This window comes from Sus scrofa, chromosome 11 (assembly GCF_000003025.6).
Source record: "Sus scrofa isolate TJ Tabasco breed Duroc chromosome 11, Sscrofa11.1, whole genome shotgun sequence".
Classification (NCBI taxonomy): Eukaryota; Metazoa; Chordata; class Mammalia; order Artiodactyla; family Suidae; genus Sus; species Sus scrofa.
This window is the reverse complement of record NC_010453.5, coordinates 2,188,879-2,249,826: the sequence shown is the minus strand read 5'-3', so window position 1 is coordinate 2,249,826 and position 60,948 is coordinate 2,188,879. Positions and strand designations below refer to the sequence as shown.

The window sequence follows — 60,948 nt, the reverse complement described above, 5'->3', positions numbered from 1 at the left end:
TGGCCCTAAGGAGCCTGGAGTTGGGTGGTGAACTTGTGTAACCGAAGCAGCGGCTGGATGTGAAGCCTTTTCCTTGTTCATGGACCTGCCGGGAGGGTCAGTTCAAGGGCATTTCCTCTGCAGTAATTTTTATACAGAAGTAAAGAGTTAAGTGAACAGAAACCCACATATACAACTTGTTCAGTGGTGGTGGGCAGAATGAAAGTGGCTCATTTCATGGCCAGTACAGTATGTATCTCAAATTATAAATGGAGCCTAACAGGTATTTGGAGCAAGAATTCTATTTTCCGGGTAAGTTGGCAGTCATGTCTTAACTATTCTTTGGGACCGAGTGTTAAGAAAATATCGTTTTATTTCAAGTGCATAAACGTTTTCAGAAAGGAAACATGTAAGATTCTGTTTCAGTAGATATGGAAAAAGCATTTTTAAAAGAGTCTTTATTCAAGATAAAATTTAGCAATGTGCAGCAGAATGGACTCTTCTTAACCTGCTAAATGCTATCTGCCAAAGTCCACAGCAAATACCACATATGATGGTAAGGTTGTAGAAACAACCCTTTACCATCAGGAACCCCACAGGAAGTGGCATCCCTTCAGTGTCGTGGGTGAAGGATTAGCCAGCGAGCTGGGGTGGAGCAGAAATAGCAACAGTCCAGCAAGAACAGAAATTCTGACAGCTCTGACATCGAGCCAAAGAACCAAAGTGCAGGAGAGGGTATTTAGAACAGTGTCGTGTGTGTGTGTGTGCGTGTGTGTGTACACCTGAGATTACAAAATAGTAGTTTACTGTCGTTACGAATATATGTAAAAAGGAACAAAAGTAAATACTCAGAAATCTGGGGAAGGAGGAGGATTGACTTGGTTTGTTGGTAAATATAACTTCTGATAATAGTTTCTAATTATTTTAAAGGATCTGAAGTGAATATAATATTGGGTACTTGTGTGGTTTGTACTTTCGAATACATTTGAAATATTCATGAGTTAAAAATGGTGTAAAAATAAAATGAGTCATCTTTGTATTACCACATGATGGCACCATAAATCCACCAATGTATCTATCATTCCAGCAGTTGGGGACACATTCAAGTATGCGTTATATCCATTGATTTATACAAAGTCAACAAAGAGTCTACCGCTTCCTAAATGTGGCTAAGAAGGCTTATGTGCATGTGTGTGTGAGAGGGAGACAGGGAGAGAGAGAGAGAGTTTTCCTTAGGATAGATTTCCCTGCAACTCAGAATTGGGAAGAAACCCAACCTGCAATAAAGTGGAATTTCAGGAGTGGCGGAGTAGAGCCGTGTTCATCTGGAAGCTGCTGAATTCGAACCCAGGTTGTTTGGAAGAGGAGTTGTTCTTGGATTTGTGTAGACGGCTTGCTAACGCTTCTTTTCTGATCAGGAGAAATGGGATGACCTCTTAAACTGGAGGTGGATGGTCCCAGCGCCGCACCTACTAGCTGTGGGATGTAACACTCCGTTTTCTAGAGAATGGGCCAAACAGCCTGATCCACAGAGAGAGAAGTATCTCATTACATTTCCCCTGATGAAAGGCTCTCGATCCAGGAGCCTGGCACCTCTGATTTGCCCACGTGTCCCTCCACTATTTGTCAACCATTTGTTCAAGGGCCCCTTCTATTTACTGTGCAACTCCTATAAAATACTCCCTTAGCAATAAAAGTGCTTAGTGAAAAGAGCATTCTACACTTGGCTGGGCTTTTGGAGAATCAATGAACAATAATTCATTTTCTTCAAGAACCTGCATTGTGCTTGTTGGATGAAAGAACAAAGATTGTACTTATTTAGGTTTTAAAATAAAATATTTAAAATTCTTACACAGATCATACTGGAAAGAACATAGGTTTTTTCTCTTCTATTATCAGTAGGTCTAAAATGATAATTAGTTGACTTCATAAAGTGTTATGACTGTTTTTATGAATTATGCATTTCCCAGTTATGAGAGTAAAAAAAAACCAGAACTCAACAGTGGGAAATGCTACTCCCAGACGTCTTCCTTGGGCCACCTTTGTGGTTGCCATCTCTTTGGAAGGTAGGTCACAGCATTTTCTTCCCCGGTTGGCATGTGATAGAGTTGCAGAAACATTTAGGCAGCAGTGTTTAAGATCCGCAGTGACTCCGAGGGTTTGGTACAAGGCTGTGTTTTGACTTGCCAGGGTGAGTGCACGTTCTAAAACTGCAGTTGCATTAAAGTCTTTGCTTTGTTAGGTGGTTCTTTGGTTTTATGAAAGAAATTGACTTTAAAATTGCACGTTAGAGCAGCGTCGTCGGGGCGGGGGCAGGGCACAAGGGCAAAAGACGGATAATCGACTCTTGATGGCCGAGACAGGATTAGAATGTACAGTAAACCGAAAAAGTCAGACAGACTTTGTGGCGGCGAAATCACTGAAACAATTTAGGACAAGAGTCACCAGAGATGATGCTGGAGAATGATGTGAATTAGAGTCTCACAGGTGTGATTTTTCTAAGCTATCAGGTCGAACAGCCAATCATAGTAAAGTTTGAAACCCTGACGGACGCACCTGTAAGGTAAAGGGAAAGTGATGTTTGATGCAGTCGAGAGACTGGTCTTGAAGGGGCCTTTGAGAAAGGCTGGAAATCTGGCAAGCAGACCCGGAAGGTTTATCTGCTGACGGCCAGAGGGGCCTCTGCGTTTGCTCAGATGGCGCTCAGGATGTTTAGTGGTGAGAAGCAGTGCCGGGGGGTTCAGGCTCACCCTCGCTTTTCTGCGGTGGTTTTCTCTCGGGTCATTTTCAGGAACCTGGAGCTGGAAACAATGTTGCCATCTAAGCATCTTTTTTTCTTTTCTTTTCTTTTTCTTTTTTTTTTTCATTTTTTAAAAGTTTCATGGAAGTAGAGTGGATTTACAGTGTTGTGATAATTTCTGCTGTGCAGCAAAGCCACTCGGTTATACATGTACATAGGTCCATTCTCTTTCAGCTTCTTTTCCCGTATAGACCAGCACAGAATGTTGGGTGGAGTTCGCTGTGCGGGTCCGCATAGCCGTCTTATCTGAAAATGAGGAGGCTGCAGGGCCGTGGTACTTCCTGGCGTATCTCCAGCAGGAGGAAGGACCAGCCTGTCTGAACTGGCCGAGGTGTGCCCATGTAATTCAGTTTTCGGGCTTGGGATGGGGGCGGGGGGGACCCGCGTCCACTGGGGTGCCTACCTGTCCTGTCCTCCGAGCATCAGGAGGAGGGTCGGAGCAGCCAGGCGAGAGGCGGGCTTGGAATGAGCAGAGAGACGCCCTCTCCTTGGGGTTGTGTCCGTTTGTGGAGGCTGCAGTCACCGGGTACCACAAACTGCTCGGCCGAAAAGCAGAACTGTCGCTTGGAGACGCTCGAGGTCAGGGCGTGAGCCGGACTGGGCCCCCTCTGCAGGCAGCACCCCGGCCTCGGTCCCGGCCCCGGGCCGCTCCTGGGCGGGTCGCAGCCGTTCTCGTGGCAGTTCCTTCCCCGGCCCTGCTCCTCCAGTAAGAGCTCGTCTTAACTGAGTGCGTCCACCTAAGTCAGATCCTGAAAAACTGGCGACAGGCTTCGGCACGTCCTTTGGGAGGACGTGATTCAGGCCCCGTCAGGGCACCGCTGACCCTCATTAATGACAGATTTTCGGGGAGACAGTCCTGGTTACGGCGAGGGCTCTGTCTGCATCCCTGCTCATCCTCTGCCTTTTTCCGGAAGGTTATCCAGCCCTCACGTGTAAACTGCTACCTTTATATTGGTGCCTCCGTGGTCTGTGTGGCCAGGCCCTACCCGACCTGAAATCCAGGCTGGTGTAATCTGCTGCCTGCCCACGTGGCGCTGGATGACCATCCAGGCGCAGAATCCTCTGTAAGCACCGAATTTAACTTCTTCACCAAACCCAGCCACATAAGTTCCTGCCTAGCTAGGTGAGTGGCACCTCCATGGGGCCATCGCCCGACCCCGTCACCTGCACCTGAGATCAGAGCAATCTCTCTGAAACGCAGACCCACCGCTTGACTCTCCTTTGAATCTGAAGACCTGTAGGCTCTGTCCCTGTCTCTAGCTTCAGCTCTTCTCTTTCCTTTTATGTTGCTAAGTTTTAAACCACTCGTCGAGGAGACGCTGTGTGCCCAGCGTGGTCCAGGCACGAACAGGGTACAAGGGAGGCGGGGTGTGTGATCTCTCCAACCAGGAGGGCTTCCCCGGTGTTATATACACCCCACCCCTAAGACAACCCCGTAAAAAGATGGGCTTCACCGGAAGTCAGAGCAGTGGAACCGACTGAGCTGACAGGAGGTGCTTAGCCTTTAGATGAAAAGGACAGTGAGACTGTTTTCTTTCTTTCTTTCTTTTTTTTTGGTCTTTTTGCCATTTCTTGGGCCGCTCCCGCGGCATATGGAGGTTCCCAGGCTAGGGGTCGAATCGGAGCTGTAGCTGCCGGCCTACACCATAGCCACAGCAACTCGGGATCCGAGCCACCTACACCACAGCTCACGGCAATGCCAGATCCTTAACCCACTGAGCAAGGCCAGGGATCGAACCTGCAATCTCATGGTTCCCAGTCGGATTCGTTAACCACTGCGCCACGATGGGAACTCTGAGACCGTTTTCTTGTGTGCTCTTTGTTGTACTTCTTTTTCCAGTCGCCCCAGCAGCACAGATCTGTTTACATCTCTACCCAGTTGACCCTCCCTTTTCTTCCCGAGCCTGAGCACCCTGACCCTAAGGTAGAAATAGGAAGAAGGCAGGGTCGTTAAAATGACCGTCTTTAAAAAGCACGTGACCTGGCTCAGGGCCTGCGCATGAGATTGGAGCCTCCCAGCTGAGAGGAGCCAGGTGAGGACAGGCAGAGGTGACCTGCCGAGGAGAGAACGCCGATGTGCCTCTCAAGGCTGCTGCCCTGGGGACCTGGGCGGGCGCAGGAGCAAGGGGAGAAGGCTCGCAGATGAGGATTTGACGACAGGTGACATATCAAAGACCGAGTCCTCCATCAGCCACAGAGTCGTAATTTCTCATTTCTGTGGTTCATCCTTAACAAGCCATATCCTGCCTAACTGTGGACGTGGGAGCGCCTGCTAGAGATTCTGCCCGATGGAGGCTTCTTAGAAGGAACCCACACTCAGAAGGGGAACAACGAGGAGAAGGAGACGCACGCGCACCGGCGATGCGCTCAGAGTCCCCCCCGCCGCCCCCTGCAGAGCTTCTCCTGAACCGCGTCGCTCCCATAAGAGGGTCGAGAGGTTAAACAGGGTTCAGAAATGTCAGCTCTTAGATGTGAAGTGCGTTTGTGAAGAGAGCGTGGACAATCAGTTTTGGCCACGGTGCCCGGCGTTGCTCTCAACACGCAGGTACTTGTGCCTCCGTTTCTCTTGTGACTCCAGGGGTGGAACTGGGGTCACGTGAAAGCTCAGGATTTGAAATCCCGAGGAGCCGCCAAATGGTCTTACAGCTTTACCTTCCCACGAGCAGAGCAGAAGGCTCCTGATTTTTCTGCTTGTCCCAGCGCGTGCTGAGGTCCGTGTTTCTGACCTAACCATCCAGTGACTGTGCTGTGTCATCTCCTTGTGGTTCTGAGTTGATTTTCCCCAGTGAGCACCTTTCCACCACGGAGGGCTGGATAAACACAACCTGGAAGGGCCACGCGATGGAATATGATGTGCTCACACAAGGGACGGAGTGGTGACACAGGCTGGAACTTGAGTGAACCTCTAGGAGAGCCAGCTGAGGGAGAGGAGCCAGTCACAAAGACCACGTGATGTACGAACTCATTAATATGCAGTGTCCAGAAGAGGCAAATCTTCAGAGACAGAAAGTAGACTAATTGCTGCCTAGGGCTGGGGTTCGAGAGAATGGAGAATCAATGCCAATGGCTATACACTTATGTTTTGAGATAATGAAAATTTTCTCTGGTTAGATGACACTGACCCTTGCACAGTTTTCTGAAGAGACTAATGCCATTAAGTTGTACATTTAAATGAGTGAGCTTTATGACAGGTACAATTTATATCTAATAAAGCTGCTAAAAACTATACTTTCTGGAAGATCAAAGCTGTGATACTTTGCTAAAAAAATCAGTAAACCTTTTATAATGTGAATAAATATCAAAGAATTTGCTTTTTAAAGAAGTATATGTTTAGATGTATTCGGTTTTCATGAATTAGAGCATTGACCAAGCTCTAGGGGAAAAACACGTATTTTGCAAGCAATAGTAATCCATCCGTCTTTGTCAATTTGAAATTGAGACCTGAATTTTATTTTATTTTTTAATTAAAAAACTTTTATGGCTGTATATGCATCTAGGGATCAGATCAGAGCTGCAGCTGCTGGCCTGCAGCTGGATCTGAGCCGCATCTATGACCTACACCATAGCTTGCGGCAACACTGGGTCCTTCACCCACTGAGCGAGGCCAGGGATTAAACCTGCATCCTCAGGGAGACAGCGTTGGGTCCTCACACCTGCTGAGCCACAGCAGGATCTCCTGAGACCTGAATTTTGCGCGTAAATGATTTAAATGCCTCCCGTCTTGGTCAAGGACTGGCTTTTGGTCTCAATTAGAAATTGCTTCAGTTTGAGAGAGGACCTATCGCATGATTAGAATCCAGGGCAGAAAGTCTTGAAGAATCTGTTATCCTGTTGTACAGCTAATAAACAGTCCAGTGATTTCTCTGTTAGATGAAAATCGGAAGAGGAGTGGAGAACAAAATTTCAGGTTCAATCTACGTTGCCTGTCTGTGAGGCAGACTCTAAAATTTACCCAAGGATGAGTTCATTACAATAGTCCACATTTTTTTTCCCTCCAAAGCACTTCCACATGCATTTATCTTGTTTGGTCCTGAAAAAAAAAAAAAAAAAAAGCTGCGTGGTGGGTCCTCAGGGTATTCGCTGTCCAGTCTTGGAGGTAGGAACTTGAACGACAGGACAGTACGGAGTCTGGCCCTGGGGCGTGGGGACTGGGGTGCAGGTGACATCCCTGATAGCCTGCGGTGTCTGGCGCAGCCGCCTCCTGCCCTCTGTGGGAGCCCAGAGCGGCGTATAAAGGCGCTTCACTCGGGGTGGCTGCGGGAAGGATTCCTTCTGGGAACCAGAATGCGTTTTCCGAACACAAAAAGCTTCAGCCTCGCCGTGAGTCTGGTCAATCCATCATGTTAGGTATTCGCGTTCAACTGTGTTAACATTTCAGATTCCTGTCTCCAAAGGCGTCTTCCAGGCCTGACTTTCAGGGCCTTTTAGTTTCCCTTCAAAAGGGGATTGTTTCACTTGACCTGATGCAGGCTTATCTCAAAATTCCATTGGACGCCCAGCTCCTGAGCTTGCGAGGCGAGCGGGTCAGCAACGGGCTTCGTGGTCCCCTGGTGACCGGCCGCGGTGAGGGGCCAGCGTTCCGGGCGAAGGGCATCGCATTGCTGGGAACCCAGGACCAGCCCCTCCCCGCGCTGCGTTGTTTACTCTCACGAGTCCTTTCTCGTCCTGGGGCCCGGAACGTGCACACGTCTTTGGGAGGCTTCAGAGGCTGCTGCGGATCCCTTCAGACGAAACTCCCCGCCCCCGCCCGCCCCCGGTCACGGTCAGGGGAGCAGGTGATGCTCTTGATTCATCCGAGCAGGTAATCCGCGGGCTGCGCTCCAGACCGCTAAGTGGGTTTAACGTAAACTCTCCCTGCGGGGGGGAGCCGGATGAAAGCAGCATCTGTCTTCCGCGCTCCTGCCCAGATCTGCCCGTTGTCCAGGGTCGGGCAGGACGGAGCCGCCCCGCCTTTCTGATGGGGCGCAAGGGCCTGTGCCCGGTTTGCCTTCCCCTTGGCTGACCCAAGGTGGGCTCCTCCTGCTGCCTGTTCCGGCGCCCATGCAGCCGCCGCTCTTGGCCTGGCCGAGCTGGGGTCAAGGCCCTGGCAGGTTCTCTGTTCGGCCCAGGGGTGTCCGCAACCCCCGGGGGAGTCGGTCCGTGGACTCCAGGGCCTTCGATGGGAGGACAGACCCTTTAACTCACGAGAGAGCGACACAGGGTCGCTTATGGGGTGGGGGCCTCCTCTAAAAAATAGCTTTTTTGTGTCAGGGTGTTTATCGTGCGCTCCTGTCATCACTGCGTGAGGGGGGCCACGGCTGCCCCTGCTCCGACGGGCACCGAGCCTTTTATCTGCGAACCTGAATGTGGCTTTGAAGGCTGGGCAGGGCGCACATTACAAGCCTGGTGACAGGGGAGCTCAAATGGTTGAGTAAGAAGTGAGAGTGGATGAGAAAGATATATGGCCGCTAATGGGAAAACAGGATTACTCTCCGCATCCTTTGGCTGGAGAAATCAATCCTTTGTCCCCACCTGACTGAAGAATCCCAAGCATTCCAGGTCAGGTCTGTGTGGTTTCAAACCATGCCTCATTTGCTTTTATGATTTGCAATAAAGCAAGTAGTTGAAGGCAGTCATTTAGTTAGATTATTTTTATACTCACAAAAGGGCAGGATCAGAGTGTCTGAGGCAAACGCGGAGATTATCTCCTGACTGTTTCCATTTTCCTCTATTTTAATATTCTTCATCCGGAAAAGCCAAGAGCTGGGTTGTTTGGGAGTTCTGTTTTATCAGCACTAAATTCCCTGGGGTTCGCTCATTCCTGTAAGTCTAAAAATAACCTCAAAGTGAAATACATTTATTTCTGATTTACTGTAGTTTCTTATAAAAACAAAATCCCAGAACGACCATTGATCTTCCTAAAACGTGGGTAAGAGAGTACTGGTGTGTGAAAATGCCCACACTGGAATTCTAAGTGAGGATGCCTAAACCTTCATGAACCAGGAGCGGGGGATGGAGTTTAGGAAACTAAAGGGCCACATGCCACCCACGGCCCTGCCTAAGAGTGAATGTAAACGCCAAAGAGCATCTCGGGACGAAGCTCGGCCAGCTGAGATAGGCAGCTGGTTTTCACCACTAGATAGAGTTAGTGCTTCTAAACTTTTCATTTGTATTGGAGGAATCAGATTTATCCATGGGCACCATACATATTGACTTCATGAAGTAAAGTGTGCTTTTAGCTATACTACAATATAATTTTAGTGGCGAAGCCTCTTTAGTGATTTTTTTCTATGTAACATTGTTTTTAAAATTTTTAGGACCCTACCTGCTGCCTATGGAGGTTCCCAGGCTAGGGGTTGAATGGGGGCTGTGGCTGCCGGCCTGCACCACAGCCACAGCAATGCCAGCTTCAAGCCCCATCTGCAACCTACACTGCAGCTTGTGGCGGCACCAGATCCTTAACCCACTGAGCGAGGCCAGGGATGGAACCAGCATCCTCATGGATACTTGTCAGGTTCTTAACCCACTGAGCCACAATGGGAACTCCTCTCTGTAACTTTAAATTGTAAATATCTAACGAGAAAGAAGACCTAACTTTCCTTGAATGAACAGACAATGATGTTTCTTTTTTTTCGATTATCCCGCTACCTGGAAGATAGATTATGGCTGTGAGGGAGCGCCTCTCAGTTGAAACCCACACCCAATGAAATATTTTTATACACAGACATTTATTTTACTTCCCTAAACTGATCATTTTTCTCTGTATAGATTTTGTTGCCTGTTTTCTCCTTTTCCCACAGCGTACGTTATTGTATATATAAACTGCGTAACTGCTCTCTGAATGAGCTACACGGAGAGAGTAATCAGTTAAGCACTCGAGGAGCATTGTGGTTTTGGAAGGAGTGTGCTCTGTTGATCGTAAGGATGCCTACGCTAGCCAGCTCTGAAAACCATGACAAAGGGTTTTACTTTATCACAGCAGTGTGGTAAATATGAAGTCAGTAGTCTGTCCACGGTGGCACAGAAGTATGCTGTTCAACTGCAGGCAGCAGAGGCCCAGGACTAACTGGCTCGCACCACAGTGGTGCATTATATATTAGCAAATATTCCAGATGTGGGCCGTCTCAAGGTTTTCCAGCTGTTCTGTTACTTGAAGTGTCTTGTTTTTTGGTCGTTATACTTCTCACTTCTTTTATTTCAGAAAAGTAAAGAGGGAGTTCCCGTCGTGACGCAGTAGTTAACGAATCCGACTAGGAACCATGAGGTTGCGGGTTCGGTCCCTGCCCTTGCTCAGTGGGTTAATGATCTGGCATTGCCGTGAGCTGTGGTGTAGGTTGCAGACGCGGCTCGGATCCCGCGTTGCTGTGGCTCTGGCGTAGGCTGGTGGCTACAGCTCCGATTCGATCCCTAGCCTGGGAACCTCCATATGCCGCAGGAGCGGCCCAAAGAAATAGCAAAAAGACAAAAATAAATAAATAAATAAATTAAAAAAAAGAAAAGTAAAGAGGTGTTCGTTCTCTGTTGGCTCAGCAGGTCAAGGACCTGGTATTGTCACTGCTGTGGCTCAGGTTTGATCCCTGCTCTGGGAACTTTTGTATGTTGTAGGTGCAGCCAAAAAAAAAAAAAAAAAAAAAAAAAGAAAGGACCAACAATTGCATCACCCAGAACCAACAGTTAATACAAGTTTGCTCATGTGATTTTATTTTATTTATTTTTTTGCTTTTTAGGGCCACACCCAAGGCATATGGAGGTTCCCAGGCTAGAGGACGAATCAGAACTACAGCTGCTGGCCTAAGCCACAGCAACAGCAACACGGGATCCAAGCCTCATCTGTGACCTACACCACAGCTGACGGCAAAGCCAGATCCCCAACCCACTGAGCGAGGCCAGGGATCAAACCTGTATCCTCATGGATGCTAGTCAGGTTCCTGACTGCTGAGCCACAGTGGGAGCTCCCACGTGTTCTTTTTCTTTCTCTTTTGCTGAATGATTTCTGGAAGCAATGATAGTATTTTGGTTTGTACAATCAAAACTTAATAGATATTTTCTTACATTTAAAAAGTTAACAGCCATTCATTTGAATTATCTCGTGTCCAGTTCACATTCAGATCTGCTGTGAGTGTTGGGAAAAGCACAAAGTGCCTGCCTTTCTTGCTCTCCCAGGTTTAGAGGCGTTAATGTCTTTGGGGTTAAGCGATCTCCTTCTTCGGCTTCCCTTGGACTGAGCTTGCACGTGGGAATTAGGACAAAATCTACACAGGACCCAACAAGAGGTGCTTACTCATGACCTTGGATTTATTCATTCGTTCCACACATAAGTCACGGAGCGTTCCCGTTGTGGCTCAGCGGGTTAAAACCTTTTTATAGTCTGTGATCCAGTGGGTTTGAGTATTTTCACAGAATGGTGCAACCATCGTCTGTGTTTAGGATACTTCATCACCTCAAAAAGAAATTCTGTGCCGTGGCACGCGTTCGCCCATCCGTGCCTGTTCATGGCTTGCCGGCTTTCTTTAAGCACTAAACACTGTTCCGTTGAGTGGATCGACCACCATTTATTGAAGTTGGTTCACCTGCTGAAACACATCTTGGTTGCTTCCCAGTTTGGGTAATTTGGGGTAGAACTGCTGTAAACATTCATGTGCAGGTTTTCTTGGGGGCAGATGTTTTCAGCTCATTGGCATTAATCCCCAGGGGGGTAACGGCTGGATTGTGTGGCAGGGATGGGTTTAGTTTTCTGAAAACCGGCTAAGCTGTCTTCCAAAGTGCCTGTAGCATTTTGCTACGTTAGCAGTGAGTGAGAGTTCCTGTTGTGTTTCGTCTTTTTTTAATTTTTCGTGGGGTACAGTTGACTTTTGTGCTAGTTTCAGGTGGACAGCGAAGCAGTCAGTCGTACATATACATGTGTCCGTTCTTTCCCCTTAGAGGCTGTCATCACCCCTGGAGCAGCGCGTCCCTGTTGCCCGCATCCTCTCCAGCATTTGGCGGCGTCTGTGCTCTGGACTGCAGCCCTTCTAGAAGGTGAGCGCCTGTGTCGTGGTGGTTCACATTTTCAATTCCCTGACGTCATGTGGCGTTGAAGGAACTTCATATGCTTATTTGCCATCCATGTATCTTTGTTGGTGGGTGTATGTTCGGCTCTTTTGCCCATGTTCCTAAGCTGGGCTGCTTGCCTTCTTAGGGCTGAGTTTTAAGAGTTCTTTGTATATTTTGGACACTAGTCCTTTACCTGATGTTTTTGTTTTGCAAAAAATTGCGTGCTTGTCTTTTCGTTCACTTAAGGCTGTACCTTGCAGAGAACAGGTTTTTAGTTTGATTGACATCCAAGTTGTTATTTTTTCCTTGAGTATTGCGCTTTTGGTGTTGTATCTAAAAAGTCATCACCAGAAACTCCCTGGTGCCCTAGCGGTTAAGGAACCCGGTGTCGTCATGGCTGTGGCTTGGATTCAATCCCTGGCCAGGAACTTCTGGCCAAAAAATTAGAAGAATATAAAATTAAAAATCATCACCAAACCCAAGGTCACCTTGATTTTCTCCTATGTTATCATCTAGAAATTTTATAATTTTGCATTTTATGTTTAGGCTTATGATCTATGTTGAGTTCATTTTTGTGAAAGATCTGAAGGCAGTGTCTGGATTCAATTTTGGGTCCAGTTCCAGCACCATTTGTTGGAAAGTTTTTTTTTCTCCGTGGGTGGTTCTTTCCCAGATGAAATTCCCCGGAAGATATTTCTCCTCCACCATTTTGGTTGGTTCCTCTGTTGAGTGCCGCTGACACGAACTGTCAATTGTCTGTTTACCACTCAAGGGGATGGCAGAGCCTGTGGTCAGATAACCGGGGCAAGGCTCCTTCATGGAAATGCTGGGGAACCAGATTCTCTGGTCGGGGGCGGGATGAGAACCCCGCTCCCCAGTGAAGGGGGCACAAGCATAGCATCGGCACCTCAGCTTCTCCCACATCTGAGCTCACGTGACTATTGACGTGGCCTAAACGCTTGAGGAAGAAGTGGCTTTTCTGTCTCACGTGCCCCCCGTGTGTGTTTTCTTGCTTCTGCTTCTGGGCGGGAGAGGAAGTGCGGTTGTGCCGGGACGGGGGAGTCACGCTTAGAGCTGGTTTTCAGTTCTTCCTAGTCAGCAGAAAACCCTTGCCGAGCTTCTTTTGAATGCAAATAAAACAACGTAATGGAAGCGTGCCCACCTTGAAAGGGATGTCTGAGGATCCGTGGGTCTTCTCACGCCCTTTCTCAGCTTTCCCCGAGGTCCCTGCGCCGGGACAGGTGGAAGCACGGGGCTCCTTGGGCGCCAGGCCGGCCGCAGCAGGCGCGCGTGCTGGTTCCCGGGCCTTCCTCCTGTGTGTTATGTTGCAGACCTGAACCCACACAAGTACTGTCGCCCAAATGTGGAAAACGAGTGCCCGCACTCTCCGTCATTTGATGGGCACTGCTCAGCCCGGTGTCTCTGCTCTTTGAGTACATGGACCGCCCGGCGTGCTTTGCACAGACCGGGGCCACTACCCCTTCCCCTCCTGGGTGACATCGAACAGAGCCTGCTTTCCTGGGGTTCCGCGAGGCACTCAGAGTCCCTGTGGACGATGGAGGCCGTGGTGGGGACAGCAGAGCGTCCGTGTCCCGGAGCCGCTCCCCGAAGGCTGCGGAGAGCTCACGGGGAAAAGCCAATGGCTTATCTTCGCAGCCGATAAAGCTGTCCCTTCAGGTTTTCAGGGTCACTCCTGACACGCGCAGACGCGATTTCGGTGCCGCCCGCACCCCGGCCCCGCGGGGCGGGCGCCCTGCACTGGGCCCGCAGTGCGGGGACGTGCCGTCTGCTTGCTTTCTCTCAAGATACACGGCAGATTTTCCTTTTGCACATGTACTGGAATAGAAATATTCCTCGACTTGAAAATCCGAGTGGATTTACAGTGTTGTGCGGGTTTCTGCCGTATGTACGGCGCAGTGACTCCGTCCGCCCCTACGCACCTGCTTTTTCTCCTCCTGGCTTCCCTCGCGCTCCCTCCCAAGACACGGAAGGCAGTTCCCTCGCCGTCCAGGCTTTTGATTGACTGGGGGGCTTATGCCACCCCTGCCAGCGGTCGGGTCTCCGCGGTCTTGTCGCGCTGCGCCTCCTCCAGCAGGTGCATCCTGTTGTCCCCCTAGTCCTCCTCCCGTTTCTTCTCGGGCTCGTCTCGGGCCCCTCCACGCCCCGTCGCCTCCCGGCCCAGCCGCCCTCCGCTCTGCCCGGTCCCGCCCGGGCCGGGGTGGCTGCAGGCTCACAGCCCTGCCCGCTTCTGGGCGCGGGTGATGTCCCAACACGGGTCTTCCGGCTGGACTGCGCCCCCCCCTCCCCGCACCTCCCCGGCGTCCCCTCCACGTGTCCCCCCGCCCCCGCGGTCTTTCCCGTTCGCCGCGACCCCGCGACGCTGCCTCTCCTCTAACCACCCGGCAGGCAGCCCCTCGGGCTCTTCTCCAACGCACCGGCCTGGGCCGCGTCCCCTCCCCTCCGCCACCTCCGCCGGGTCCTAGCCCTCACGTGTCGCCTGCAGAGACCCGCTGGTGGCCAGAGGGAGCCCGTGGAGATGGAGGAAATCCTGCCTCCCGCTGCCTAAACCCTCAGCGGCCGGGCGCGTCCCTCAGGGAAGGGGTCAGGGCCTCTGCGGCCCGGGGCTGCCCCCCACCCCAGGCGCCACGTCCACCTGGGTCCCCCCACCTCAGGCTGCACCCGGACGCTTCCCCCGCGGGCGCCGCGTGCCCTGCGCTCCCTTTCTCTGCCCCTCGCGCAGCCTCCCCGCTCCTCTGACCGTCCTACGGGACGTGCCACCGCCCGCCACGCTCGCTCCCCCTCGCGCCCTGAAGCGCCGCCGTCACCGCCCCAGCCACCCCGAGGGCAGGGCTTGTGCACCGCAGGCATTCCTGGGGCCTCCCTGCATCTGCAAGGTCACCCCGCTGCCCCAGGGCTCGGCGCCCACTGTATGATTCAGAAACACAGCCCTGGGGAATAACAGGACAGGATAGACCCGCGACAGCATCTGAGGTCACAAATGAAGTGGCGCGCAAGGCGCTCAGTTTTATTGGTTGGCTTTGTTTGGTTTTCCGCGTATGGGAAGGAACGCGCTGGGGTCCCCCAGGTTGCACACTTGTTGGTGGCAGCGCCCACACTCTCTCCTGGGAAGGGAGGGTGGTGGGGCGGCTGGAAGCCTCTCCCTGGTGAGATTGTGACAAGTTGTCTCCCCACAGCCATTTGGGGTGGGGATTGCCATTTTCCTGTCCAGGTGACCCCCGAACCAGCTTAAAATATTTATTTTTGGCCAAACATGGACAGAGCTACTTTGACGTCAGTAAAGTCTCAGGTCAAGTCATAACTTCTTTGGGATAGAAGATAAAAAATCATAGAGCTGGTGGAAAGTATTTCCCCTGCATTTCCAGGGGATCTACTTTTATTTGGGATTTTGGGGGCTTTATATTATATCCGAATGGGTCATATACATTTGGGAAAAATGAATTATTCTCCTGCCTACCTCAAAGGAGAAATGAATTGTGTGTATGATAGTGAAATTATTTTTAGGCACATGCGGGTCATACATAGAAATTCTCACTGGCTTCGGAAGGGTCCTTTTCTTGTAACTTGGGATAAATATAGATACGCAGACTGCACCTACATTTATTCCTGTACAAAGATTTTCTCACCTTTAGAAGAGAACAGATGCTCTCTTGTGCACCTTCCAGAGCAGGTAGTTATGTGTTCTCGCGCAGTCCCAAAGGGGAAATCTATGTGGGTCAAGGAAGCCACAGGAAAACTCGGCCTCTTGCCACCTCCCCCTTTCTGCCCCCACCCCCACCCCATCCGTCCTCCAGCCCCTGGACGGCCCACCCACGCACCTGTGAAAACACCCAGCCCTCCAGACACCAAGCACAGGTCTTGAACTGATACAGCTACGAACTGACTCCAAAGGATGCCCGTACAACCCCGTCGGGAAGACAAGAGGTGTTTCTATGCTTTTCCTCCACTGTCCTCACGAAAGAGGATCCGGCTGACCCCACCGATCCACCTACAGCTAAACGGAGGTGGTTGCCATTCAGCGATTCCAGCCGGGTTGACTCTCCCTCAGCAGAGTGTGGGGCATGCCCCTGGCAGAGAGGCAGCGCCCGAGGAGGATGAGGACAGCGTGTTGAATTTAATGGGCGGCTGACCGTGACTAGGCCCCTCATCCGGGCTTGTCTGCAGCATCGACTGCCACTGCATTCAGCTGTTCTTGGTTGTACAACATTTGTGTTATGGGAAATCAGAGCCACGTCTACAAAGCTTTTGATTTTCCCCTCACACACAAAGTCCAGCCTTCTGGAGGGACAAAGCCCTCTTGTTGGCGTCCACTGTGGGCCGCCTTCTTCCTAGACCCTCGGCTGGGATCAGGCACCTCTCCGCTGCCGTCACAGTAGCCATCTGTCCCCGCATCCCCACTCATTCCATTGTGCATTCTCCCGGATCACATGCGTCCCTTTCAGAGGCCGGGGTGGGGGTTGGAGGAGGGGTGCCAGCGCACTGTGCTCACGACCTTTGGGGGGTTAACTTGGATTAGATGAATACATTAAACCAAACTGGATTTAGTCGGTCTTGAATGGGAAATTGTTTCCCTTTGTAATCAACACTTGAGTTGTAATTGATAAGAGGCATCTTTAAGGAATGTTGCTTGGTTTTTATTCCAATAGAACTGTGTTCCGTCACGCGTAGGACTCTCTTTGAATCCCGAAATGGCTCTGGCTTTGGAGGGCCCGCCTGCAGGTGCCCCACACAGAGGCCAGGGTGAAGCAGGGAGACTCCACTTCGTAAGAACAAGTGGTTCTTGGTTTTTAAGACACCTGAGTTCTAGTGCTGGTTCTTTGGTTTCTTCTTTCTTTCTGCTATGCCTGTGCTGATTCCAGCAGTCCAAGAGCATCCGAGGGAAGGGCAGGCTTTGGCAGACGTGAGGAGAGCCTCCCAGGTGTTAAGCCCTCCGGTTAAAGTCTGAGATCTCGTTGGATCTCGAACCAGAGTTTTTGCAGAATTCATGGAAGTGCGTGTGTCTGTTTCTGTGCATTGACACATATTCCCTTTAAAGTTCTCGCATTGGTCTGGCAGTGGCTTTGCTGTGTTACATCACGCAGTTTATTCTCTAGTTCCCTTCCGTAAATCAGCTCATCAGGATGTATAAACCCGTGCAGACATTTCCCCGGGGCCACTCCACCACTTACCAGTGTTCAGAAAAGGGAAGCTGATATCTACTAACTGTGTACTCAGAGGAGTCCCCAGCTGTGACACCTGAGAGTTCTGTGCATCCTCAGAGTAACCCTAGGAGTGAACTATTACCATTGCCTGAGAAAATTAAAATATTAGAAGCTTAGGAAGCTTTCTCAACTTTGCAGAGAGGCTAAGCAGCCAGACAGGTTTAGAACAAGGTCTGGCTTCAAAGTCAATTCTCTTTGCCACTCTTTTTTTTTTTTTTAAATATCGCTTCAGTGTTCTGCAGGTCACACCCTGTTACTTTTTATAAAAAAAGGCTCCTTTCATATTAATCAGATTTACTTTTTTTTTTCCTTCTGCTTTTTTAAGGCCGCACCTGTGGCATATGGAAGTTCCCAAGCCAGGGGTCACATCAGAGCTGCAGCTGCCGGCCTACATCACAGCCACAGCAACATGACATCTGAGCCACGTCTGTGATCGGCGCCACAGCTCACAGCAGCCCCAGATCATTGACCCACTGAGCGGGGCCAGGGATCGAACCCATGTCGTCATGGTCACTTGTTGGGTTCGTTACCGCTGATCCATGAAGGGAACTCCCCAGATGTACATATTTAACTCAGAGCACTTATTGAAGGCCTCCAAGATGCTGGGCAACAGTGGCAGGCCCTGCAGATGCAAACCTGAGAGGAAAAGTATTCTGGTCCTTGGAGGAGTCACCAGAAGGTATCACAGACTAAGGCAGGTGGCAAAGCCTCATTATAATGTGCTGCCAGTTCATTTTTCCTACTTAATTTAGTTGTTTAAAGGTTTTTTGTTTTTTTGTTTTTTAAATCAAAATAGAACCTGTACACATGCAAAGTAAACTTAAAAAGTAGCTCAGGTCCCACCCGCCGTTGTGTGCAAGTGCCGGTCTTGGCAAGTAATCAGCTTGTTTTTAGCTGCTTTATTTTCATGTTTTAAATAATAGGCTTAAATTAATATTCCTTAATTACTCATTTGTTTTTAAGTTCCTCTGAACTAGTCACACTCCCAGCTACCACCCCAAACACACATATAACACACCCACGCATTGGACTACAACACGCATACACTGGCGTTCCTGTCGTGGCGCAGCGGAAACGAACCCGACTAGGGACCATGAGGACGTGGGTCTGATCCCTGGCCTCGCTCAGCGGGTTAAGGATCCAGCGTCGCCGTGAGCTGTGGTGTAGGTCACAGAAGCGGCTCGGATCCCGTGTTGCTGTGGCTCTGGTGTAGGCCAGTGGCTATAGCGCTGATTTGACCCCTAGCCTGGGAACCTCCACATGCTGTGGCTGTGGCCCTAAAAAGCAAAAATAAAACCCCCCAAGCCCCCCGCGCCCCAAAACAGAAAAACACATACACCCTCTGTCTCTAGCCTCTCTGCTTAATTCATGATAACTTTTGGCTAAATTAGTGGTTATGACTTATGCTTAGGTAAGTTTTGTCCATGGATGGCAGGTAGTATGTTTTAAATATATGTCACCTTGGTTTGTTTTTATTTTCTTAGAAGAATAGTGATTTTTAGAACACATGTGATTGCCACCTGAGTACCTGTGAATGAGTTTCTCCCTAGAAAGGACTGGAGCGCCCTGTGAGTTGAGTGTACACTTCGGGCCATCGCAGGGTCCGTGTCCACACACCTCTGGGCCCACGTTCTCCTAGCTGCACGGGGAGCTCTCAGCAACGCCCGCGTCCTGGAGGCGCCTCCGTCTTTGACACGGACCCTTCCAGCTGCCACGTAGAGGCTGATGGTTACCCAGCCCGGGAAAGGGCCCAGGCGTGTCGGAATTTTGATAGGATTTGCGCTGAAGCCATGGCCGACTTTGGGTAGTATGGGCATTTTAGACAATATTAACTCATCTGATCCCTGAGCATAACACAGCTTTCTCTGTGCTGTGTTGTTCTTAATTTGCTTCATCAAAGTCTGAGTTTTCAGTGTAAAGGTCTTTGTCTCCTTGGTTAAATTTATTCCAAGCATTTTGCCACTTGCGAGCTGCTGCAGGTGGGATTGTGTTCTTTGTTTCTTTTCAGATAATTGCTTGTTAATGTCTAGAAGGGTAACTCACGTCTGTATGTTGATTTCATACCCTGCAACTTCACTACATTCACTGGTTGGTTCTTTCTCTTAAAAAAAAAAATTTTTTTTTTTTTTCTTTTCACGGCCGCACCTGCAGCACATGGAAGTTCCTGGGCTGGGGGTGGCATTGGGACTGCAGCTGCCGTCCTCTGTCACAGCCATAGCAACATGGGAGCCGAACTGCATCTGTGACCTACACCGTCTTGTATTGATTTTATTTAACCCTGTAAACATTTTAATTATTTCTTTTTTTTCCCCCAAATTAATTCCAACTCACAAAAATTAGGGGAAGGTATCACATGTGTGCAGCCGTGATGAAATTCCCAGAATCTGAAAGTCGTACTTCATCTCGAGTGTAGATGTGGTTTCAGTGGAACATCACAGACAGAACGAGGAGGAAGCGTGGAAGGAAGGCGGGCGGGTAGGACCCGCAGAAGGCGCTCTGTGCAGGCTGTCCCACGGCTTCGCTTGGGGTCGTGATGCTGTGTCTGTCTGATTCGGAGTCACTTCCTGGGCCTTGGCGGAAGGGAGCGAGGGCTGTCGTGGGGTGGGAGCAAGCATCAGCCTGCCTGCCAAGGAAAATCAGACTGGGCCAGAGGAAAAGGACGTTTGGCTTTTAAGGGGGAGCAGGGGGCTTGAGGGGCCGGGGAGGCTGATGAAAAGGGATGCGGAGGTTGGCCTGCAGGAGGGGTGGGCCCCAGGCTGGCTTTGACCAGGCCGCCGAGGGGTGTTCAGAAGGGTTTGAAGAAAACCTTTCACTGCAGACTGACAAACACGATGCGAATTTGGCCTGAACACGTGTGAACTGTGAGGCAGGCGCAGTGCTGCAGTTCTGACAAAGAACTCTGGTTCTCGAGAGGAGAGCAGTCAAGGGTCTGGTGGGTAGTTATTTGTTCCTGAAATTTTGTGCCTAGGTCCGTTTTTGGAAAACAGCTCTCTGAGCCTCTGCCGTCCTGAGAGCATCTCGGGCCTGGAGCTGGGGGCGGGGCCGGCACCAGGCTGGGTCAAGTGCAGACCCGAGACCTCCAGCTCCGGCTCCGGCTCCACAGGCTTGGTGGCTGCCCTTGAAATTCTGTTATTTCCGTGAAAATGGCACCAATCCCCTGCTGTCTGCTATCTCCCCGGCTCTAATATTTTAGCAAAACCCGTTATTAAAATGCAGAATGCACTGTAGTGTTTCCTGCAACCCAGCTTTTCCTTAAGTACCATATGGCAATTATTTCCAGAGGTGGGGAGAACATTTCCAACAAACCGTGTTTTGTATGGCATCTACAATTTTTAGTATATTATTGTACAATTTTAGTATATAATAATTTAGTCTATTATTTAGTAGCTAGACTTTCTCCTTGAAAGTACAGCTTTTCATGAGTTTAATCCTCGACTGTTCTTTCTCTGTTCCGTGTGTGTGTGTGTGTGTGTGTGTGTGTCTGTACCTAGGTATTCTTCATAGTTGTTGATTCTTAACATGTTTATGCCCCTTTATGGGACACATTGTTTTAAAATATTAACCAATCGTTATCCGTATAGGGTTCACAAGGAAAAGATGTTGGAAACCTCCTTAAGTAGGGAAAACAGCCCCTCCTGATGCCACTTCGCGTATCAGGGAAAATATATCAAAACACGTCCTGGGGAAATGCTGGGCCGGTGCCTGAGAACCGTAAGGTATTAAGCGTCAGCCCACAGCGGTTGTTGAGGAAAGACCATCTTGAGCTGATTGGAGCCTGAGGCCCAGATGAGAGCCCCTCCCTCGGAGGCTGCGGACTGCGGTGGGTTGAGGGGCCCGCCCGGGAGGCGCTCGCTTGACCGTCTCTGTACGGGGCTGGGGACCGCGGCAGGAAGGCGCCCTCGCATCGTCAGAGGACTTGGCCTCGGGCAGCATGACTCGCTCCAGACCAGAGACGTGTTACCTCCCGGGAAGGGTGAGCGGCGAGCGGCCCAGGACGCTGTCCGCGCCGTGCTCTCTGCCGTGCGATGCGAAAGCATCCCGGGCGGGCTCCTCCACCCACCCTGGTCCGAGGAGAGGCGCCCCAGCAGGTGCCGCGTGCCGTCGCCGACGCGCGCACGTCGTCGGGATGCGGGAGAGCAGACCCGTCCAGTCACTTCCGGGACGGGACGGACGCTTTAATGTGTTTTGAAAAGAAATCAAATGCCTCGTTAAAGGCAAGTGAAGGGTAAAGTGAGAATTAAATGTTACGATGAAAAAATTAAGGCCCTTCTCCAAGCATGTGCTTCTCTGAAACTAGAAAACTTAGGTGCCTCGTAAAGATCAGAAAGTTGGCAATCACGGAGGAGAAACTCAGGGACCTGCAGAATAGACGGGCGGTTGCCAAGGGGGAGGGGGAGGGAGTGGGGTGGTCGGGGAGCTTGGGGTGAGTAGATGCAAACTGTTGCCTTGGGAATGGATGAGCAATGAGATCCTGCTGTGTAGCACTGGGAACTCTGTCTAGTCACTTAGGTTGGAGCAGGATAACGTGCGAAAATAGAATGTGTACAGGTGTAACGGGGTCACCATGCTGTACAGCAGAAAAAAAAGGCATTGGGGAAATGACCATTAAAAAATAATAATAATTAAAAAAAAGAAAAAAAAGTTGGTGATCAAATGATGACTTCAGAGGAGATGAAAACTCATTCGAATGCAGTCCTGTCTGGAAGTTGTTGGGCTCATTGAGGCAGCGGGAGAGACCCTGAGAGCAGGTGACGGGTGGTTATGAAGAGCCCGGCCCTCCTGCGAGAGGCCGTGGGGGTCGAGAGTTAACCTTGGTTCAAGAGAGACATGTGAAGGCCTGGGCACAGAGGGTCCAGACGCCTTTGCAAGGAAACCAGCACACACTCAGCCTTCTCAGCCACCTGCCCATCACGCTGTTCATGCCAGAAGTGAATCCGGGGGTATCATCTCTGTCTGGGGTTGGATGGCACAGAATGTGGATCCGGGGACATTTCTGATGGAAAAGTCAGCAGTTGTCATGGGATTCTGCGGCAGTTATTGATTGCTTATGGATTGAAATTCTGCCACTGGAAAGCACTAGCATCTCTGGGTGATGGTTTGAGTGCAGCAAAGGGTGGCCGCACACAGGGTCCGGCTGAGTCAGCCACTGTGCCCATGCCACCCACTGGGCATGGCCTCTTGCGACAACGCCTCTTGCTGGAACATGGAAGGGCCTGCGCTCGCCGTACCTCTGGGCGGCGGGGCTGAGCACAAGAGGGTGAGGGCACATCCTGGACGCGTCATGCATCATCACGGAAAAAGCATAAGTCTCAACGTTGGAATAAAATGGGACAAATCTCCCCAAAGTGGATTTGAAGGTCGGCTTCGCTGGGACTTAATTCAGGACCTGGGACTTGCAGCCTCCTGTCTTCACCTTTGCAGGTGAAGACGCCTTTCCATGTCTTAAATGATCATACGGACCCTGCAGGGTCGCGAAGATGGAATGAGACACGGTGGGAAGCCCAGCCGACTTCTGGCAGGTGCTCCACGTCGGCCTGCTCTTGGGCGATGAACCGTGCAGACATGAACTGGGGACGCTTTCTGCGCCGTCCTCGGGGCCGGATTCGTAGCTCCTGCAGTCAGCTCGTGAGGAGGAGATGGGACTCTTAGTGTAAGAAATTCTCACCTTGCTGTGCCCAGAGTTTGACGCAGACAAGGCGTGACCCTCCTTCTGCGGTTGCAGGTACATCCTGGAGCGGCACCTGTACACGCCCTGCCTTCCCCAACGCTGGGGCCAAGGATGTGTTACCTCGAGGTATGAACTTCAGACTTGCTTTTGTAGAGAGCCTCATCCTCGGGGGAGCCCCACAGTCACCGACTGGGTTCCAGTCACTCCTGGACGCGGGATCCCGGGCCTCCAGGTCCGGGTTTCTCCACGCAGAGGAGGGTGAGCCTAACAGCACTTGCCGCGCACGGGTCTTGCCGGGCACTAAACGTGTCTGCGCACACAGAGCCGACGAGGACGGGCGGCGGTGAGTGCTCCGTGGCAGGCAGGGGTCATTGTCTCCTTATTGGCAAGTCGCCCCGAGGATGTGAGCTACTTAAGGATGCGGTAGCTGTACCTCCAACACAATCGGATGGGCCCCCCACCCTGCAGACACCACCTTGGTGCCAGGGTCAAGGAGAGCCACCGTCACCTGCCAGCTCCCTGTTGGCAATAGTCAGTGCCCTGCAGGGGCGAAGCCGTGAAAAAGTCCTGCTATCCGGAGTGTCGTCATGGTTCCCCGATGGCATCTCCTGGGATGGGGGCAAATGCTGCCTGAGTTGGTGTCCTCCCATCTGCCCAAGGAAGGAAGCCCAACCTCGCCTCCAGAGAGGCGTGGCACGAGCTGTGGTCTGCAATCCATAGATAGAATTGGGGAGCACCACCCGTCGGGCTGGGGGCATCTGGTTACCAATAGTCGGTAACACAGTTTACACTTGGCGGGTTTAGGAACTCATCTGGTGAAGCAGGATTGGAAGCAGATCTGCTTAAATGGCTCGACCCCTTCAGAACCATCTTGGGTGATGCTGTTGGTTTCGGCAGCCCCCCCGGCGTTGCAGGTACCTCGCGGCTTCCGGGAACTGCCTTGCTTGGTGTCTGTGAGCAGACGTGCTGTGTCTTCCTGGGGTCAGTGGGTGAGCTCAGGGCAGGTACTCGAGTCCCATCGCAGTGCTAGTAGCTTAGACCGGAGACCCCAGAAGACATGGGAACTCAGGTCTGGGAGCCTGGACGGGCCCTCCCTGCCTCCGCTCTTTCTACCTTTGTTTTCCTTCTCCTGTGATGGGCAGGCGAACCCCTCGCAAGCTGTCCGTCCCCCTCTTTTCATTAATCAGGTCAGCTTCGGATAATTTATTAATTTTAATTTTTTTCAGGTACACTGGTTTTCTCCAACTTGAGGGCACAGGCCAAAGAGCGGGAGGAGATGAGAAAGTGAAATTGAAGAAATAATCTCATTGTTAAACTCTTCTTAGATTTAGAAAGAGGTGACCGTTTGTCTATCTTTCGATATTTTTGGAAATGATGGGATGATGTGTGTGGAACAAGACCGCTGCATAAAATAGATACTGGGTAGAACGAAACAAACCATGAACTTTCAATCCAACCTGGTAAACTGTAAAATAATATTGCAGAGTATTCTGCAGAAAAAAATTTGGTTTAAAATTCAGAGTTAGTTTATCTTGACATTGGTTTTCCGGGGGAGGGTGTGTGTGTGTGAACCTCCGGTCTTCTTATAACCTCTTAAACTTACAACAAAACCAAGGGACACATTAGTTCTTCCTAAAAGCTGTTTCTTCTTACTATCTTTCAAAATTCTTATTTTTTATCTTTGGCCATGAGACATTCAATGCACCATGAGTAAGTATTTGAAAATATTTGGCAAGTTTCTTTTCCCTTTGAGTATAACCTGTCAGTTCTCACAGGGCCGTGTGGTGGAGCTGGTGGACAAAGTTTGAGGCATTGTTGTCACTGTTTGCTGGTTGCTATGGTTGCAGGTTTCTTTTCTTTTTTTTTTTTTTTACCACATTTATGACCATGTTCGTCTGATAAGTTTCCTGTGAAAGTTACTGTTTGCTTTTGTATCTCGATTTGAAGGTCCTAATACATAGTCTCAGAAACTTTGTTCTTAAAGAGTTGCAAAAATAAATAGTAAATCTTTATAAATTCTTCTTATTTATGAAGATAAATAATAGCCAGATGATTTCCCAGTCGAGATGGCAGGCAAGCTGTGGAACCCTGAATTTACCCAGAAACTTCCGTTGCTGTGCAGGTGTTTGTACAGAGGATGGATGGGGCGTGTAAAGGCCTCACACAGTATCATATGCTTTCAGAGAACGTATGTGCTTAGAGTTTAGACACTTGGAGAAAAATTACTTACGTGTTTATTGCTTTCGCTGACTTGTGCCTCAAAGAAAATAATTAATATTATTCTAAAACCAGTGTGTTAATACTTCGAAGTCAAGAAACATGTCTTCAGCTAGTCTTTGGAGCAGGGCTGTGGAGACGTGTTCATCTTCGTTCATGATCATTTTTATTGCACTCATACAGCGATGAGAAAAGAATAAATGCCCATGTAATGGACAGAATTCTACTAGGTTGTGTGAGACTATAAACACGAATAAAATAATTTTATTTTATACCTAGAGCTTATCATCGATTTAAAAAAAAAAACCTTGCAAAGTTATGAAAAAGCTAAATTAAGTTGCAAATTAAAATATTATCCAGAATAGAATTAAAGACCTGTCACAGGAAAATAGACATTTAGGAACCAAATAAATTTTAAGAACATGATGTGGGGTGTGAAGAGGAATTTGTGTTATGCACGAAGAGTGAGAGGCCTCAGACGCCAAATAAACAGCCACCTGGGACTTTTGGTTATAAAAGAGAAGAAAAAAAATCCTTATGTTTAAAAAAAATGCTTAACTGAATAATATCATGCATTGAGTTGCTGAAAGCCAAAGGCTACACAAAATATTTAGACGCATCTAAGTAAGATACGGTAGGCTTGAGTATATTGGGGTTCTCCCAAAACACTTAAAAATATAAAGACAGGGAGCTCCTGTTGTGGTTTAGGGGGCTGAGACGCTGACTAGCATCCATGAGGACGCAGGTTTGATCCCTGGCCCCGCTCAGTGGGTTAAGGATCCAGTGCTGCCACAAGTTGTGACTACATCTCCGATGTGGCTCGGATCCTGCATTGCTGTGGCTGTGGTATAAGGCAGCAGCTGCAGCTCCGATTTGATCCCTAGTCTGGGACCTTCCATGTGCCGAGGGTGCTGCCCTAAAAACACAAAAAAATTCAAAAATGAAGCTGAGGGTGTCGTTAATAAGAGGATAAACAGATGTGGGGCGAAAGAGGAGGAGTTTGGTTTAAAACAGGTATAATTGTGTTCAGCCAAAAGACGACTTAAGGAACACGTGGGCTGTTGCATTGCCCCAAAAGGTTTAACAAGCAGCGATTCAGCATCAGTCACACAGCAGGAGTGTCCCCCACAGTGAGGCTTCCAAAAAGGGTCAGCTTACCATCACAGAGGGACGAGAGACGCGCAAAACACGACCACGAGGAGCACGAGGAGTGTTTTAATCGATGCTGAACCTTTTCAATATGAGCATCTGAAAAGGTGTGGCTAATTCTGACCAGGAACAGGGACCCAGCGCACGTGTGGGGCAGGAACAGGTTATCAACACCCACTCTTGTAAGCACGAGCCAAGGGAGGCTTCCTCCAGGAGGTGAGCTTCGAGTCTCAAAAACCACAAGGTGGGTGGGTAAGAGGACGAAAATCCCAGTTAAAAGGAATAACCTCGCGCAGACGGGTGATGAGTTCAACGCTGGGGAAAGGCCCAGCACACGCTGCTCGAGGACCACGGATTGAGGATGAGAAGCTCCGGGAGTTCCTCCAGTGACGGGGCTGAGGCCACAGATCCTGGTAACGCTTTTATTCCACTGAACACAAACCTGGCAATCCCATCACGGAGCAGGGTTACGGGGCACCATTTAAATGCAGTTTCCATCGTGCTGCATCACACGCTTCACAAATGAGAACGCGAAGCTCTTTGTCAGCGCGCGTGTGACACATGATTCGTAAGAAGGTGGAGGCCCTCTTAGGTGTGAGCTCAGAGTTAGTCTGAAAAAGCCTAAGAGTTTCCAAGGGTGAAAAGCAGATCCCACAAAAAGAATGAGCTACTAGATTGGCACTGGCTTTCTCTCCAGCAGCGCCTCGAGCTAGGAGACAGTGGAACAAAACCTTTAAAATGCTCCGGGAATTGAGAATTTCATACCTAGCCAACGATAAATCAGGAACCACTACAATAAAGACATTTTCAGACATGCAAGTTCTCAAAAAAAGTCATGACCTGCCAAGTGCCGTTGCTCAGGGCGCTCTGGCAGGTGTCTTCCCTGCAACGGAAAGGTAATCCTGGCGCGGGAACGTCACGGGACCGAGGAGCCAAGGAACCAGAATCCCCATCCGAGCAGAGGGGGAGGGAACGCCCTTGGCCAAGGTGAAAAGCAGCCCCAGGGTGACCGCAGCAGAACCACAAGAACGCCTGGCTTTGGGCACAGACACATCGGGAGCAAAAAGCTTCGGACGCTGCCCTTCAGCGCTCACGAGGGCCTGACACCAGGCTCGCCGGGGGAGAAGACACGGACACATCATCACACACGTCTCTGTTCAGAGAGCTTCTAGAACGGTGTTACTACCCTGGCTTCCCAGACACTTCCTTCTGCGCTCTCCCACCGTTTTAACATAACAGAAAGGAAGAGAGAGGACTGGGGCAGTGTTTCTGGGTCACCTTTGTCTGGAAGACTTTCTCATGCTTAACTAACGGACTGGAAGTGAAGGTGCATCATCACTAGACATTTGGGAATAAGGTCGAGTGCTTTTTAATGTGTAGTTTCCGTAAGCATCTCCTGGGGTCTTCTTTGCGCCCACTTGTATTTCTCAAATAATCCTTCGGAGGCGGTCTTTGGGGGGAGGTTTTCAGTTAAGCGACGGAGCGGGGAGTGGGGAGTCTGGGGGCTGAGCCCTGGGGGGCTGACCCACGGGCTGGAGTGAGGGTGGCGTGGGTAGCAGCGAGGGTACCACGGACCTCAGCTCTGCTCTTCCTCCTTCTCCCCGTCTAAACGATGGGAAGAAAGAGGGCCCCCACTTGAGGTCTGTGCTGCGGACTCAAGGCAGTTAGCTCAGGAGTCACTGCGGTCCCGGCCACACTCAGAACTCCGTGTGAAGGAAGGGCCAGCAGGCGCCGCCAGCGCTCCCCAGCGTTTCGGGCGGCGGTCCGGAGGGTCGGTGGCTGGCCCGCTGCAGCCACTGCGGGACTGTCGGTTTCTTTCTCGGTGATGGTGCGTTACTGCTGGACGCGGAGGTGCCGGCTGCTCCGTAATTTTGACACCCTCACTGCCCATCTGCAAACAGCTGGGGCATGCACACCTACCTGCTCCTGGAGCAAAACGCACTGCGGCGGCTCTGAGTCCATCAAGGTGAGACCCCAAGAGCGATCCGCACATGACGGACGAAACCTGAGAGGTTTGCGTGGTTTTCGTTCTTTAGAGAGTCCTGCGGGAAAGTTAATAAAACCGCAGCTTATGCAAAGACACATCAGAAGGCGTCACGCCATCATCCTCAAATGTTGCGGAGGGGATGCGCGAGTGGAGGAGGGAGAGGGCGGGGTTCCGGGGTCGTGTCAGCCCGGCCGGGGTTCACCGACCTGTGCCTGGGGGGCGGGGGGCGGAGAGGCCGGCCCAGCGTGACCATTGAGACGCTTCCTCACACACTTTGTTCTCTAGTCTCGGGGGACACGCGGCCGCATCTAGAGGCAGGTGTGCCGTCGCCCGGGAGCGCGACGGCTCCCTGTGGGTGAATGGCAGGGACTGGGCTCGACGAAAGCCATCGGGCAGCAGGGTGCCGGCGCGGACGCGGAGAAACACGCTAGGCGCCCGGGGTCACGGGTTCAGGGGCTCGTCAGTCAGGACGGGCCGGGAAGGGCGAGCGCGCGCCGGCACCTGCCCTGCGGGCCCCGTGGCGCTGCAGCCGTCGGGGCAGCCTGTCGAGGGAGGAGCGTTGCACTCGTAGGCAACTGCGGACACTCTAAAACGTTGGCTGATGTCCCATTCGCAGGTGACCGTGAGTCTGCACCTCTGCTGTGACTGGGTGTGGCAGCCTTGCATTTTCAGAATAATTCCACAGCGTTCCTTGGCCTCATGATGGGGTTATCTGCCCAACCGACAACCACCCCCGGGCCTCCATCTCTGCCTCTGCAGTTGAAGGCTGGACCAGCCGAATTCTCGAAGTCTCTTTCCACCCTGGAATTCCATTACGCTCCCAGTGAGGACTTGGAAATAGAAACAGCACTGTCCTCATGCCCCAGGAAAATTCAGATGAAGCTGAATTTTACAAACAGCCCTTGACAGGAGGCTTTCTGCTCAGGCCGTGGAATCGGGTCAGCTGTTTTTCTTCCCAGTTTCTTATTTTTCCCCCTTCTTGAGAAGTCTTGATACCAAGGGAACTATCAGCTGTCCCTATAAAAACAAAACACAGAAAATGGATGAATTCATCTTAGCTTCCTATTGTTTGAGTCATACTTTGACAGTCACTCCCAGGGCACACCCGCTCTGGATGTCTAGGCAGACATTTTAAAAGGAGGAGATTTTTGGTACATGAAGTAAGACTACAGATATTCATCTCTGTTCACTGTCTAGACATGGGAAACATCTGGGAAAAAGACCAGTATTTTCATATAAATTTCCTTCCCGGCTCTTCCAGGCTGTGCTCAGGAAACCGCTCACGGCTGGTCTCTATGATAAAAATCGTTGGACACGAAAACTCTTTCCTTTAGGTGCTTATCAGCTCTTTTTTTCTGCTCCCTTCCTAATCAGTGTCAAAGGGGAAAAAATCGTCTTTTTCCCGATGAGTCGGCAGTGCATACGCTTTCTCCCCTCGTGGGCGTTTGGGTGTCATCTGAGCGCCGGAGGCTGCCCCTCTCTGCAGCTCCTGAGTGAGCCGGCTCTCGTCCCTGCCCCTGTGCTCCGCCTCGGCCTCTAACTCAGGTGCCTGGTCTCAGCCTCTCAGTCGTAAGAGTCGAAACACGCCTGGGCGGATTGCTTCTCCGTCGCCCACGCGGAGCTCCGTGGTCATCAAACTCCCGCAAGCCCCCACTGCCAACCCAGAGCAACCCGTTCTCATGAGCTGGCCCCCAAAATTTGTTTCCCGGTATCATTACATTAGATCTGCCTTCTCAGCCCGGGTGGCTTGCAAAAGGACACATCCTGCAGCACACATGTGTCCACACTGTGTGCCTTTGCCCCAAGGCTGTTCCAGAAATGCCACTGCTTGCTGACACACTGTGCCGGGCACATGCTCCATTCGGACAGATCGCAGGCCCCTCTCTCTGAAATTCTGTAAACAACGTGGCAGTGAACTCCTGGGAAGGAAGCAGCCCTTGAACGTCTGTGGGCGATCCTTGCTGCAGCAGATGGCAGGGCCTACATCTGTGTCCTTGTTCGCCTCGACACGGCAGGATGGTGCTTCGAAGGTGGAAGCATGTTTCTCCAGGTGGCGGTGAACGACTGAAGCTCAGAGCTTAGCAGGATGGGCGAGCTCGTCTCGCGAAAGAGGCCCCCGCACAGCGCTGAGGACCGTTGCTGAACATGTTAGCGTAACGCGGTTCAGACCGAAAGTGCCGAGACTTTCTGCTTTTGACTGAACGTACATGAGTTAAAGCAGGGAACAGTGATTATTTCACCCTGAAAGGAAACACGGACTAGTGAGGTAGGCAGACATAATGTGTTATTGAGTAATAAAAGGGAGCTGTGCAACATTAATAACCACCAGCCATTAAGCACAAAAGCACACTTAAAAATACAGCTGTTACGTGAAGAACAGAAGATAACGAAGAACTGTGGTGCTGGAAAGGCTGTCAGCCGTCTAGCCAATCCAGCTTTATTTGGATGCAAAAAAGATGTTGGGGGTAGAACATCTGAAAGCCAAAGAAATGAATGTTGTGGGCACAGAGGTGACAGGGCGGGACTCAGATCTCCTAACCACAAGGTCACTGCTGTTTACGGTTTATCTTTCTACAGACTTTTAGGAATGAACCAAGAACCTAGTCAGAGGAAAACGAAGATGCCAGGTCTTTTTAGACGTTAAAGTCATCTAAGAACAGGGGAATAGCTGTGTTGAAAGTCATCAAGATTTCATCCCTGACTTTAAAGTCTCATTCGTGTTAAACTATTTATTGACATGATGAATTATAACGCTTGCTTTCAGAATTTTCCCTCCTTTGTAGAAAAGTTAGTCATTTAAAAAATCTCATGAAACCGGTTAATGGGGAAAATATCTCTGAAGTCTGGAGTCCGTGGTGTTTGGTCAGGTCCAGGGTGGGTGTGGAGGGTGATTTCTGTAACGAGAGACTGAAGTGGCGAGAGCTGCAGGAGGTGGACAATTAAGAAGGAAAAACACCTTTCCATCTCTTCTAGCTTCTTCTAAATGATGACCCACGAACCAGCATGTATTTCTGTTCGGTAAAGCTTAATTTCCATCACCTTCCAAAGAATCCGTACTCTGGCTGATGGGTAGAAATTCAAGCTCCATGCTGGATGTAGCGCTCCAGAAGTTAGATTTATTGTATGAATAACTCAAAATAAATGAAAATCATTTTTTCTATCAGCAGATCATGGGTTTTAATGACTCTCGGAAGATTTAAGAATGTAATTCTCTACCACAGTATTGGACACAAGTTAAAAAGGAGAAACATGATTTTCTGTCTTTAGCAGCTGGTAACCCTGCATATGCATATGGAAGATATATGTACAGAAATGAACAGCAGATTAATGTTTAGGCTCTGCATGACTTGGGGAGAATGTATACTAGCAGGTGGCTGTGTTAGAGTAAGACGAAAAGGAATACAGATTTTTAAAAAAGCCAGGCTGATGTACCACTGCTTCATTTTCAGGCCATGACCCGTACTTAGTTCCCTGTTGAGTCTAAGCTGAAACTGATCACTAGACTGAGGTCTATAAAGTCAGCACTTGTAAGTACACAGAGAAGGACCTGCAAGGCCGTTTAATACTGAGAATTATTTTTAAAAGATTGCATTAACTGTTTACTTCTAGAAGAAATAAATATTAACACATCAATGTAAAACCCGTGTTATTGGCGTGCTATTTTAAAGAGTCCTTTTGCTGGCTAGATGATGGCATTTTAATATTTCCCCTAAAAGAGCCTAGTTTTTATTTTATTTTTAGCATCTTTGAACCAGGACTACAAATTCGAGTTTTCAAAAGCTCTTTTATTTAGAGGTCATTCTTTGTGATTCAGAGTCTCCAGTCGGCACCTAATTTCCACGTGCACAGTGGCAGCAGTGTTGTCATTAAACGAACCCTGCAGACACAGGCGCTAGATTTTACTTCAGCCCCAGCGGCAGAGTCCTACCCCAGCCAGCTCTGACTGGAAATGCTAAGGACGAATAAAATGGAAAGATTTAATTAAACGTTTCTTCGGCTCCTCCCCAAACTCTGGGCGGGCTTGCTGGGCAGAGCAAATGGCCCGTGCGTGGTAGCAGTAGTTTGGGACTTGAGCGGTGCTCACGAAAGGTTCCCCTTTAGAGATAGGATTAGACACGATATACGGGGCCTGACAGTCCCAAGAAATGATAAACAGGCCCAGCAGAGAGGGCGCTAAGTGGCTGGAGGACGGGTGGGTAAGTAAACACCTGGTCATTTGTGGGACAGTTTACAGAGTGAGGTCTTCCATTAGCTGCGGCCTGAAACGAGCCGTTAAGATAGCGGGGTTTGGCTTGCGTGTCACTCGCTTCTGCTTTGAAGGGAGCCGCCCCTTTCTGTACCAGTGCGTGTCTATCTCAGAGTAATCACGTTTAGCAGACACCACTGTCGTTTTCTCAGAGGTTCTGGATGGTGGCCCGCGTGGACTGGGGTGTCACTGGTCGCTGTGACCGGGGAACGGGTTCAAGGGCAAGTCCAGCTGCGGGGGTGGAGACGCACGGCCAAGGCTGGCGCTGGGTGAAGAAAGGGGGTGCTGAGCTGAGCGGAGCTGGTGTGGGAGCCGCTCGGACAGACCCTGTAACCTGAAACATTGCGTTCTCGAGAGAAGACTGCCAACCTCCACTCTGCAAAAATCCCTGATTCCAGAGTAGCAACAGCAGTGGCTACTGAATATTCCTGTGTGCCAGGCGCCTTCTGAGCACGTCTGGTACAGTTCAGCATTTCGTCACGAAGCTCTACGTGACGGATTCCGTTGTTACTGAGAGCAGAGGAGGCACAGAGAGGTAGTGTGATCTGTGAGTGGTGGCCCAGCTCCGGCATCACAGTCTGATTCCAAGCTGAGTGTCCAGCTGGGGAATCCGGACTCACCAGTGCAATGTAGCAGCAGATAAACTAGCTTCCTTGTGTCTGGGAAGATGTGTTGTCTCCGCTGGCAAGCGCCCACCCTACAAAGAAATTAAATCTCCCTCACCTTTTTCATCCTAATGTTTATCCTAATATCATGAGCCTGATATTTTGTTTTCCTCCACGAGGTATACAGTGGTCGCATTTTTACTTGTCTCACATCCTGGAAATGACATCATTAAACTATCGGGGCTGCTTTGTGTCCAACCCAGATGACGCTGAGCGGACAGGGGATGTATCAGAAGGACGCCGAGTTGCCCCGTCCGACACGAGACAGGGAAGCGGTCTCAGCTCAGGGAGAAGTGGACAAGACGCTGCTCTGGAGGAGGAGGTTTGCTCTTGTTATGCGTCTGGCTTTGTCTGTCTCTCTTGCCTCACCCTCCACACTGGTTTTCTCTGCTTTTTATGCAGAAGGATGGAAGATCCGGGCAGAGAGAATTTATACATTGAATCCAGAATTCAGTTCAAGTTCAGCACGTATGCCTGGCCTTATAATGACACACGAATAATTACTTTTATGCTGCAACTGCCTTTCCCTCTTCAAGAGAAAATGAATTGACGCTCTCCCTGGCCAGGTCTGCATAAATGGAATTCGGGTCACCTATTCCATGTTGCCTAAATGAGAAGGTGTGGAGTTGGGTTCTACCGATGGCAGGATGGATGTTCTAGTTTAAAGGCTCAAGACTGCCAAGTGTTTCTCCTCAAACTCGACTGCAGAGCCAGCCATGACATAGAGACGGACGGAGCACCTGTTGTGTTCCTAAAGCCGTGCTAGCAATAAATGGACCATGAGTCCTTTTGTTTTCCCTCCAATATGTCTGATGTGGTTGAGGAGGCAAAACCGAACCATCCTGAAAGGAAGTATGTGACAAACCAGAATAGTGACAAAGTTCACACACACAATTGAAAACTATCTGCCCTTGGCAGACCTGCGCTGTCTCATCTGAGCCTCACCGCGAGCTCTGCAGACAGAGTCCCACTTCTCTGGTGCTTGCATGTCTCCAGGAGCAGAGATTTGCAGCAAGTCACCGGTGAGAACTGCTTGAATCGGTCCCCAAGCCCACGCCTTCCAAATCTCAGGCCACACTGCCTCCCACTTCCCACGCTTCTGTGGCCTTTCAAGTATCATCAGAGTCCGTGAGTTAGGAAATCGGGGGGTGGGGGGAGGTCGGTAGGAAAACGTGACTAAATTTAGTGGAACAAGAAATCGAAGAGTGGATTGTTCAGGCTACTTACGGAAAGTGACAGAAAATAAACCCACAAGAAGGCAGGCAAAAGAGTGTCTTAGAGACGAATCTGTCTGTGGGCACCTTTCTCTCTGGAGCCTGGACAGCACAGGAGGTCAGCTGGGGACACTTTGGGGACGTGCGTGTGGGTCCGACCGCAGACGCCGAGGTGCCGGGTGACAGGGACTGAGCAGCCGCTGAAGGCAGGTCAGCCTCGTTTGGGAGTCGGCTTGCGGGCCGGACAAGCCGCTGGCCAGAGAGTGTCCGCGGCCGGGGGTGAGCGCGGAGGTGAGAGGAGCTCTGGAAGGTAGGGTCTGGTGTCCTGAGCCAGGGTCACCCAGGGCCGAGGTGCGCCCGCCTTGTGCAGCCGAGTCCAGGGACGAAGGGCACTCACATCCCCCGGGGTCTTCCTGGACCCGAGGATGTCTTCTTGGGAGGAAACCCACTTACCGTGTTTGTGTTTGGCATGCTTGTCCCCCTCCCCTTTCAGGGACAGAAGTGGCGTATCCTCAGAGACCCGTTCCCCCCCCACCCCACCCCCGCCACCCCGGCCGGGCCGCAGTGATTGGTTCAGGCCGGGGCACATAAGCCACTGCGATGGGGCACCACCCTCCTGAGGCTTTGGCAAGAATTCCCTGAGGAAGATGGTTTCCTCTCCCGGGACTTGCTGCGGCAGGGCCACGCTGAGTCTAGGACTGTCCCTGGGCCACCCTGCCCTGCTGGGGACAGGGCCCGCCTGGAAGGAAGCCGAGAGGATGGGACGCTTCCTGGGGAGGCGTGTGGAGCCTGAATCCCTCCAAGCCCAGGCAACAGCTGCGCTTTTCTTAGGCAGAGGAGCCGCTCTGTCCCCTGCCAGTTCAGGCTGCTCTGAGCTGAGTTCTGTCACATGTAACTCGGGTGTCTGCTGATGCGGTTAGTAAATGCACCCAGCGTCCCCCACCAGCTAGAGTTTAGCTTCTCTGTGGGACGTAACCGGGAGCCACTGCAGGCTGGTGACTTTTTTTGTTGGGCTAAGTTCCATCAGGATTCGAAACTAGGACATACTCAACTAGATTTCATGACATTTAATATAATATTTTTATCTAAAAATAAATGAAGAATGGAGAAAGAAAAAGAACGCACAGCTTAAATAGACAGGAAGGAAAGTTTTTGAAGAGACTGCTTGTCTCACTCTCCCGTTTCACAGCGATGGGATCCTCGGGCCCTTTAATGCTGTTTAGTGTCCTGCAGCACCAGCACCTGCTCATGTGACAGGAACAGGACTGAATGGACGCAGCGGTTAAAATGGGGGGGAATGGAACACGGCAGGACGGCGTCCTCGGAACCAGACGGCAGGAGCCTCCTCATCTCACCTTATTATTTGCACATCCGTCCAATGCAAAAGGCACTGGCCGCTCCACTTTCCAGACGAGGAAACTTAAAATGCGGTGGGAGAAGTGGTCACGGAGTGGGGATCTGAACCCACTTCTCTGGATCTGTCTTTGCTGCAGTGGGGCCTCTGTGACCCTCCACCTCCTTCGGGAGGGGTGGGAGCTGAGATGGCTCGCAGAGGCCCTGGCACTTTTGCTCTGGCGTTGATTCTGAACGGCGAGAACCTGTTCGCATGGGGTCCCCCTTCCAGGCCGTCCTTATTTGAGAAGTAAACGCACTAACAGAAGAACGCCCGAGCGCCTCATCTCTCTCCTGTTTGGAACCGCCTGATGGTTCCCGCTCCCTCTTCCTGTTGAACTTTGCTACCAGAAACAAGTCTGTCCAAGGAGCCCAGCTTCCTTGGTATATGTGACTTCACGACCCCTTCAACCAAGAGGCCCTTCTAACTGACAGTGGCTTCAAGAAATGTGTTTCTGGTCAATTACAGGAGGGCAGCTGATCGCGGAAGGTAAACAGGTGATGAAATCCGTCGTTAGTAGCTCATCCGTAATTCATCTCCCCTGGAGCAGTTGACACAGCATCGGGGCTTGAGTCCTGGGCGCTCAGAAGTGCAGGCTCTGGGGTCAGCGGAGCAGATTCATTATAACCCAGTGTAAAGCACGGCCTGTCTGTGTCAATTACCGCCGTTTGATAACAGATATTAGGTCCAGGCCTGTTCTTTCTCAAGACGCGGCCGCACGTTTTAAAATCATTAGGAGGGTGAGCGTGAGCTCCGGGGCCTCGGGGTTCAGTTCATTTGTTACGTCGCATCAGGGTTTGAAGACACAGGCCTGGGGCTGCGGAGCACAGGCGGGCGGCAGTGGGCAGGGGATGGTGTCTTATTTGCCCAGGGAGCCACTGAAGATCTGCAGGATCCCGGGGGGCAGTCACCCCATAATCACTCCTGCTGGAGAGCGCCTGAGGGCACCACCAGAAAATTACCCCAACTCAGGTTCCAGCGAAGCCGGGGAGGTTTTATTGAAATCAAGTGCCTTCTGCGGACCCTGTCTCTGCCGGGACATGGAAGTGTGTCTTTCTCCCCTTTCTTGCAAAAACCATATGTGTGCTTTCCAGGAGGCTTTGAACATTCCGGCCTTTCCAGGAGCGCTTTGTCACATGTAGGCGTGGGTTCAACACACATAAGCCGTCCTCTTTGGGCAGGCCTGTGCTGCAGAAATAGAACATGCTGGGCTGAGACGGGTGCAGATGCTATAAATAGCTCTGCGGATGCCATGACTCACCAGACGTACCTGAAAATGAAGATGAATCCTTCAAAACCTGTTTGGAAAAACAGAGGGTACAGCAAGGGCCCCCCTGCCCCATCCTGAAGGGCCCATCCGCCTGATGGGCAGCGTGGTTCAGGCTCTGTGGGAAGGGCCGCAAACTCAGCCCCAGAGCCCCTGGGGGAGGTTAGGGAACAACTCGCCTTCATTTTAGGTTCAAAACTCCCTTTTACACCAGTGGGATCCCCACATGGGCTGGACTCAGAGTCTGTTCTGTAAACAAGCGCAGCCAGGAAAGCTTGACGCTGACACGCTTGTCCCCAAGCCCCGACCAGTCTGAGCTCCTGGCGCCCCAGGGCACAGCGAACTGGGCCCGGCATCCTCTCCATCCACAAGCTGGCTGTCAGGCCAACCTGGCCTGTGGGCCGACGCTTCTGCTGGCTGGGTTTCCACCGAGCGCCGTGTCCCAGGAGCCAGCCACACTGGGGAGTCCGACAGGGACCTAGAGTTAGCACAGATTTCTCACACAAGAAAATCTGCTTCAGAATATGTAATGCGTGTTAAGGTGTTGAGTTAAACACAGGGTTTACTTTCTCAAGGAACCTCTAGGGATACTTGTCACAAGTCTAAATAAGCACAAGGAGGATTTCACACACTTCTCCCTACAGCAGAGCGTGTGGCACCTGAACAGCCCGCAGGTGATAAGCTGTGTCTGCAGGGTAAGGGCACAAGCGCGTGTGGTGGGGCTGCGTTACTTGTGATCCACGTTTACACACGCATGCACATGCACCCCCCCCCCCCCCCAGGATCTAGGCACACACGATTCTATTAGAGCAGACAGAAAGCATTACTTACTGAGTGCAAGGAACACGCAGACCCCTCACTGCTATGAATTTTATGAGAGTGAAACGCTGAAAATTCCACACACGTGCGTCTGCATCCTGTTTTCTTTCCTCTTCATCGTCCATCATCCCTGGCTCTGAGGGATACGCAGGAGTAGGTGACAGATGTTAGAATCATTTTGCAGATTCATCTGATAAAAGACTCAGGAATGCGCTGGTCGTTTTCGATTCCCGTAACTGTTCAGTTTGTAGGGCCTTGTCCGCAGAGCAGTCCCTGGCCCATGTATGACCTTGAGAAGCCGTGTCCTTTTCACTGTCATGGATGCCGCCCCCCTCCCCGTTTTAATACAGTGATTTCCGCCACTGCTAACTACTGCGTGTGATGGAAGAGCGCTCAGAATGAGCCATTTCCACAGCGCCCTCGTCCCCGGAAGAAACTTTTGTGTATAATTGAAGAAACTGATGATCAATTATTTTTTGTTTAGTAGCTCAAAATGTTACAGTTTTGGTGAATTTTGCCAGCTCATCTCACCTAATGCTTTATTAATTGTGTAAAAATAAGGATGGAAAAAGACTGTTATAGAATCAAAGGAAAGAGATCTTGTCACAAGTTTCACTGTCTCTTAAATGATAAGATTTTGTAAAAATCCTAGCTGTGGCTGTAGATAATATCCTAGAAATAATTCACCTGGGTCAAAATCCATCAGTAAGAGGAGCATTTTTGGTGGTTTTCATTTGAGAATAGGCCGGTTTGTAGAGACATTGAGGAGGCAGTCCAGTCCCCACGTGTCCCCACGCGTCCCACGCTCAGGATCCCGGTATTAAGGCCGGATGCTGCCGCGGCACACCTGCCAGAGTTCACGCACCGGTTCCGAAGCAGCTTCTTCGTTAACCACAGTCCACGCTTCCTGCGCTGTGAGTTCCCACTGTGGCTCTGCCCAGCCTCCGAGCCAGGATTCACTTGCAGGGGTCTTCGCATCCCTGAGGCTCCTCTAGACGTGGGCCACTTCCTAGACTTGAGGCTCACGTCTCAGCTTTGCCCCGACCCCGGCTCTCGTGAACCCCGTCCGTTCGTGCAGTTCTGTGTGCAGAAGCAGAGCTGCTGGGAGGCCGTGATGGGGAGAGGAGGTCAGGTCTCTGTGACATCGGTCGGGGAGATGGGCTGTCATACCTTTTTGGAAAACCTTGAAATCAAGAGACACTGGAGGTCGAAGTGTCCACTGGATGAGGAATTCCTGGCGTCAGAGGAGGTCACCGGGCACGTGCACTCCCGCGGGGAAGATAAGGCTGTGTGTTCCTTTTCGTGTCCCCTGTTTTCCAGGCCAGCTCTCACATGCCATTTTTCTGCCTTGCAAGATAGTAAGACACTGTGAGCATTTGGTATTTAAACAGAGACGTCTGTGGTATGAGGCGAGCACATGTACCGAGGGCAGGTATACACATCCCCACGAATGCTTCTAAGCGCCGCCGCGGCAGTTCTGTGTCATCCTAACCAATTTCGTTGCTTTTCCTTAATAGAGGAGTTACCAGGTGACAATGTTATCTTCCCAAGGCGGCGCTGTTACTGAAGTGGCACTGCTTAAAGGGGTTCGTTTCATTTTATATTTGTTTACATTTGTGCCATTCATTTGTAATGCTTAAGTTGTTCGCAATGATAAAAAAAAATTTCTGCCTTCACACTTGAACCTTAATTTTCAAGATGCCTGTCAGGTATTCAGGACACATAGTTTTTCTAAGGAAGGACTTTTCTAAGGACGTGATTCTCATATAATACATTCAGGGCGCGTAATTTTGACGTGTAATTTCAGTTGAGTATCGAACAGCTTCTCATTTTTACTGATAATTCTGCTTTTAGTCTTAAGACGGTGCCAAGTCCATCTGCCTGTTGGCTGAGTTAGGTTCCTTTGCTGTAGACAGTTCAGACCTAGAAGCAACCTGCAGCAACAATTACAGTAACAGAAATGGATGTTTGACACGCCCTCTCCTTGAAGCCCCCTGGGCTCTCGGCTTTTCGGGGGTGCTCCTCCTCCCTGGGAGGCACTCTGGGTGTTGTGGAGCTGTGGTGAGGTGTGAGTCCATGCGATGGGACGTCAGGCGTGAGCTGCACCGCGTGTCCCTGCTCCGCTGCAGCGAGTCACGGACCGCTGCACAGTCTCCAGTGCTGGGTACCACACTTGGTGCTGGCGATGCTCAGGGAGGGGCTCAGCATGTCCCCTGGCGGGGGGTGTTCTGAGGGGGAGCTGTGTGCAAACACAGGAGGGAAAGGGTGAGACGCAGAGTAACGAGAGGTGAAAACCGTGGTCTGTGGATGGGGAGGATGGGGGGACGGGGGCAGCAAGCCCTGCGTTCTTGCAGGCACTGTGCCCACTGGTGGTTGCAGGAGCAGGAGCAGAGCCTACCCTGATGTTGGGACGCAGCCCAGCTGAGCACAAACACGGGCTGCAAACGACTCAGGTTCTGTCCCAGGACGACCCTTGGAGTCGTTTCACATGTGTGCCCTAGGCGGTGTGCATCTGACATCAAATGATAGAACAGACGTGTGGGGAAACGTCTGAATCCATCCAGGGAAGAAACTCAGAGTCCTGCTGATGATGTTTCTCAGACTTTCCCCTTCCTACTCCCTGAAACACTCCCAGTTCGTGCAAAAGAATGAACTGAATTGATTTTTTTTTTTTTTTTTTGACTTTTCTAGGGCTGCACCTGTGGCATATGGAGGTTCCCAGGCTAGGGGTCTAATCGGAGCTGTAGCTGCTGGCCTACACCACAGCCACAGCAGTGCCGGGTCCTTAACTCACTGAGCAAGGCCAGGGATTGAACCCACAACCTCATGGTTCCTAGTCAGATTCATTAACCACTGAGCCACAACAGGAACTCCAAGAATGAACTGATTTTTTTTTTTTTTAAAGCAAATCTAGTACTTTTTCTAATGAAATCAACATTTCAAGGAAAAAGGTACAAAGTGTGTTTCATATGACAAAAGTTTGTTTTTTTATATTTTTCCAGCAATTGAAATACAATTTATATACACTTCAAAGGCATTCTTATTTTGATGACAGCTTCTTGCTGTCTTTAAGTATACTTCTGCTAGAGATCAAATCAGTATCATAGCCCTAATCGCAGATTACTTCTTACTCAGTTTCCTGATGACAGATACAGCCCATAAGTGAGGTTCGCCTAATTGCCAAGGTGGCACAGTATTTCAAATGACGGGGCCTAAGTGACTGACCGTTGGCTCTGAGAGCTGCTGTGTACCGTCTGCGTGGGGCCTGCTTAGACCTCCCTACGTGATTCAGCAGCACAATAACGTGGCATCACCAACAGGCTTGCTCTTCTGTCATGTTTCTTTCTCTTTCTTTGGGGATCTGGTATATGCAGAAGTTCCTGGGCCAGAAATGGAACCCCCACCATAGCAGTGACAATGCCGGATCCTTAACCTGCTGAGCTGCCAGGGAACTCCCTGTTGTTTCAACCACTGGATCAAACCTGGGGAAAGGCCTTGTCAGGTGCTGAAGTGATTAAAGGAGGGTGGCTCTCTGAGCAGAGGTAGGGTGTAGATTGAAACACATGCACACTAGGGGTCTTGGAGCCTGGAGTTAGCAGCAAGTCATCTGGATTATAAAGTCAGGCGTGCTGGGTACCCAGGCTGATAAAGCTAGGGAATGGGCAGCCCTTACTGTTGGGGCGATTCCAGCTTCTCAGAGAGCCTGTTTCCTTCCTTCAGTGATATTTCCTAATGATTTCTGACACCTGTCCTGATATTTGCCTCTTAATCTATTCCATTCCTATTCTTGTTAAAATTATTAGCTGAATCTATGTACCCGATCAGAATCTCTGTGTTATAATTGCTCAGAATTGTAGATCATTTATCTATCAGTCTGGACTCCCAGGAAACATACGTAATTGTTTGATAAATATTACTTCTTATACTCTGTTCTTAAAACATCATCACTGAATTGATTAAAAAGGTTCTGATGGCAGAGGGATGGTCCGATGACAGTCTGATGGCGTGCAGTGCTGGGATGATTGCTGGGGCTGTGCTGGTTGGAGGTACGGAATTAACTGGTGATGCTCTGATGCTGATGTTGTCATGGCAACGCTCTGACAGTGATGCTGTGACGGCTGGTGGTGCTGAGAGTGTCAGGACAAGTCATGAGTGGTCATGTGGTGAGTGACCAACCTGTGGATGGCTGGGTAGTGACCCTGTGCGTAACACTCGGGGTAACAACAAATGGGTCAAAAATTACTTTCTAAAAACATCTCATCAATTTCATGGAACATAGATCTTTTCCATCAAGAAGATGATTCTCTACAAATACTGGCGAAAATAGAAGTTATGAAGATAAAGGCCTAACTGTAGGACACTAATGCCACAGACAAATCTTTTCCAAAAAGCTCTTTTTTTTCTCTTTCTTAGGTGTCTGCAGATTCTAATCATGATGATAGGGTTTTGTCACACATATATACTTGTATATCAAAAAAGTATTTACTGGGAATAAATACTACTTGAAAATTATTGCATTACTTTTTTGCAGAAATAAGTGTCCACTGCAAATTTTGGTTTTCACTGTAATAATTGGCAGTTAAAATATATTTGGGTAAAAAATCAGATTTCCTGCATTATCTTCTGCTACTAGAGAAACCTATATGTTTTCAAATGACTGAAAAAGACAGATATTTAATGCATATATATGATTTTATGTCTTTATATTCAATGTCTTATGTCTTTGAGCAACGCAATTAAAATTGTTTTTTCAGGAGTTCCCATCGTGGCGCAGTGGTTAACGAATCCAACTAGGAGCCATGAGGTTGTGGGTTCAGTCCCTGCCCTTGCTCAGTGGGTTAACGATCCGGCGTTGCCGTGAGCTGTGGTGTAGGTTGCAGACACGGCTCGGATCCCGCGTTGCTGTGGCTCTGGCGTAGGCCGGCAGCTACAGCTCCCATTCGACCCCTAGCCTGGGAACCTCCATATAGTGTGGGAGCGGCCCAAATAAATAGCAAAAAAAAAAAAAAAAACAAACAAACAAAAAATGCTTTTTCAGAAATTTAAAGTACATGGCTTGTACCAAACCTTACCAGGTAATTTTAACTTTTGTAAGCTTTGAGGCTTCATGTTTCCCAACTTCTGATATTCAGAAAAGATCAGGCCCTAAATATTAGTGTGGCTGAGATCATTTTTCCTACTGTATCTGTGTTGCATCAGGAATTGCATACACGTGGTGGAAAAGCCAGATGAAAAGTGGCAGGCAGCTCCGGGTTTCAGCCTCTCCTTGGTTTAAACCCCGTGTCCCTGAACTTGCACTGTAAGCAGCCTTGACCCTTGTCATTAAAATGAAAAGCAAACCACCCCTCCAAGAGTAGTGGGGTGGTGTGTGTGCTGTTCTTGGAGCCTCCCTTCCAGTTCCCAGGAGGCCAGATTCAGGGGTGGGCAGGGGGAATGCGGCCAGATTTCACTGGACCCCAGCCCTGATGGCCATTCCTGGCGGCAGCCCAGGTTCTCCCCTGCGGCCCCCACTCCCGTCCCTTCCACCTCACTGCCTCCTTGTCCTTGGCTTGCCCTTCGGAGTCCAGCCTCAGGCTGTCAAGTCTAATCATGACACCTGGCCACTGTGTCTGCAAAGGAAAGACAGTGCTGCTGGGGCCATCTCCCCCGCCCCTTGGAGGCCACAGGGGCCCGTGTGATGCCGTGGAAATGGCAGCCAGCACTCTACGTGGCGGTGCGTTCCCCGTGCATGTTGCAACTCTGTCTCTCTGAGATTTTATAAGGAGATAACACCATTAACACCACCAGCCAACACACATGTTTGCTCCTTGTAGACATTTACGGGAGCTTGATGCAGTCAGTGATTCAACATGAACGGTATTCACTGAACTAAAGCACAGCTGTATCTGAGATGGGCCACTCTTGTCAAAAACAGAGATGGAGATGATAAGACAGATCTTACAATGACCTACAGATAAATGTGAGAAGAAAAACTACCATTGTGACCAATGTAAAACAGGATATGCCACTGAGTAAAATTTTAGCTTTAGAAATGTAGGGTGATGCAATCCCACTCTTGGGCATCTATCCGGACAAAACTCTACTTAAAAGAGACACATGCACTCGCATGTTCATTGCAGCACTATTCACAATAGCCAGGACATGGAAACAATCCAAATGTCCATCGACAGATGATTGGATTCGGAAGATGTGGTGTATATACACAATGGAATACTACTCAGCCATAAAAAAGAATGACATAATGCCACTTGCAGCAACATGGATGGAACTAGAGAATCTCATGCTGAGTGAAATGAGCCAGAAAGACAAAGACAAATACCATATGATATCACTTATAACTGGAATCTAATATCCAGCACAAATGAACATCTCCTCAAAAAAGAAAATCATGGACTTGGAGAAGAGACTTGTGGTTGCCTGATGGGAGGGGGAGGGAGTGGGAGGGATCGGGAGCTTGGGCTTATCAGACACAACCTAGAATAGATTTACAAGGAGATCCCGCTGAATAGCATTGAGAACTATGTCTAGATACTCATGTCGCAACAGAAGAAAGGGTGGGGGAAAAAAACTGTAACTGCAATGTATACATCTAAGGATGACCTGACCCCCTTGCTGTACAGTGGGAAAATAATAATAATAATAAAAAAAAATTTTTAGCAATAAACATGTATCATTTTCAAAATTAAAAAAAAAAAAAAAAAGAAATGTAGGGTGATGATGTTTGGGTAGTGAACTTGGCCAGGCAGGGACATGAGTTCAGAATGAAGTGTGACAGCACATCTCGGGGATGATGGGCATGTGGTCCACTGTCCTGAGGGCTCCAGGATGCTGTGACCACTTGGCTCCCCCGGGGACGTGCCTGGTTCCTCACTTTGCTGACGGACGGGCCTTCTGGCCTTTCATGCTGGTAACTCGGGTTCCCATGTGAAAATCCTCTTGGTGCCACTTCCATCATCTGCATGAGCCTGAAAGACCCATTTCATGGTCAGAGAGGTTATTTGGTATTAATCAATTTCATACTGCTTATCAAAAATTTAGAAGTGTGGAATGTGGCTTTTTCTTTCACTTAAGCCTTTTGAAACTAGTGTCACCCTATTGCAAAATACCTGAAGGTAAAACTGTGCTGCGTTGAAATCTGCCCAACGCACAAGCACCAAGCAGACTGCAGACCAGACACTCCTGCTGTAGCCGTTTCCTCTTTGAATAGATTGAACATAGACAGCAAATGTAGGGTGATCAAAGGAGCCGGGGCGGGGTGGGGGGCCCTGGGGTGTGGGATCAACAGAAGTACACGACCCTACATTCAGTAGATAAACCACAAGGGTTTGTTGTACAGTCAATGTCTTGTAATAACTAGTCAGTAACTTGTAATAACCCAGTCAATCCCTTTGCTGTGCACCTGAAGCCAACGTGATCTTGCCCATCAGCTATGCGTCCATAAGATGCAGACTGCAGAGCACAGTGGTTCTGAGTGAGCATTTATTCACATGTCCCTGTGAAAACCAGCTATTTCCAGGGCCTCAGCTTCATCCTTTAAGTGCATGTTTTATTTAATCTCACAGCAACGTATCTAATGTCAGGTTTAGGTTTGTTCTAGGATGCCTGACACTTGTCTACTGAGCTGCCATCTAAAGAGAGTTGGAGGCCAAGGCTGGCTCTTCCACTAACTCAGGTCTGTGCACCTGCTCGTGGCCTTGTTCGCAGATTCAGGTGGCCTCCTCGGTCCCTTCAGTTCAGACGCCATGCGTCCAGGTCAGAGGTCAGCCTGAAACCAGGCGTGTTGGTGTCTCATGTGCCTCTGCACATTGGCACATCCACAGGCGGGCATCTGGGGCCTGTGCAAACCCCTGCTGAGTGTGTTTAAGACGTTCTCACTTAACAGGACAGCTCTCAGGAGGCCTAACCATTGCTCTACAGCACAGGTTGGCAAATGCCCTGGACAGTAAGTATTTTTCTTTAAGGGCCATAAAGTCTCTGCCACAAAGACTCAGTGCTGAGTAGCAGGAGCTCGAAAGCAGCCATGGGCAGCGTGCACATAAGTAAGCCAGACTGAGTACTGGTAGACGCGAAAGACTTACATTCAAACCTCGGGTGCTGACCTTAGAGGCAGAGTTTGTATGATGCGATCATGGTTACATGCGATGGTCAGAAGCACAGACTCAAGGACCAGGTGCCACTTACCTGCTCTGTGACCTCTGCAAGGTTCCTTCACTTTTTCTGTGCTCTGGTGTGTGTAAAATAAGAACAGTAACAGAATTCACATCGTGGGATCATTGTGGCCATTGAGTGATTAAATACGTTAAGGCACTGAAAAAGACAACTCTATTGTGAGTCAGAGTGAACTTTAAAAGCATTTAAAAATGGTACGCTGTGGTGATGTGGGTTTGATCCTCACTCAGTGGGTTAAGGATCGGGCATTGCCATGAGCTGTGGCGTAAGTCACAGATACAGCTCAGATCCCCTGTTGCCGTGGCTGTGGCCTCCAGCTGCAGCTCCAATTCAACCCCTAGCCTAGGAACTTCCATATGCCGCACGTGCAGCCATGAAAAGCAAAGCCAAAAAAAAAAAAAAGTATTTAAGTCCTATATTAACATGAGCTCAGGATGAAGAGTGATGGGACTGTTGCCACAGTAAAGACTATGAGGTCCTCAGATGGGATACAAAGAAGCAATGTTCTGAGATACGAAGGCGATAGTGGCCAGCCTGTTGACTGATGGCTTTGAGAGGTGAGGCGGAGAAAGAGTTCGGAATGATTCCTTACTTTCCGTGTTTGGGCACCGCAGTATAGAACACAAGGAATGAAATTTCAGTGTTACTATTGTGAGTCTTGGAGTCAGTATTCCTCAGCCTTACCTCCTAGTGTAGAATGTTGCATTTCCACCTTGTAGTTCCCTAACTGTCTACTTACTGCCTTCCCCTCAGTACAGTGTCTTCCTTGCATCAAAAAATAGTAGAAATCATGCTGAGTTCTTGGTAGAGGGTGGCCAGGGGGGCACGGCCAGGGTCGGAGGGTCCTCCTGGCACAGTGCAGGTCCTCAGTGCCCAGGATTACCTTGGAGGCGGAGCACAGGACCTTCGGAGGATGGGACTCAGAAGGGGGCTTCGCGGGGAGATGTGCACAGTGCAATTCCTAGAAAGTCAGTGGAGAAGGTGTGTGTGTGTGCCCGAGAGAGAGAGAGAGAGAGAGAGAGAGAGAGAGAGAGAGAGACCTCCTAGACAAGATCTGCCCACAAACCCAACTGCCGTAACATTCTAATTCTAAAGACAGAGAACAGAAACTCAGTGCTATGGCATCTACTCAGAAGGTGTCCCCAAAAGACAAAGAGATTTTTTGAAAATATGGAAGAGAAGTAACATGGAAGAGAGGCTTTGAAGGTCCAGAATAAATCAGTTCTAGTGAAGGGCAGAAAAACACCAAGGCCAGAGGAAGTGGGCAAAAAGCAATGTTTACAGAGACTGTGGCTAAAAGCTGAGAGTTTTTCAGAATGAAGAAAGGTATAGAGATTAGATTGACCATCTATTCTAAATACCACTAAATATTTTAAAAAATCCACAGCTGTACAGGCATAATACTAAGCTAATAGTTACTTACAGAAGAATGGCGGTTTTTCAAATGGACTTCTCAACATCAACTGTATAGGTGAAAAGGGAAAAAAAGGGAGTGCCTGTCATGGCGCAGTGGAAATGAATCCGACTAGGAACCATGAGGTTGTGGGTTTGATCCACGGCCTCGCTCAGTGGGTTAAGGATCTGACATTGCTGTGAGGTGTGGTGTAGGTCGCAGATATGGCTCAGATCTGGTGTGGCTGTGGCTGTGGTGTAGGCTGGCAGCTGTAGCTCCAACTGGACCCCTAGCCTGGGAACCTCCATATGCCGCAGATGCAGCCCTCAAAAGAAAAAAACAAATAACAACGACAACAATGAAAGTCAGAAAGCAGCAGTGGAGTGAGAGCTTTTTTTTTTTTTTTGTCTTTTTTGCCATTTCTTGGGCTGCTCCCACGGCATATGGAGGTTCCCAGGCTAGGAGTCAACCAGAGCTGTAGCCACCAGCCTACGTCACAGTCACAGCAACACGGGCTCTGAGTTGCATCTGTGACTTACACCACAGCTCATGGCAATGCTGGATCCTTAACCCACTGAGCAAGGCCTTGGATTGAACCCGCAACCTCATGGTTCCTGGTTGGATTCGTTAACCACTGAGCCATGATGGGAACTCTGGAGTGATAGCTTTCACATTACTGGGAGATGAACAGTATCAACTTCAATTCTATACCCAGGTTATTATCCTCCAACAAGGAGCACAGAGTATAGAGAAATATAAAGACAAGTAACATTGTACAAACTATGTGTGCTTACTAAAAGTACTGTAAAAGTTATATTTGCAGGAAGCAAATAAATACAGACAAAAAGAATCAAATGTGCATATATGACCTAGATAATAGTGAACAAGAAATTAATTAAAAACATATTACCACATTTAATTAAGAAATTTATTGCTGCACCTGGAGCATATGGGAGTTCCTGGGCCAGGGGTTGAATCTGAGCTGCAGCTGAGACCTACGCTGGTTCCTTTAACCTGCTGCATGGCAGGATTGAAACTGCACCTGCTCAGTGACCAGAGCCATTGCTATTGGGTTCATAACCCACTGTGCCACAGTGGGAACTCCTAATTAATTGTTAATCACAAAGATACTATATCTGCATATAAAAATAAGAAATACAAACAGAAAAAGGTAAAATACGCTAAGGTCTTCGTAGTTTAGGGAGAAGGTTAAAAGAGGTACCTAATGCTGTCATACATTGTTAGAAAAATGTGTAGTTAACATATGTATATTTAAACTTTCTTTTTTAAACGTATATGTATTTTTTCTTTTTAAAAATAGATCATCATCTGAGGAGAGTGAGCAGGAGAAATTCAGGCTCAGTCAAGAAATAAATAAACAACACAAAGAATGACAAGAGTAGACACAACTTTAACGAAGAGAAATTTAAAGTAAATACCACACACTGATACTGATTTACACGGTACCAAAAATTGGAAAACAGAGACTAAACAGACTATTATCCAGAAAAACACCTTAACCAAAATTGTCTCAGGAAAATCTGTTTTATGGAGCAAACCGTAATTTGAAAAGATACATGTATCCCATTGTTCACTGCAGCACTATTCCCAAAAGCCAAGACATGGGAGGAACCTAAGTATTCATTAGCAAAGGACTGGAGAAGGAAGATGTGGAGAAGAGGCCACCACTCAGCCACAGAAAAGCATGAAGAAGTGCCACTGGCAGCAGCGTGGATGGCTCTGGAGGTTATCATGCCAACCAAAGTAGTCAGAGAAAGACAAATATCATATAGTATCACTTACACGTAGAATCTAAAAAAAGATACAAATGAAATTGTTTACAAAACAGAAGTGAACTCACAGACATGGAGAGTAAACTTACGGTTACCAATGGGAAAAGAGAGAGAAGGAATAAATTGAGAATTTGGGATTCACACACACACACACACACACTACTGTACATAAAATAGATAAACACGGTCCTACTGTATAGCCCAGGGAACTATACTCAGTATCGTGTATGAACCTATAATAGAAAAGACCCTGAATCTCTTTGCTGTGCTTCTGAAAGTAACACAACATTGTAAATCAACTACACTGCAATTAAAAAAGAAAATTTTTCTTTTAAAAAACTTAAACCAATAACATTTAAAGGAAACACGTTTATTCTGTCCTTCAAATGACAAGAGTTGACTTTTTTTTAACACACAACTTCTAACAAATCATCATGACAAACTATTCCAAGAACATAGCAAAATAAAATTATGCAACTTATTTTATGAGGCAAATATAGATTTCCTCATAAAACACTAAATCTACACAAGGAAAATAAAAATCTAGAACAATTTTACCCTTGAACATATTTTTTAAGAAATCCCACCAAAAAATAGTGACTACAGCAGTATTTAAAGAAAATAGAGCATGAACAGGTGGGATTTATCACAGGAATGCAATATTGTCTATTACTGCAATTGCTCATATTAATAAGGTAAATGAAAGAAACAGCATTATATATGGCACCACAAATGCAGAAAAAGCAGTCAAAATCCTTGTGGACACTGATGACAATAATTTTTATTAGCAAACTAGATAGGAGGTTTTTTTTTTTTAACTGTAAAAATATCTGTTGAGATGGGATTAAGATTGCAGAACAGAAGACTGGAGCTCAGCTTCTCTCATAAAAACAACAAAATTACAACCAAATGCTGAACAACCTTCAACCAGATACACTGGAGACTTTCAAAACAGATATCCTACTCTAGAAGACAAAGAGGAGGTCACGTCAAGGTGGCAGGAGGGGTGGTTACGTGATATAAGCAACCCCATCCATACACGCCGGGTGGGCAGCCCACAGACTGGAGAGTAACTATGACAGAGACTCACCTACAGGAGTGAGAGTTCTGAGCCCCACATCAGGCCCCAATGCCTGGGGACCTGGCACTGGGAGAAAGAGCCCACCAGAGCTTCTGGCATCGATGGCCAGTGGGGCTTGTGCGCAGGAGATCCAGGGGACTGAGGGAAACGGAGACCCCATTTTTGAAAGGAGCACACAGACCTTCATGTACACTGGGTCCCAGGGCAAAGCAGAGACTCCCTAGGAATCTGGGTTGGACCTGACTGCAGTTCGTGGAGAATCTCCTGGGAAAACAGGGGTGAATGTGGCTCATTGTGGGGGAAGGACATTGGAAGCAAAGCTCTTGGGAATCTTTAGCAGCATGCCTTTCTCTGGAGGTGGCCTGTTTTTTGGGAAAATCTGGCCCCACCCATTGGTGCTGAGAAGCCCCAGGCCAAACAACAATCCAGGTGGGATCACAGCCCTGCCCATCAGTAAACAGGCTGCCTAAAGACCCCCCAGGCACACAGCCAACCTTTATTCTCACCCAGAGACAAAGCCCCACCCACCAGAGGGATAGGAATCAGCCCCACCTACCAATGGGTAGGCACCAGTCCCTCCCATCTGGAAGCCTACAGCAAGCCCCCATACCAACTTCAGCCACAAGGGGGGCAGACACCAGAAGAAAGAGAGAGTACAACTCTATAGTCTGCAAAAAGGAGAACACACCAAAAACCTATAAAAATGAAAAGGCCAAGAGCTATAACTCAGGTAAGGGAGAAAGAAAACCCAGAAAAACAGCTAGGTGATCTGGAGATTATCAGCCTCAAGGAAAAAGACTTTAGACTGATGATGCTGAAGATGATGTAAGACACTGGAAATAAACTGGAGGCAAAGATGGGTAACTTACAGGAAACACTGAGCAAAGAGATAGAAGATACAAAACTTAAGTAAGGAGAGATGCAAAATACAGTAACTGAAATAAAAAATTCATTAGAAGCAGCCAACAGCAGAATATAGGAGGCAGAATGAATAAGTGAGGTGGAGGACAGACTAGTGGAAATCACGGATGCAGAACAGAAAAGAAAAAAAGATTGAAAACAAATGAAGACAGTCTCAGAGAACTCTGGGACAACGTTAAACACACCAACATCCATATTATAGCGGTGCCAGAAGGAGGAGAGAGAGAGAAGGGGACAGAAAAAATATTCAAAGAGATAATAGTCGAAAATTTCTCTAACATGGGAAAGGAACCACTCACTCAAATCCAGGAAGCACAACGAGTACCATATAATATAAACCCAAGGAGGAGCACCCCGAGACACGTATTAATCAAACTGACCAAAATTAAAGGCAAAGAGAAAATATTGAAAGCAGCTAGGGAAAAGAAACATAACATATAAGGGAGCCCCGATGAGGTTATTGGCAGATTTTCAGCAGAAACTCTGCAGGGCAGAAGGGAGTGGCATGATATACTTAAGGTGATGAAAGGAAAAAACCTCCAACCAAGATTACTTTACCCAGCAAGGTGCTCATATATATATATATACATACACACACACACTCCTACATCAAAACTTCAGGGAAACTGCAAACCAAACCTACAACTGATACACAAATACGAAAGATTAACTCAAATACAACACTAAAGACAGTCATCAAACCACAAGAGGAAAGAACAAGAAGGGAAGAAAAAAGAGCAACAAAACCAAATCTGAAACAGTTGATAAAATGGCAAGAAGAACATACACATCAAGAATTACTTTGCACTGCAAATGGACTAAATGGCCCAACCAAAAGACATAGACAGGCTGAATGGATACAAAAACAAGATTCATATACATGCTGTCTTCAAGAGACACATTTCACTTCTGGGGACACATACGAATTGAAAGAGGATGGAAGAAAATATTCCATGCAAACAGGAATCAAAAGAAAGCTGCAGTAGCAATACTCATATCAGATAAAACAGACCTTAAAATGAAGAATATTTTAAGAGCCATGGAAGGACATTACATAATGATAAAGAATCAATCAAAGAAGAAGATATAACAATTTTAAATATCTATGCACCCAACATAGTTGCACAATATATAAGGCAACTGCTAACAACCCTAAAAGGATAAAGTGACAATAACACAGCAATAGTGGGGGACTTTGACTCCCCACTTACAGCAATGGACAGATCATCCAGACAGAAAATCAACAAAGAAACACGGGCCTAAATCAAGCACTAGACCAGATGGACCTAATAGATATTTATAGAACATTCCATCCAAAAGCAGCAGAATACCGATTCTTCTGAAGTGCACACGGACCATCTCTAGGACTGATCACATTCTGGGCCACAAAACAAGTCTTGGCAACTTTAAGAAAACAAATCATATCAAGCATCTTTTCTGACCACAACACTATAGAAGATATCAACAACAAAAACTGCAAAAACCATAAACACATGGAAACTAAACAGCATGCTACTAAACAACCAATGGATCACTAAAGAAATCAAAGAGGAAATTAAAAAAAAATACATAGAAGCAAATGACAACAAAGATACAACACTCCAAAACCTATGCAATGTAGCAAAAGCAGTTCCAAGAGGGACATTTATAGCAATATGAGCCTACCTCAGGAAATAAGGAAAAACTCAAATAAACAGTCTAACTTTACATCTAAAGCAGCTAGAGAGACAAGACCTAAAGTTAGCAGAAGGAAAGAAATTATAAAGATTGGAACAGAAATAAATGAAATAGAAATGAAGAAAACCATAGAAGATACCAATGAAACTAAAGGCTGGTTCTTTGAAAAGATCAACAAAGTTGATAAACCCTTAGCCAGACTTACCAAGAAAAAAAGAGAGGACTCAAATCAATAAAATTAGGAATGAAAAAGAAGTTACAAGGACATCACAGAAATAAAAAGGATCATAAGAGACTACTATATGCAACTACTTGCCAGTAAAACAGAAAACCTAGAAGAAATGGACAAATTCTTAGAAAAGCACAATCTTCCAAGACTAAACCAAGATGAAATAGAAAAGATGAATGGACCAATCACAAGAACTGAAATTGAAACTGTGATTTAAAAACCTCTAACAAACAAAAGTGCAGGCCCAGATTTCCATCAAACATTCAGAGAAGAGTTAACATCCATCCTTCTGAAACTATTCCAAGAAACTGCAGAGGAAGGAATACTCTCAAACTCATTCCACGAGGCCACCATCACCCAATCAAAGATAACCACAAAAAAAAAAATTATGGGCTGATATCACTGATGAACATAGATGCAAAAATCCTCAACAAAATAATAGCAAACCGAATGCAACAACACATTAAAAGGACTGTACATCAGGATCAAGTGGGATTTATCCCAGGGATGCAAAGATTCTTCAGTATTTGCAAATCAATCATTGTGATACACCACATTAACAACTGAAGAATAGAAACTATAAGATCCTCTCAACAGATGCAGAAAAAGCCTTTGACAAAATCCAACACCCCTTTCTGATAAGAACCCTTTAGAAAGTGGGCATAGAAGGAACCTACCTCAGCATAACAAAAGCCATATATGACAAACCCACAGCTAACATAATTCTCAATGGTGAAAAGCTGAAAGAGTTCCCGATGAGAATAGGAACAAGACAGTGATGCCCGCTCTTTCCTCTACCATTCAGCATAGTTTTGGAAGTCCTGGCCACGGCAATCAGAAAAAAAAAAACAAAAGGAAAGAAAAGGAATCGAAACTGGAAAGGAAGAAGTAAAACTATCACTACTTGCAGATGACATGATACTATACCTAGAAAATCCAAAGACGCTAGAGAAAACTGTTACAGCTCATCAATGAATTTAGCAAAGCCGCAGGATACAAAATTAATACACAGAAATCAACTGCATTCTATAAACTAACAATGAGAGGTCAGTTAGGGAAACAATCCCACTTACTCTCACATCAAAAAGAATAAAATACTTAGGAATAAACCTACATAAAGAGTCAAAAGACCTATACTCTGAAAACTGTAAGATGCTGATGAAAGAAATCAAAGATGACACAAACAGATGGAAAGACATACATACCATGCTCTTGGATTGGAAGAGTCAATATTATCAAAATGACTATACTACCTAAGGCAATCTACAGATTCAGTGCAATCCCTATCATAGTAAAAAGGACATTTTTCACAGAACTAGAACAGAATATCCCAAAGTTTGTCTGGAAGCACAAAAGACCCAGAATAGCCAAAGCCATCCTGAGATAGAAAAATGGAGCTGGAGGAATCAGGCTCCCTGACTTCAGACTATACTACAAAGCTCAGTCATCAAAACGGTATGCTACTGGCACAAAGACAGATATACAGATCAGTCGAACAGGATAGAAAGCCCAGAATTAAACCCATGCACCTACAGTGAACTAATCTATGACAAAGGAGGCAAGAATATACAATGGAGAAAAGACAGCCCCTTCAATAAGTGGTGCTGGGAAAACTGGACAGTCACATGGAAAAGAATGAAATTAGAACACTTCCTAACACCATACACAAAAATGAAATGGATTAAAGACCTAAATCTAAGACCAGATACCATAAAACTCTTAAAGGAAAACATAGGCCAAACATTCTCTGACATAAACCATAGCAATGTCTTCTCTGATCCACCTCCTAGAATAATGACAATAAAAACAAAAATAAATGGGACCTAATTAAACCTAAAAGTTTCTGAACAGCAAATGAAACCCTAAACAAAACGAAAAGACAACCCACAGAATAGGAGAAAATCTTTGCAAATGAAGTGACTGACAAGGGCTTAATATCCAAAATTTATAAACACCTTCTGCAGCTTAATATCCAAAAATAAACAATCCCATCAAAAAATGGGCAGAAGATCTAAACAGACAGTTCACCAAAGAAGACCTACAGATGGCCAAAAAACACATGAAAAGATGTTCAACATCACTCATTATTAGAGAAATGCAAATCAAAACCACTATGAGGTAATACCTACACCGGCCAGAATGGCCATCCTCAAAAAGTCTACAAACAATAAATGCTGGAGAGGGTGTGGAGAAAAGGGAACCCTATTACACTGCTGATGGGATTGTAAATTGGTGCAACCACTGTGGAAGACAGTATGGAGATTGCTCAGAAAACTAAAAACAGAACTACCATTTGATCCAGCAATCCCACTCCTGGGCATCTATCCAGAGAAAACCATGACTTGCAAAGACACATGTACTCCAGTGTTTACTGCAGTACTATATTCAATAGCCAAGACATGGAAACAACCTAAATGTCCATCAGCAGAGGAGTGGATCAAGAAGATGTGGTACATACACACAATGGAATATTAGCCATTAAAAGGAAAGAAATAAGGGCATTTGCAGCAACAGGGATGGACCTAGAAATTATCATGCTAAGTGAAGTCAGTCAGATAGTGAGACATCAACATCAAATGCTATCACTTACATGTGGAATCTAAAAAAAGAACACAATGAACTTCTTTGCAGAACAGATATTGACTCAGTCTTTAAAAAACTTATGGTTTCCAAAGGAGACAGGTTGTGGGGCAAGGGATAGGCTGAGTTTGGGATGGAAGTGCTATAAAATTGGGTTGTGATGATTGCTGTACAACTATAAATGTAATAAAATTCACTGAATAATTTAAAAAATAAAATAAAAATATCTGTTAAATGTAGCATTTCATTTTATTCAAGTTAGGGATTGTTGCTATTATTTAATACGGCTCTAGAGGTTTTAACTGAAGCTAAAATATTTGAATTGGAAAGGAAGATACAAAATATTTGGTATTTGAAAGTAGTAGAGTTTTTATAAGAACAATAAAAATAATACAGTGGAATAACAGATGTAATTCTCATTGTCAACAAAAATGACATGCCAGTTCCTATCATGGCTCAGCAGAAACAAATCTGACTAGTATCCATGAGGACGCAGGTTTGATCCCTGGCCTCGCTCTGTAGGTTAAAGACCCAGCATTGCCATAAGCTGTGGTGTAGGTCACAAATGCGGCTCATATCTGGTGGTGCTGCAGCTGTGGTGTAGGCCAGGGACTACAGCTTGGATCTGATCCCTAGACTAGAACCTCCATATGCCACAGGTGCGGCCCTAAAAAGACAAAAAAAAAAAAAAAACAAAAGTTGTTCAAGACCTCTCTAGAAAAAAACTATAAAAAAATTCGGGGACATAGAAACCCAGAATAAATGGAGGTATGTATCATTTTGCTAAATGGGAAAAGTAAATGTTTTAAAGATGTCGGCTGTGCTCACATTAACACACAGGTTCAGTGAGACTCCCGCCAGATCACTAAAGGGCATTTTAAAGTCAAACCTGACCACTGAGCCTTAATTCATATGAAAAAATAAGGACTATCCGAGGTAACTATAAGACAAAGAGGACGAAGAGGAGAAAATGAGAAGGAAGAGGAGGAGAACGGAGTCATCTTTACAAAAGGTGAAAGTCTTTTCATCAGATGGTGCTGGACCACTGAACATCCATAGGCAAAAAAAAAACAAAAAACAAAAAACAAAACCAAAAAAGTGACCTGAACTTCATTCCTCATACGAAAATTAACTCAAAAGGGATTGTTCTATTTAAAACTTTTAGAAAAAAATAAGAGAAAGTCTTGGGATGTATGGTTTGGGAAAGAGTGCTCACATGTGCCATGAAAAGCACAATCCATACAAGGAAAAACTGATTAATTGGATTTCATCAAAATTAAAACGTTTTGCTTTGCAAAACACTCATTAAGAGGATAACAGACAAGCTATACATTGGGAGAAGAATTTTTCAAACTAAATATTTGACAAATGACTAGTGTCCATAACAAAGAAATCACAAAACTCAACAGTGTAAAAACAAATAATCCAATTAGAAAATAGTTAAAAGACATGAACAGGCGTTTCAATGAAAAGGATTTACAGATAAATACAAGTAAATACATGAAAAGATGCTCCACAATACAAACTATTAGGGAAATGCAAAGAAAGCCATAATGAGATACTTCCCCACACCCGTCAGCAAGGTTAGACTGAAACAGTGACGTCAGCAGATGCTGATGCGGATGCAGAGAAGCGGGGCCCTCAGAGGCCGCTGGCGGGAATCTGGGAACCAGTCTGGTAGTCTCTTGAAAAGCTGAGCATGTAACTACCGTATGAGCGAGCGTTTGCTCTCCTGGCCTTTATCCCAGAACAGTGAAGATTTACGTTCACACACAGCCCTGTACAGGATTATTTCCAGAAGTTTTATTCCTCATTGTCCAAACCTGGAAACATCCCAGATGTCCTTCAGGGGCGGTGGTACATCTATACCAGAGAATGTTCCTCCGCAGGAAACAGGCGGGGCTGGGGAGGCGTGGAGGATGCAAGGCCGGTGGTCTTGTTCTGCCCTTGCTCCAAGGCTCTGACTTTGGGCGGGACTCCTCCGGGGGACAGGCGTCTGCTTCGCACCTCAGCTCGGAGGGTGGGGCTCTTTTAACCCTCGATCATCTGCCCGCAGCCTGTGGCCCTTGAGAAGACGCTGCGTCGTCGGGCAGAAAAAGCCCGGAGGCTAGAAGGACCTCGGGCGTGCGGGGCCTCCCTGCTAGATCAGCCTGGGGTGCCACGAGCGGAGGGAGCCCAGATCGTCCTTGCTCTGGGCCTGGGCCTCAGCACTTCCAGGCCCCAGGGGGCTGCGTGGCCCTGGTCCCCAGGGCCCGGGGACCAGCTTTGTGGGTTCGCATCACCTTCTGAGGCGTCTCCATCCCGGGGTTAAGGACAGGACCGTCCCTTGTGCAGCTTCCGTCATTTCTCACACCTTCTAGGGGATCTCTGAAAGGTAAGAGGTGTCTGTCGTCTCCGTGGGAAGAAGCAGGGCTGCCCAAAGCCCAGACGTGGCAGAATGTCCCGCAGCTCCGCCTCCACCGCGTCCGGCAGCCCGACAGCCAGCGTCCCCCGTGTCACCGGGTTTCCCCTTCTCCTGGGTTCTCCTGAGTTCCGCTCAGCCTGTTATCCTGCTTCAATTCTTGTCAACTGCTGACAGACACATTCTGGTGTCGTGGGCCCACGAGGTCACTGTTACACTCTGACCGAGTGACGAGAACATCTTTGGGTTTCACTTGACAACAGAGCTGTCTTTAACTTGAGAACAGAATGGTTTTTTGAAAAAGAAACACTCTAAAACTAAAGAGAGCGCTGCCCCACTGAACGCAGGGTTAACTAAGCCAAACGACCCAGCAACAACCCAGAGGAACGGGCCCCTGCGAAGTGATGTGAAGAGAATTCAGAAAGAACTCACGAACCCTGGGTGCCACCAGGGTTTTCCCCCCTGAGATGCAGCCCCCTGCGTTAGGCCGGCGCGGGGCCCTCGGCCTTTCCAGGAGGCGCCGTCATGGGGCGGCGCTGCTGGCAGCCTCTTTGGTTCCCCCTGGAGGAGGGGAACGAGGAACACAGAAACCTCCTGGGGGGGGGGGGCTCATCCCAAGAAAGAGAGGACAGAGCAGCAGCTGTTGCAGCAAATGCAGTGGAAACTCACTGAGGCGGATGTCTCACAACCAGGTTAGACGTGAACATTCTTGAGAGAAGGAGCTCGACTGCATGAGAGGACTCCCCCAATTAGTAATTTAAACTGAGGAGCCCAGTTAATGACGGTATATTAGTGGAACAATGAGGGAATTCATCGTGGAGTCCTGACCTTGCCTCCCTGCAGTCTTATGAAAGAGGGCGTCTTAGCCCTTCCTGCTGCATTTTTATAGAAACAAGTTATGACTAATCTTGGGCAGAAAATCCACCTCCATCAGAAAATCAAGATTCCTTCTGTTGCTGAATATATCAGATTTCTGACAACTAATCCCTTGTTCAAGATAGAAAATATTTTCATAATAAACCCTGCAAGAAGTCTTCAAGATGTATCAACTTGTTCACAGAAACCTGAACAAAGTTCTTTTCCCAGGAGTGTGGTAGCCCCGTTACACATACAAAATACATGCATTGTGCTCAGACAATATTTACCCATCTGATTATATCAGCTGTAAATAATTTTTGAAATAGCAGTTTCCATGGTTAAAGTTGTGCATTTCATTTTCTTAAAAGAGGGCAGAAGAATGAATTAGCCCAAGGAATGAAAGATTCCTGGATTATCCAGTGATCCAGAGAAGCTTAGAAATTTGAACATGTCGTTATGACCAAAAATGAATTTATTTTTTTCTTTTTAGGGCCACACCTGCGACATAGGGAAGTTCCTGGGCTAGGGGATGAGCTGGAGCCTACAGCTGCCAGCCTACGTCACAGCCACAGCAGTGCAGGATCCTTAACCCACTCAGCAAGGCCAGGGATCAAACCTGAATCCTCATGGATACTAGTCGGGTTTGTTACTGCTCAGCCACAACAGCAACTCCGAAAATGAGATCTTAACCCAAATGAAGACTGTTTAATTCCTAGGGAAATAAAAAGTCAGTAATAGGGCACAGGGAATCAGCTCACTGATTGGGACTGTCCAGCTCAGCTGTCACATCGTTTCTTTGTTCCTTTGGTCACATGAACATTCACTCACTAGGCGCTTACGGAACCCTTCGGCGCAGTCCTGGTGACAGACAGACAGAGAGGAGGAGGCAGGGCCAGTGCAGAGAGCTGGGCACTTCCGCACGGGAGCTCCGGGAAGGACTCCATAAAAAAGGTCAGGCCGGGAGTCGCCAACTTAGAAGGTCAGGACAGCAGTCTGAGGCAATGCTGCTTCGGGACAAGTGGATGGGACACCTCACGTTCACAACTGAAGCCTTAGGGGAGTTTGTGTGAAAGGCAGGTCCTGGCGTAAGTCTGAGCGAGTCTATGGGAACCGAGTAATTTAGCGACTCACCGGCCCAAACCACCCGAGGGAGGGTGGTAGTGCTGACAGGGCTGGTGCACACAGCCCACCGCTGAAAACTATGTCAGCGGGCTACACCTCCAGCCAACACGTTCTTCTCAGTCACCAATGACTTTCTAACAACTGACTATGAGATGTTGATAAATAAGGACGGTGTCGGCTACTCGTGAGTGAAAAAGCGCGTTTTGAAAAGTGGTCGTTTCGAAGTTTACGTTGCACTTGGTCTCTGATGTACTAGATTTGTTTCAACAAAGCGTGTCTGCATGCTGCCTTGCAGTTTTTCAAACAGGACTTAGATGTCGATGTATCCAGTTTTGCCCCTGAGTTTAGGCAGCGTGGTCTGACGGGGGCAAACGTACAGGGACTTGGTAGACGTCCCGAACGCCATGTTTAAGCCTGAATTTCTTTCACGCCTTCGCATAATCCTTTTCATGGATGCGTTATTTTCATCCTGATTCTCACCTCTTAACCCAGTAAGTAGAAAACAATTCAAAGTGTCTTCTACCCCCCTCTTGTGTTTTCTGTTCACGTTTGCTCTTTTCCCTCCAGTAACCCCACCTGCTTGGCTCACTCCTGTCCCCACTGGCGCCCACAGTGAGGGTTCCCTCCTCAGCTGCCACCCGTGTTCGGGCCTGTGTGTACTGCTGGTGCCGGCGACTTGCTGGCTGCGTCTGGGACTTGGGGGGGGGGGTGCACCGGCTCCGGGTCCCCCTCAAGTTTTCTCCCACCTCCTTGGAACTGTTCTTGAGATGAGAGCTTCAAGGACCAGGCGGAGCGTCTCTCCCACCACAGACTTCAGGATGGAAGGGAAGCGAGGGTCGTGAAAGACGAGAATCCCCGTGTCCAGAGATGGCCGACTGCGTAGGAAACCCAGGGGCAAGGCAGCCTCCCGCAGGCCTCTGTGCCCTGGGGGTGGCCGCGGGCATCCCCCCAGCACCCCGGGGGCCTGGCCCCCAGCGGACGTGGCCGTAGGCTGCTCCTGGGGCCCTCCTGCTCCTGAGGCTGAGTGGGTTCCAGGATGGGATCCGGGCGTCTCCTCACTCTGTCACAGGGTTTGCCTGAGTGGCCGGA

The 60,948-nt window shown here is 48.3% G+C and overlaps 1 long non-coding RNA gene across 1 annotated transcript; it reads left to right on the top strand.

Moving 5' to 3' along the window:
- Positions 10,652–48,779, top strand: LOC110255792. Its single transcript, XR_002336609.1, has 3 exons — positions 10,652–11,031; positions 11,681–11,776; positions 48,519–48,779. It is a non-coding gene; the product is annotated as an uncharacterized LOC110255792 (long non-coding RNA).